A 52,910-nucleotide genomic window follows, 5' to 3' on the forward strand; every position below is an offset into this window, starting at 1 on the left:
TCTATGACAGGAGACTGACGATCCTGGAAAATGCTTTTTAGACTGATTTCAAACATGTGACTGTGATTATCAAGGAAGTCTTATCAGAAACTGAAAGATGACTGCAAAGGAGCTTTTCCTTCTCAACACTTTTCCTAGCATTAGGGCTGGGCCTTCTCTTTATGCTGTTGAAAGTTTAGTCAGTTTGCAAACATTGTCCAACCCTAGTTTTGCCTTTGCAAAAAGACTCCCAAAGTTTCTTGCCTGTAATGAATTAAGGGGGCATCCAGGTATTGAAAATTGTGTTCCAGTGCTGGTTTTGCTTTTATCCCAAAGATGACTTTAACCTATCAAATTTTTAGTTTTAACACCTCTTGATTATGGATTATAATTCCTGTTTTGCCTACAACCCACAGATGCTGTTAGTACCAGTAGAGATAATGTATGTATGTGAAAGCATTTAAAATAAATCCGTTTATAAAAATGGGAAATTAGTACCATACATCCAGGGCTCCTAGGGCAGAAGTAAGGGCAGAGCCTGTATGGAGAAGACCTTCAACTGGGTTTGCACTGAGATTGCTTCTCCTCTTTCTTTCATTACACACACACACACACACACACACACAGAGGCACATGTGTGCAAATACAGTTTCTATTATAAGTCTGCATTCATAGCTGACATTCTAGAGGTTAGGACTTGCATGCTTCTCCTTCAAACCAATCCTGACTACTTTATAGATACTGGGAAAAGGCAGGGGCTCCAGAAACTAGTAATTCCTAGGTGTCCAGATAGTCTTCAGGTTCCCCTTTATATAGAGAATCCCTCAGGGACCAAGTTGGTCTGGCCCTCTTTATCCTTTGCTCTTAGTTTATAGCTTGAGAAACCTGCTTAGCTGTTCAGTTGGCAGAGAAGGGCTTTTACTTGTCAATAGGCTAGGTTATTACTCGATAATATGATTTAAGAGGTACTCTGGGGGTAATAACGCAAAGCACCTTGTTCGGGAGCTCGTCTTGCTGCCTTTAAGGACACTATTTGAGACTAATTTTTTTGTGACTCAACATAGTCCTCTCCAAATTCTATTTTTAAAATGCAGACATCTCTTTGGAAAGACAAAGGTAAACTTGTTTTGGCCAGTAGTGGGAGGGAGTAGACAGAAAAAGAAAAACTGGAAAGGAAAAGTATGGATGCTTGAGACAATATTTTCCTTCTTTGTCACAGTTCTATCTCAGACTGACCTGGTCTCAGGTCATCCAATGCAAAGCGCATGTTAGTAAATACCTAATATGGACTTAAAACTCTGGGGTGGGAGGAGTGAGTAAGGCCTAGCCTGGGAAATCCTCTAAATTGCCCTTCATCCAGGAGACTTCATCTGACTCATTGTAAACTTTTAACGAAATTTCTTTGTCTTCTGTCCTCTTGGCCCAGTTAGCTGGGTTTATACTGGGTTATATATTAGCTAATCATTATGTAGCACCTGATGACTCAGTTAGGCATTTTGAATGATAAGGGAATAAAGCAGACTGGACCAAGTGAGAACATGTAATTAACTTACTGGCTCCCTAAATCTGCATTGGGGTCTCCAATATTGCAGGCTAAACTAATGGGGATACATGTGCCAGAGTGGGTGATACAATTAACTTTGAAGTGAATTTTAATGCCCAGCACTCTTTCGTTGTGTTGCCTTCCCAGACGTTCCTCACCCTGCCCCCTTTGGCTCTTTCCTCCTGACCAATCTGTTGCTAATTCCCATTGGTGAACACATTTTATTCAAAGGCATAGATGAAGACATACTCATTAAATATTCAGGCATGTCAAATCTCGAAGAAAGAGCTAACAAAATAAATGACAAAATTATCTCCGCTATTGAATCCAACAAGATGACATTTTAAAAAGGATAAAATATACTTTGCATTTGGATTATAAAACGTGCTCGCAAGGGCAGGATGAGGGAAGATGTGACTTGCTAGCAGTTCATGTCAAAAAACACCTGAAGATTTTAACAGGTCATGAGAAGCAACCATGAGAGAAACAAAGGCAGGATTAAACTCCCTGTAGATGTAACAAGTTTTGGGTCATGAGCAGTCACAATTAGTGGCACTCTGAGACCATCAAACAAGTATTGTGCTTCACATTGGGTCCTTTAGGACAGATACTGCTAAACTAGAATATATTCAGGAAAAGATTCATTGATGGGGGGTGACATAAACAAGATGGTGAAGTAGGAGGCCATGGACCCTCCTTCTCCCCACAAACACACCAATTCAGCAACAATTCACAGACAATTTCTCTCTGTGAGAAATTCAGAAATTCAGAATTTCTAAATTCTTCTACTTGGAAGGCTCCTACCCCCTGGGCAAACACAAAACCAGACTCACTGAAGCCAATAGAGAGGCTTGGGACACCCTCCCACTGGGGTCCCTGCCCCCAGCACAGCCATATAATCTGGAAGAGACATTTCAGCTCCAAGCTCCTCCCAGGAGAGGGAAGGCATTGTCCTGTACATTCAGCATCCCAGCTTTACTGAGGGGGACAACCTAGAAGAATGGCTTCTTCTGCCTTGCTAGTCTTGGAACCCTGACAGGTCTGGAACAATCTAGCTACATAGGGGAGAATGAAGATGGCAGCTTGAGCTAGTGAATGCAATAGATCCTTCTGCCTGCTCAACAGGGAGTGAATAGGATGAAAAATCCGAGCTCTCAGCTATACCGTGAGGAGGGAAAAAGTTGATGCATGTGTCCAGTATTCCAACTTTTCCAGGGCTTCCCAAAGAACTAACTTGTACCAGTCTTGTCAGTCTTGGAGGCCTGATGGGTTTGGCACAGTCTAGTTGTCTGGGAGAGAATGGAGATGGGGTTTGGGCAGGTAGATGCCATAGCTCTTCTCCCTGGCTTAGCACAGAATGAGCAGGTGAAAAAAAATCCCAGCTCTCAGCTTCCCCCAGGGGAGGACAAGAGTTGATACATGCACCCAGCACCCCAACTTCTCTGGGGCTACTCAGGGAACTGACATATATCTGCTCTCTCACCAAAGGCACATGTTGTCTCTATATGGGTACTCCCACATGAAAAGACCCCTTCAAGTCCTCAATAGGTAACTGTTTCACCTAAATTTATAGAGGCAAAGACAGTTAAGCACAATGGAAAGGCAGAGGAATTGCTCTCAATTGAAAGATCAAGAGAAAACACCTGAAAAAATAAATAACGAAACAGAAATGAACAGTTTACCAGATAAAGAATTCAAAACATTGGTAATAGGAGTGTTAACTAAATTAGGGAAAAGAAGTGATGAACTCAATGAACATTTTAACAAGGAACCAGAAAATATAAAAAAGACCCAATCAGAAACAAAGAGTTCAATAAATGAAATAAAAAACACACTAGAAAAAATGAATAGCAGACTAAGTGGTACAGAAGAATGCATACGTGATCTGGAAGATAGAAAAATGGAAATCAGCCAATCAGAACAGCAAAAAGAAAAACAAGTTAAAAAAATGAAAACATTTTAAGAGGTCTCTGAGGTAACATTAAGCACATCAACATTCACAATATAGGGGTCTCAGAAGGAGAAGAGAGAGAGAAGGGGATCAAAAATGTATTTGAGGAAGTTATGGCTGAAAACTTCCCAAACCTGAGGAAGGAAACAGGTATCCAAATATAGGAAGAACAGAGGGGCCCCAACATGATGAACCGAAACAGACCCACAACAAGACATATCATAATTAAAATGGCAAAAGTTAAATATAAAGAGAGAATTATAAAGGCAAAAAGAGGAAAACAAAGAGTCATATACAAGGGAATCTTCATAAGGCTATCAGCTGATTTCTCTGCAGAAAATTTGCAGGCCAGAAGAGAGTGGCATGATATATTCAAAGTGCTGAAAGGGAAAAAAACTGCAACCTAGGATAATCTACACAGTAAAGGAACCCTTGTACACTGTTGATGGGAATGTAAATTGGTGGAGCCACTATGGAAAATAGTACTGAGATTCCTTAAAAAACTAAAAATAGAAATACCATATGATCCAGCAATTCTACTCCTGGGTATATATCCAAAGAAAACAAAAATACTAATTCAAAAAGATACATGCACCCCAATGTTCATAGAAGCATTATTTACAATAGCCAAGACATGGAAGCAAACCAAGTGTCCATCAACAGATGAATGGAAAGAATATATATATATATATATATATATATATATATATATATATATATTTATGGAATATTACTCAGTCAAAAAAAGAATAAAATTCTGCCATTTGCAAAAACGTGGATGGATGTAGAGAAATATTATGCTAAGTGAAATAAGTCAGACAGAGAATGACAAATAGTGTATGATATCACTTATATGTGGAACCTAAAAAAATAAACAAATGTATATAGCAAAACAGAAACAGACTCACAGATATAGAAAACAAGCTAGTGGTTACCAATGGGAAGAGGGAAAGGGGGCCAAGAAAGAGTATGGGATTGAGAGATCCGAACTACTATGCATAAAATAGGTAAACAACAAGGATATATTGTACAGCAGTTGGAATTATAGCCATTATTTTGTAATAATTTTTAATGGAGTATAATTTATAAAAATATTGAATCACTATGCTGTGCACCTGAAACTAACATAATATTGTAAATCAACTATACTTCAAAAAATCACATAATCATCTCAATAGATGTAGAAAAAGCATTTTGCAAAATTCAGCACCTTTTCATGATAAAAACTTTGAACAAACTAGGAATAGAAGGAATATACCTCAACATAACAAAGACCATATATGACAATCCCAAAACTAATATTATACTCAATGGTGAAAACCTGAAATATTTTCCTATGCGATCAGAAACAAGGCAAGAATGCCCACTCTCGCCCCTTCTATTCAACATAATACTGGAAGTCCTAACCAGAGCAATTATGTTGAACAAAGAAATAAAAGGCATACAAACCAGGAAGGAAGAAGTAAAGTTCTTCTGGTTTGTAGAGAACATGGTCTTATATTAGGAAACCTTAAAGACTCCTTAAAAAACCTGTTACTGCTAATAAGCAATTTCAGTAAGTTTGCAGGATACGAAGTCAACATATAAAAATCAGTTTCTACACACTATCAACAAACTATCTGAAAAGGAAAATAGGAAAGCATTTCTACTTACAATAGCGCCAAAAAGAATAAAATATTTAGGAATAAACCTGAGGTAAAAGACTCATACACTGAAAACTATAAAACACTGATGAGAGAAATTAAGAAGACACAAATGGAAAGTCATCTCATGTTCATGATGAAAGATTCATATTATTAAAAAGTCCATAGTACCCAAAGCAATCTACAGATCAATGCAATCCTTATCAAAATCTCAATGGGAATGCACAATGGGAAAATGATTGTCTCTTCAAAAAATGATGTTTGGGAAACTAGATATCCACACACAAAAGAATGAAATTGGACCCTTATATTACACTATACACAAAAATCAACTCAAAATGGGTTAAAGACTTAAATTTATGACTTAAAATTATAAAACTCCTGGGCTTCCCTGGTGGCGCAGTGGTTGGGAATCTGCCTGCTAATGCAGGGGACACGGGTTCGAGCCCTGGTCTGGGAAGATCCCACATGCCACGGAGCAGCTGGGCCCGTGAGCCACAACTACTGAGCCTGCGCGTCTGGAGCCTGTGCCCCGCAGCGGGAGGGGCCGCGATAGTGAGAGGCCCGCGCACCGCGATGAAGAGTGGTCCCCGCACCGCAGTGAAGAGTGGCCCCCGCTTGCCGCAACTAGAGAAAGCCCTCGCACGAACCGAAGACCCAACACAGCCAAAAATAAATAAAAAAAAAAAAAAAAAAAAAAAAAAGACAAGACCTCATTCGTGGCAAATTTAAAAAAAAAAAAAAAAAAAATTATAAAACTCCTGAAGAAAACATAGAGAAAAGTCTTTATGACATTGCTCTTGGTAATGATTTCATGGATATGACACTAAAACAGAGGTACCCAAAACAAATATAGGCAATTGTGACTACATCAAACTAAAAAGTTTCTGTACAATAAAGGAAAAATCAATGAGTGAAAAGGCTACCTAGGGAATGGGAGAAAGTGCTCACAAATCATATTTCTGATAAGAGTTCAGTCTCCAAAATATATAAGGAATACCTAGAACTCAGTAGTAAATGAATAAATAAATAAATACCTGATTTTAAAAAATGGGCAAAGGTCTTGAATAGATATTTCTCCAAATAAGATATATAAATGGCCAACAGATAAAGGAAAAGATACTGACACTAATCATCAGGGAAATACAGATCAAAAGCACACAGAGATATCACCTCATAACTGTCAGGATGGTAATTATCAGAAAGACAAGAAATAAGTGTTGGTGAAGTTGTGCAGAAATTGAAATTCTTGCACACTGTTGGTGGAATGAAAAATAGTGCAGCCGTTATAAAAAACAGTATGGCAGCTCCTCAAAAAATTAAATACAGAACTATCATATGATCTAGCAATCCCACCTCTAGATCCAAAAGAATGAAATCAGGATATTAAAGAGATAATTGTACTCTCATGTTCATTGCAGTGCTACTCACAATAGCCAAGATGTGGAAACAAGCAAAATGTCCACTGACAGATGAATGGATAAAGAAAATGTGGTACACAATGGAAAAGTATTCAACCTTAAAAAAGAAGGAATTTTACAATGTGCAGCAACATGAATGAATCTTTCAACATTATGCCTGGTGAAATAAGCCAGTCACAGAAAGAAAAATACTGCATTATTCCACTTATATGCAGTATCTCAGATGGTCAAATTTGTAGAATTGAAGAGTAGATGGTGATTGTCAGGAGTTGGGTGGCGGGATGAAGAGTTACACATCAAGGGGCATAAAGTTTCAGTTAAGCAAGATAAATAAGCTCTAAAGATCTGCTGTACAACATTGTACCTTAGTCAACAATAATAATGTATTGAACACTTAAAATAGTTGAGATGGTGGATCTGATATTAAATTGCTTACCACAATAATAAGGTAATATAAAAGAAATTGTAGGGCTTCCCTGGTGGCGCAGGGGTTGAGAATCTGCCTGCCAATGCAGGGGACACGGGTTCGAGCCCTGGTCTGGGAAGATCCCACATGCCACGGAGTAACTGGGCCCGTGAGCCACCACTACTGAGCCTGCGCGTCTGGAGCCTGTGCTCCGCAACAAGAGAGGCCGCGATAGTGAGAGGCCTGCGCGCCATGATGAAGAGTGGCCCCCGCTTGCCGCAACTGGAGAAAGCCCTCGCACAGAAACGAAGACCCAACACAGCCATAAATAAATAAATAAATAAATAAATAAATTAAAAAAAAAAAGAAATTGTATAGCTTTGCTGTCTTAGAATTATGGCAAATGGAACGTGTAGCATTGGGTCATTGGTAACATTTTGCTTGGTAAGTGAAATAGAGAGAAGAATTAAGGCCAAAATGTTTAAACCGATTCAATATAAGAAAAGTTTCTATCCTAACATTTAGTTATCCAAAAATGAACTAGTGCATCATGTGACCTAGAGAGTTTTGTAACACTAGAGTTTTAAGTGCAAACTGCATGATCATCTGTTACTGTATGGCCATATTGTATGGCATAGAGCAGGTACATGATAACTGTTTGTTAAATGTTAAATTCATACTAGCCATGCTACAGAAGGAAAGAGTGAGAGGTTGGGCTTGACTAAATTCTAAAATAGGTTGTGCAAGATGTTGATCAATGCCTTCTGAAAAGAATATTCTGTTGTCAAATTATCTTGTGAACCCCTGTGTTAAATAGACTCAGATTCCTTTATTGATGGACCACGCATCATATATGAGGACTTCATATATTAAATCATATCTCTCTCTTTCACTCTCCAGATATATATATATATATATATATATATATATATATATATATATATATATATATCTATCCCCAAAATGAGATATATAAAGTCTATAGAACTTATCTGAGCATAAAACAACTTTTGGCAGGATGCTGACGGGAACATTGTTCTTTAGAACACACGTTTGGGAAACTGGTCTAAATTTACTTTGTTTTTCTTCCAACTCTTAATTCCATTTTAGATTTTCAAAGAGATGGGTGCTATTTGTCCATATGCTTCAACTAAACTTTGTAGTTCTAGCCACCTTTTCCTGGATACTGTGGCTATTTTACAGAAGTGTACTTATCAGTTTAGTGAAAAATTTATCTCCTCTTTCTCAGCTCTGAAATGTCTTCTTTGGTATGCTCTCATGTTTGAGGACTAATTCACTCATATGAGTAAGTCACGGCACTTGAGATTTTCTTTGAGTGCTTTTGTAATACAAAATTATTACCCTTTAGAAGCCTTTCCAAGACTCCTTATAAGAAGGAAAATTCTCTCTTGGGATGTTTAAACACATGCATCCAAATATATGCAGATTATTTTCCTACTTTATTACAGGTTTGTTGTCAAAAGTGTGGTTATTATCACTAGGTGAAATAGGTAGAGACAAATTTTGTATATTGCTTTCTCCAAAGTAAAGGAATCAGAGTGTTTCTAGGTAAACACCATAAAAATCTCCTGTATGAACTGAGAAAAAGGCACATTTCTTTAACAGTATTTTCAAAGCTTAACCTCATGTTTTAACAACCCCAGATGACTTATGTTTCTGGCTTTCTTGTTTTTTGGTTAGCTTTCCATGTTTGAATTCACAGAAGTGAGAGATGGAAAAACCCCCCACAGGTCACCCAGTTCATTTCTCTAAAGAAATTAACAGATAAATCTCATAATGCAGCCACATAAAGGAGTCTGGTGGGCAGGAGGGAGCTACATTTTAAATTCAGAAAAATTGGGGCCAATTTCAATCCTAGGATGAATTTAAAGCCCGCCAAGAGGTTTCCATATCCTCCCTCTGCTTTATATATGTGTGTGTGTGTGTGTGTGTGTGTACATATTCATAGACTGAGCAATTGAGCCATGACACATTCTGACTGTTTAACAGTGAGGTAGCAGGAGAAGGGACGATAAGAAAGAAGCAGTCACAAGACTGAAAAATGTCAGTGTCAGGGGAAAGGGGCTAAGGCCTTTATGCCCTTGCATTGACCAGTTTTGGGATGTGGGCTGTTTCTAGAAAGGGGCAAGCTGCTCTTTTCAGCTCAGGGCAATTTTAGGAGAGAGACTCAGCTACCTGCAAGCCATCAGCTGCCAGCATCTGAGGGAGTGAGTGCCTCAGCCCTGAAGAAGGGATCTCGGGAAAGTACTGCAGCGTCAGTTAAAGTCCACACTTGCACTGTTACATCCACTTGCTTCATGCAATATGTTCTAGGAACAGCTTCTCCAGGATTTTGGTTGGTCCCTTTTCCAGGAAAAATTTACAATAGATAGATTCTAGTCACACTTTCCTGGATACTACGGCTGTTTTACAGAAATGTCTTTCCCAGTTTTAGTGTAACAACTATCTCCTCTTTCCCAGCTTTGTAATTTCTCCTCTGGTATATTCACATGTTTGAAGTATAATTCGCTCCTGGAGCAAGTTAGTATACTTGTGAAGGTTAGTGTAGTGAAGGTTACAGCCCCTGCTCCTGCAGCTGGTCACAAGGTCACTACTAATACTCGTTGTATTCCTCTTTAACTGCCCATTCTAGATCCCCTCACTCTTAGTTAGCACATCTGGTGGTCTAGGTGTGTAAGTTAGTAAGTGAAATAGACCCTCATTCCTGAGAGTGTGAGCTGATCACCATGCCCTGCTCAGACCATGGCTGATATACTTGTCCATTTACTGTTACGAATGGGCAGAGAAATATCAAGCTATATTACAATGGCTTACCTGGATAGCAAATGTGTTTTTCCCTTCTTAGATTCAGAAGCCCTATCTTCTCCTGATGAATATGCTCAACCATCCCCTTTAGGAAAGATGACTCCTTTACTTGCTAACTGGTCTTTTATCATGAAAAACCTGAAGTGACCAGCGAGCAGCTAGAACTTAAAAATGGGACTCTTCCAATGTCCCTGGTGAAATTGTTCTCTCTGTATGAACCAGGATTTCCAGGCCCACAGATATTAGAATTTTAAGGATAGAAAATATAAATTCCTCATGTGAGTTACAAAATATGATACATAGAGCCACTCCTGCTTTCATACCTTAGTTCTCAGACCCATGTATTCTTCCTATTGGAAACATACCACTATATAATGCTTGGTAGTTTAGAGTGTATAACACATCCTGCATAAAGGTGCCCCATTCTTTTAGGGAAAGCAGAGTAGATTAATATGTTCTGGTCTGAATTAACTTCAGTTGCCAGGGATTCTTACTGGGGGAGGGGTCATGGAAGCAGATTTATCTGGTGATAGAGAGGTAACAATGTCTGGGTTCCAGAGAAGGACCATCTAGGATGAAATAGAACCCTAATTCACAAATAAAAAACCAGAAGCAATCTAGGCAAAGTTTCAGGGTTCCAAATCAAAATGAGTTTAGGATAGAATTTACTTTCATTAGAGTTCTGCATTATGACAAGGAACTAGGCCAGAAGCAGTAGGATTGAGAAACTGAAGGAAAGTCTACTGATGATGGATAATCAAGGTACTCAAGAACTTGGGTGTAGAACATCAGATTACTTGCAGATTTCTATTATTAAAAAGGTAGATGTATAGATGAAAATAGTGCTTGAACATACTACAACTACTGCTATATAAGCGTATAACTGTAACTGCATTCTAACGTGGATATTTTATTATTACATAAAAGTATTGGTGTAAGAATTCCAAACCCAGTTGAGCATGAAAGCTAAGATCATGATTTTCCTTAAATCAGAATGAACTTCCCTGGCCTAATCTTCTGAAACTGCATGCTCTGTCAGCATAGGTAGAAGAGAGGAAGAATGGAGTGAGTACAAACTGGCCAGTGCTATCAGTAGCTTTTGGTTATAAGTCCTGCTGGCTGCCTTCAAGAGGTACTGTCTTGTTATTTCTTAATATCCAGAGTATAGTGCATTACAATAATAGTAATAGTACAATAGAAAATGACAGTAGAAATAGCTAACACTTATTAAGCACTTACCATATGCTAGACAGTGTTTTGTGCACTTTATATATAATCATTTATTTAATATTTACAACTCTAAGGTGGGAACTAGAATTATCTTTTTTACAGATAAGGAAACTGAGGCCCAGCAAGGTTAATTAACTTAACCAAGAATTTCACAGTTCAAAGTGGTAGAGCTGGGAGGCCTACTTCCAAAGTCCTTATTCTCAAATGCTATGCCAAAATCCTAAATTGCTTTTATGGGAAGGGAGCAGAGCATCCTGGCTGTGTTTAAACACTCTTTGGTTCCCAGGATGTACTACTCCATGAAAGGCCTTACCAAGATCATTAATGGGGAAAAAAAATAAGACCTGTGACCTATCACTTCATGTGTCTTAGCTCTAGACAAATCAGAATATTTCAAAAAAGAAATAGAACTGAGAAGGTAGATAAAATTCTGACTGAGGTGGAAACTACATTAAAAATAGCTTCATCAGATGGGGAAGTGGGAGATTGTTACACATATATGGATCATTTATAAATAACCCTTTAAAAAATTGGCTTAAGGAATTAGATTTTATGAGGTCAGGACAAGTGAATTTCTCAAGAGAATAGAATTACCTGCCCTTGCAATAGTCATTTAGTCTCTAAGCTCTCAAATTACTCAGTGTAAAAGAAGGGAGTTGAATTAGGTTATTGCTGAACTCCTTGCCAGCTCAAAAACTATGAATCTAGTGTTGTATAATAAATAAAACAAGAGGTCTGGAGCTGAAGGACACTGGTCTCCCAATTTACTATCTGAATATCTATCACAGGTCTGGTTCCTGGGAAACAAACTTTAAGACTTGGAAGTCTGTATACAGATGGTTTATTGGGGAGTACTCTTGAGTATAACAGGAGAGGGGAGAGGGAAGTAGGAGCAGGCAGAGTGAGCATCTGAGCTGTTATGCAATTGCAATAAATGCTTCAGCCAAGTCTATGGGGGACTATGAGGCTGGGATGACCGTTTGGAGTAGTTGTGCCTGATAATGGACTTTAGGCCAATAATAAGTCTCAGGGATGGGGCTTACCTTCTTTCTGGAAACAAATAAAGAAGGAGACAAAATATACAAAGCAATGGTTTTCAAGGCCTTGGACATCAAGCAATGAAAGAGAGTGATCCCTAGGAGATGGGAAACAAACAAAATGAGTCCTGTGATTGCCACAGATTATTATCTTAAGAGAATTTCCAGGCCATGGTTCAGGGAGGTGGGACCAAGATGCAATCTAGTGGACATTATGAGGTGAAATGGAGTTGTAAGTCCTGGGAGAATATGGTGGTTCTAGTTCACATGACAAAATACTGGAGAGGAGAGAGTATCTCTGGATATCTGTGGAGAGAACCTCTCATGTAGGCAGCAGAAAACTGATTGGCACATACATGTGGGGAAATGACCATCCAAGCGGAACAGAGGGAACAGTGGTTGGCACTAACTCAGGGCTGGGATTATTGCCTATTCCTACCACCCAATCATGGGATATTGGGTGCAGTATTCAGAAGGTCTTGCCTCAGTGTGGGGGAAATAATTGTCCCTAGACTAAATGCTGCATTGGTCTCATTTTAAAAACAAAACTTAAAATGATCAAGCTTTTCCCAAGTGATTTAACTGCATCCTAGAACAAAGTTCAAGAATACTTACAGAAATACAGGGATATCTAGCACACAAAAAGGTACAGTTTGCAATTTCTGGCGTCAAATAAAAGATTAACAGGAGTTCAAAGAAGTAGGAAATTATGATCCATAATAAGTAGAATAATTAATCAAAATCAACCTGGAAGTGACTCAGTTATTGAAATTAACAGATAAGGACATTAAAATAGTTATCATAACAGTATCCAAGATGTTAAAAATGTTGAGACATGGAGAATACGAAAACACCCATATCAAACTTCTGGAGATGAAAACTGTAATGACTGAGATGAAAAATACACAGAATGGGATTAACAGTAAATTAGATATTGCTGAAAATAAAGTTAGTAAACTTGTAAATACGTTAAAAGAAACTGTCAAAAATGAAACACACAGGACTTCCCTGTGGCACAGTGGTTAAGAATCCACCTACCAATGCAGGCGACATGGGTTTGATCCCTGGCCTGGGAAGATCCCACATGCTGCAGAGCAACTAAGCCCGTGTGCCACAACTACTGAGCCTGCACCCTAGGGCCCGCAAGCCACAACTACTGAGCCTGCGTGCCACAACTACTGAAGCCCACGTGCCTAGAGCCTATGCTCTGCAACAGGATCAGCCACCACAATGAGAAGCCCGTGCACCGCAACAAAGAGTAGCCCCCACTCACCGCAACTAGAGAAAGTCCACGCGCAGCGACAAAGACCCAATGCAGCCAAAAATAAATAAATAAATATTTTTTTAAAAAAAATATGAAACACACAGAGAAAAAACAACTTATAAAAATGAAAATAACATCAGGAAGCTATGGAACAACTTCAAGTGACCTAATTTGCATGTCATTGCAGTCTTCAAAGGAGAAGAGGAGCGAGGGAGGGAAAATATTTGAAGAAATAATGACTGAAAACTTTCTAAACTTAATTCATTTCAAGAAGCTCAATAAACGCCAGGAACAAGAAAAATAAGGAAAACCACACCAAGATGCATCATAACCAATTTAGTCAAAACCAATGATAAAGAGAAAAACCTTAGAAGCAGCCAGAGATAAAAGACACAGTGCATACAGACATATAAAGATAGGAATGGCAACAGATTTTATAACAGAAACATTGTAAGCTAGAGGACAGTGGAACAATATCTTAAAGGAATTAGAAGAAAAAACTGGCAGCATAGGTTTCAATATACAGTGAAAATATCTTTCAAATATGAAGGCAACTTTTTAAAACGTAAAGAATCCAGCAGACCCGCACTATGAGAAATGTTAAAGGAAGTCCTTCAGACAGGAAGAAAATGACACCAGATGGAAATACGGATGCACAAAAGAATGAGGTCCCTGGAAACGGAAATTACATGGGTAAACGTATGAGATATTTTTGTATTACCTAAACCTTTTAGAAAATAATTGACTGTTTAAAACAAAAGTAATAAAAAAGTATTGTAGGATCTATAACATAGGTAAAAGTAAAATAATAATCACACTGTTTAGACTCTTTACATATGAGATTATTGAGATAGGTTTAAGTCTATCATCTTGCCATTTGTTTTAAATTTGTCCCTTTTGTTGTTTTGCTCCCCTTTTCCTCTATTTTTTTTTTTCTCTTCCTTTTGGATTACTTGACCTTGATGCAAAAGAGATGGGAAACAAATAAGGTAAGCAATTGTCCCAAACTCTTAGAGAGTTTTCAGGCCATGGGACAGAAAATGAAACCCAGAGAGAATGTTATGGCCTTCCTAACTGCTGCCAGTATATCTGGTGACCATGTGAATAATGCCTCAGTTTGAGTGGCATGCCACTGCATTTACTACAGTGTCTTCAGAAAGTTACACCTCTGAGTTTCAGTTTTACCATCTAATACGTATTACTCATCTTCTGCATTTTTCTAAAATCTAATGAGCTACTGCATGCAATAGAGCTTAGAAAATTGTAGAACACCCATCATTATATTAATACGATGATGGGTTAAATTATATGACACACATTACTGTGATGAATCTAACAGTTTCAGAATTGGCTGATCACTCCCAGGCATGACTAGTCCGTCTGGTTTTTTAGTTTTCATTGAATACCCTTTGTGAACAGACATAGCACCAAGGCTATAGAGAGAAAAGAAATTGCAGTTACAGTGCCTGCGCTCAAAGAATTTACCATAACGTTAGACAAACAAATACACAGAAAAAGAAATTTAATCAAAACATGAATTGAATAATATCATTGTACTTGAATCCTTACATAAATTCTTTTTTAAATTTTTTTTTTTGTTGAAGTATAGTTGATTTACAATGTTGTGCCAGTCTCTGCTGTATAGCAAAGTGACTTTAAATACATTCTTGAAGTGCTGGATACTGGTTTGAGTAGTGTGATGGGAGCTGGGTGGACTTAACCATCACTGATTTCATAAAGTACTTGAATCTTAAGCTGGGTTTTGAAGGCATAGAAAGATGCTACACTAAAGAGATGAAGGCAGGGGGCCTACCAGAAGGAACGGATGTAGGGGTGGACATGCACCAGTCCTCATGACAGAGGCGAACAAGGTCTGAATTGGGATTGAGAAATCCTGGGCTCTGTCCCTAACTACCAAACAGGAGACTCTGGAGCCTCCTCATTGGCAAACCAGGCTTAAGGGAGCTCTAGCATTTTGTATGGCTCCAAAATTCCATGATCGAATCTTGTAAAAATGTCTGGTCATTTTGAAAGCACACATATTTTCTTGGCTCAAGTAAGAGTCAAGACTGTAGCATCTTAGGATATGATAACATTCAGGTGAAGGTGATGAGCCAAGGTACAGAGTCTGGAATCCACATGGAAGGAATTTAGGAGTCATGTAAAGTTTGGGAGCAGGGGACTTTCCTGGCGGTCCAGTGGTTAAGACTCTGCACTTCCAATGCAAGGGGCGCGGGTTCAATCCCTGGTGGAGGAGCTAAGATCCCACATGCTGCACGGTGGCCAAGGAAAAAAGTTTGGGAGCAGGAAAATCATATGACTGATCATCTATGATGTTTGAAAATCCTGGAAAACATATAATAGGAAGCAGTGATTCACTGATCCCAAGGTAGAGAGAGTCTAGACAAGTTATGGGTGAGTGAGTGCCTTCTAAGATTTGTTCTTCCTATGCACTTATGCTTCTAATCAACATTAGAACACGATTATCAGAATCTACTGTTCTGGGCTAGGTGGGCCTTGATTGAACTATTTCAGCATTTTCCCAGAAGAAATCAGACTCACAAAATGTAAGTATCCAACCAGAAGTTTATTATGGAATAATCACACATCTTAACTTCCCTTTGACCTTCACTCCACTGCACTTTCATTGCTTTTCAACTGGGGGCAGGAAAGAGGAGTGCAGCCAGACAAGAACATTTAAGGAACAATTAAGCAATTCGTATGTGTCTATATAGTTCAGTGATGCTACTGCAAGGGAATACAAAACCAGGCACCAGGCTCTGGAAAGAAACTTTTTCCAATCTCATTTGGCCCCTGGGCGCTGCCGGAAATAATGATTGTAAGCAGCATTGTATCCATAAAGCATGGCATAGCGTTCGCAAAGTTTGAAGTCATCACAAGCTTCCCTGTTGATCTCATATGCAGGTTTGCTGTGTTCGCGGATTCTAGAAAGTGAAAAAAAAGAGGCCCGAATTGAGAGGCATAAAGAAAGTGGAGAAATGAGAAAAAGGAAAAGAAAAAAAAGAAGAATAAGAAAATATCGTAGAGAGATCTCATTCATCACCCAATATGAAGAGATACTTGTAGAACAGGGAGGAAAGGTGGAACAGGGATTTTCTTTTTTAATGAAAATAGAAATTTTCTTTCTGTCCTCCTTTTCCTCCTCCCTCCCTCTCCTTTCTGGGCCTTTCACAAAATAGTCTTCTAGAAATTCAGTTGTTTTCTGTACATTGTTTTTAAATTCTTTGATTTGGGAATATAATTAGAAATAATATATATGATGGAGAAAAACCCATTTCTCACTCCATTCAGATCTGGGAAAGATGACCTCCCCCATCAAGTTGTGTCACCTACCTCTCTTGGGCTTTCACCCTCCATCTCTGTTGCGGGGATATAAAGATATTAGCATTTCTCCTGTTAATGAAGGGATCTTAAAACAGAAAATAAGTGCAGTTTTAGGGAAACAATCGTTGAAAATATTTCCATGAATATTCTCTGACACAAACATATTTGAAAGCTCATTCATTCTTGCATTTCTTGTAACTAGAGATCTGCGAAAATTAAATGGGTAGATAAAGCAGATTTCATAAACTGCCTGATCAAATACCCGATTTTGGTATTCCTACTCAGTGTGTTTTTTATTCCTGTGAGGAGAAATTCTCTCTGTCCTGAGGCCTTGTTAAGCATAATTTTAGATTTCCAGTAAATGAACAGTTTAAACATCATAAAAATAATGAACAAATTAAAGATGAGAGTGATATGCTATTTATTCCTATACTCAGTCTTTATAAGTTGATATTTGATAACATCCAACTGCTGATGCCTGTGGTCTCCCAGCGGACTCGGCCTCCAATTCTGTACTTTGTCATTTGTCATTACTCCTTGTTTTCCATCTGTGTGGTTGATGTGGTACCAACTTAAAATTCCCAAATGAGATTTTATGGCTTCTAAGTATGTTGAAAGTATACTTGCCATCTTACACTATTTCAAACTTAAAAAATTGCTCAACTGGTGATTTTTTTATAGTTGAATTTTTAAATTTACTTTAGTTTTCCAAAAGAGACCCTCTTTTCCCTCCCTGTTAAATATATTACCTTTTTGTCTATTTAAGAATTGGGAGAGATTCTTCAATACATGAGATTTCAATAAGGAAGTCAAATATTCACTTACTGATTTCATAGGATTCCATGCTTTCATAAGATTCTGGAATTTAAAAAAAAGACCCATTTTATTGTTACCTTTCACGCACCGCAACAGTCTAAATATAGGGAAGGAAGGGGAGGGAAGAGCCAAAAAGATGGGAGAAATATATTTAGCAGTGTGGTTATTACAAATTTGAGGCATTTAGGATTTATAAGTTGTTTCTCTAGCTTTGTCCTTGTTGGGATTACTCTACTCTTTAGTTTTTCCGGTGTTGAAGGAGCTGGTGGCCGTGGTATTGCCTAAAATTTCCCAAGGGCTATGAAGTCTTTAGTCTCGAGAAATAAGACAATTTAAGCGCTGCACACAAGGCTCCAGAGAGCCTTCCTTGATTAATTTGGGGCCTGTCTGAGAGCAGGGCCAAGGAAGGGACAAAGGGCCTAGAAAGCAGGAAAGTTTCTCCAGGCAGGCTGGGCAGATGGCTCAGCTTGGCTTTCCCAAGACAAGTTTCTAGGAGGTTCTGAAAGCCTCTTAAGAACCTGTGTGAAATTGACAGCCACAGAAACCACTGGCTTCAGCTGACATCTCACACTGGGAACAATGCCAGTTCAGAGAAAGAACCTTAGACGATGCCAAAGCAACAGTTCTCTTCTTTCTACCACCCTCCTGGGCACAGCAGGTAAATCTGGCAATAAGAAGCTCATGTTTGTAAGCAAGTGAATATGCTTGAAAAGTCAAAAAGAAGGTGAAGAAACCAAATCTTCTGACACAGAAAACTGGTGAATAATTTCAAGAGTAAGAAGCAAAATACAGATGGTTATTAATATAATTTAGCTCAAGAATACCTGGAATATCCAGATAATTGAAGCATAAGACTGAATGATCTAAAAATAATTTTGCTTCAGATTTCCTTTCATTAGCTTTGAACAGACACAGATATATTTAACAACACATAGAAACCAAGCAAGATTTGTCTTTTAACAATAGAAACTAAGAACTCGATTTTTCTCTGAGGTTCTTTAAGTGTAAAACTTTATTTTTCAATTCATTCACTGAAGAAATATCGGAAGTTCGGGAGACTGTCTTGCTCTTAGAGAGAGGTATACATAAAACTTCATGTGAAAACTGAATCTCTTAAAGGGGAGTGATTCAACCAATACCCTTAACCAACTGTTATCAAAGTCTAAACAAACATCCTTAAAAAATGAGAGCTTAGGGGCTGGGAAGTTGATATCTTCTTTCTGAAACAGCAGAATTTCCAAGTATAGAGTGACTTACCATAGAAAGAACTTGCCTGCTAAGTTACTTACAATAGTCTGGATATTGAGGATATAAAAAAGACTTGATGGAACAGATCAGTGTTCAAAGGGCTTGGGAAATGTTAAATTCATGGTCCTCTAAGATTATAATAGAGAAAGGGGGAAGAAGAGGAGGAGGGAGAGGAAAAATCCATGTAAACTGAAGTCAGAGGCAGAAAAGAAAAAAACAAAGAAACGGCAGGAGAAAGTTCTCACCATAACACAGAGCTGCCACAGCCAAGGCAGCCAGGATGGAGAGAAGGAGAAGGCTCTTCATGGTGTCTCCGGGTCACTCTCACTGTCTTGTGCAGCAGTGGTGGAGAGAGAGGCTCCTACAGGCTGCTGGTGAAAGGCTGTGGAGTTTTTATAAGAATCAGAGCAGCTGAAAGGGGAGGAGCCAGCGGGAGGGGGCCGGAGAAGGTGGGGACTTGTTGGCACTCAACTAGCACTGGGACTTTTCCCAAATATTCATTCCTTACGGATATTATCTACTCCGGGTGAACAGTTTTCCCTCACTTCTGGACCCGACTGTGCTACAGCAGCTGCTGCCCTGGTACACAAGTTGTGGCCACCCTATGTCTGGGTCAGAGCTGGCACAGGTCCACGGAGAAGGGAGTTGCCACAAACACATGTTTGCCTTTCTAATTCCTTCTCTGGTCTGCCTTCTTGGCTCTGACTTTGGGTCTTTCAGGTCTGGTCCATAAACAGAGCCATAGTGTTCTGTTTGCTCCCCTGATGGATGGATGAGAGGTTCTGGGGGAGAAAGGACTTTACTTCCTATACTGTCACTAATTTAGAATTATTTTTCCAGTAGGGCTGAACTATTAATCCTAACCAATTGGGTGTTCGCCTGATGTTATAGCCTGATGCATTTTTCCAGGTGCTCAGGGCAGAGATGGCCAGGGACCCCCTGAGTTCTGTTTCCTCAGTTGGCTCCGTAGCAACTTGCCCATCCAGTTTTGTGAGTTGAGCTCACACCTGTGCCCTGATGCTCTCTCAGGCTGGATATCACTCATCTAAAGTGCAGCAAGGATATGAAGGTACCCATCTTGCATTTTCTGAAGGCACTGTCTTGATAATGAACTAATTCAATATGCTTTTAGTGAGTGGCCAGTGAGATGCAAGGTACCCTGCTAGGTGATGCAGGTGACCTAGAGACAACCAAGACAGTCCCTAAGGAGGTAAGTAAGAACTACTTACTATTCGCTTTGCTCTTTAGCTGTCCTGTATCCTCCAACACAAATTTTCACAAATACACACCTCCACTGTACCATCAGAACCAGTGGCACTGTTTCTTTTCTTTTAGGAGGAAGATTGCAATTTGATGTCTCTGGTTGTCTTGTAGACAGAGGTCTTTTATTTTTTAGCCTCTTGGACAATCAGAAAACCTTTTCTATCAGATGTGTCTCTGTCGCCTGGGTACCAAAGAGTCTTCCTGGCAGACAAATAGACTTGCATCACAGAGCAGCAGACTGTAGAAGAGGTAAAGTTGCAGGACCTCTAACTTGGGCTGGATCAGCAAAAGGGCTGGGATGTGGGTGGGTGGGTGTACTTTTCAATAAAAAAAGATTTATTGCTAAGAGCGGTGATGAACAACTAGGTGGGGCCTCATGCCTCATTCTTTTTGTCTTATTCTGATGGACTTACCCTCCCAAACCCCAACCTGTGAAGAGCTTTTATAAATAATAAAGGATTTCCTGTTAAAGGAAAAACTCAGTTGTAGTCTGAAGGATTACTGAGTTCTAAGAGACCAATAAAATTCAGGTTTTCCCCCCAGATTTTTTCATATTGAGATATACTCTTTGGGATAAAATCTTAAAAAAGACCTCAGAAAGAAGACAATGTATGATCACCTTTGATAAATTCAACTATCACAATTTATACTCACAAGACTGGGGGTTGTTTTCCTCTTTAAATCACAAATTTGCTCTCAGTGTTGGCTTCTGTGCCCTTTTTCCAAGATAAATCATCCAGATCATTATATTTGCAAAAGCCAGTTTACTACATGGCATGGTTTTGGGGGAACAAGCTAGCCATGGCTTGTTCATATAGCATTTTATATGTACTCAACTTAATCACTAACCCCCAATCATTATGATTTGAAACAAGTTTAATTCCAATGTTTCACCCTAAAAAGAGTAGGCTACTCACCTCTCACCCCCATCCCATCTCCAGAATTAAAGAGGATTCTCTCTTCTCCAGCTACAAACACATGCTTCGTAATGTACACTAGCTCTGTCTTTCTCCAGTCGGTTCTAGCAGTCCCCTCTACTCCCAAATGCAGATGGCGTCTGTGCTCTGTCAGCCTTCTGACCTCACAATTGTTTAGTTTTACATTCGCTAAGTCCAAACTTGAAAATCTTACATTTGTCTTTCCAATTTAAGCTTCACCTTTTTCACAAGTTATCTTAAATATTGCTTCCACTGGTTTTCCTAAACGTTTACACATCTCTCTTTATCATCTTGCTTTTTGTAAGGCTAACACTTTCTTTTGGAAACTATCTCTCACGAGTCTCTTATCTCTCCTTTCCAATGTTTCCATCTATGCCTGGGTTCTCCTATGCTCAATCCCATTTATATATGATTTGAAAAATGATTAACATCTGTGAGAATTCAGGGCTCTTCCTTTTCTCTCCTCCCGTATCACTCTGAGTCTCAAAGACAATTTTGTATGTGTCAACTCCAGCCACGTATTCTTTTTTTTTTTTTTAACATCTTTATTGGAGTGTAATTGCTTTACAATTGTGTGTTAGTTTCTGCTGTATAACAAAGTGAATCAGCTATACGTATACATATATCTCCATATCTTCTCCCTCTTGCGTCTCCCTCCCACCCTCCCTATCCCACCCCTCTATTTGGACACAAAGCACCGAGCTGATCTCCCTGCTATGCGGCTGCTTCCCACTAGCTATCTATTTTATATTTGGTAGAGTATATATGTCAATGCCACTCTCTCACTTTGTCCCAGCTTACCTTTCCCCCTCCCCGTATCCTCAAGTCCATTCTCTATGTCTGCGTCTTTATTCCTGTCGTGCCCCTAGGTTCTTCATAACCTTTTTTTTTTTTTTTTTAGATTCCATATATATCTGTTATCATATGGTATTTGTTTTTCTCTTTCTGATTAGTTGACTCTGTATGACAGTCTCTAGGTCCATCCACCTCACTACAAATAACTCAGTTTCGGTTCTTCTTATGGCTGAGTAATATTCCACTGTATCTATGTTCCACATCTTCTTTATCCATTCATCTGTCAATGGACACTTAGGTTGCTTCCATGTCCTGGCTATTGTAAATAGTGCTGCAATGAACATCATGGTACATGACTCTTTTTGAATTATGGTTTTCTCGGGGTATATGCCCAGTAGTAGGATTGCTGGGTTGTATGGCAGTTCTATTTTTAGATTTTTAAGGAACCTCCATACTGTTCTCCATAGTGGCTGTATCAATTTATATTCCCACCAACAAGAGAGTTCCCTTTTCTTGACACCCTCTCCAGCATTTATTGTTTGTAGAGCTTTTGATGATGGCCAGTCTGACTGGTGTGAGGTGATACCTCATTGTAGTTTTGATTTGAATTTCTCTAATGATTAGTGATGTTGAGCATCACTAATCATGTGATGTTGGCAATGTGTTTGTTGGCAATCTGTATATCTTCTTTGGAGAAATGTCTCTTTAGGTCTTCTGCCCATTTTTGGATTGGGTTGTTTGTTTTTTTGATATTGAGCTGCAAGAGTTGCTTGTATATTTTGGAGATTAATCCTCTGTCAGTTGCTTCATTTGCAAATATTTTCTCCCATTCTGAGGGTTGTCTTTTCGTCTTGTTCGTGGTTTCCTTTGCTGTGCAAAAGCTTTTAAGTTTCATTAGGTCCCATTTGCTTATTTTTGTTTTTATTTCCATTTCTCTAGGAGGTGGGTCAAAAAGGATCTGCTGTGATTTATGTCATAGACTATTCTGCTTATGTTTTGCTCTAAGTGTCTGGCCTTACATTTAGGTCTTTAATCCATTTTGAGTTTATTTTTGTGTATGGTGTTAGGGAGTGTTCTAATTTCATTCTTTTACATGTAGCTGTCCAGTTTTCCCAGTACCACTTATTGAAGAGGCTGTCTTTTCTCCATTGTATATTCTTGCCTCCTTTATCAAAGATAAGGTGACCACATGTGCATGGGTTTATCTCTGGGCTTTCTATCTTGTGCCATTGATCTATATTTCTGTTTTTTGTGCCAGTACCATACTGTCTTGATTACTGTAGCTCTGTAGTATAGTCCGAAGTCAGGGAGCCTGATACCTCCACCTCCATTTTTCTTTCTCAAGATTGCTTTGGCTATTCGGGGTCTTTTGTGTTTCCATACAAATTGTGAATTTTTTTTGTTCTAGTTCCGTGAAAAATGCCATTGGTAATTTGATAGGGATTGCACTGAGTCTGTAGATTGCTTTGGGTAGTATAGTCATTTTCACAATGTTGATTCTTCCAGTCCAAGAACATGGTATACCTCTCCATCTGTTTGTATCGTCTTTAATTTCTTTCACCAGTGTCTTACAGTTTTCTGCATACAGGTCTTTTGTCTCCTTAGGTAGGTTTATTCCTAGGTATTTTATTCTTTTTGTTGCAATGGTAAATGGGAGTGCTACCTTAATTTCTTTCAGATTTTTCATCATTAGTGTATAGGAATGCAAGAGATTTCTGTGCATTAATTTTGTATCCTGCTACTTTACCAAATTCATTGATTAGCTCTAGTAGTTTTCTGGTAGCATCTTTAGGATTCTCTATGTATAGTATCATGTCACCTGCAAACAGTGACAGTTTTACTTCTTTTCCGATTTGGATTCCTTTTATTTCTTTTTCTTCTCTGATTGCTGTGGCTAAAACTTCCAAAACTATGTTGAATAATAGTGGTGAGAGTGGGCAACCTTGTCTTGTTCCTGATCTTAGTGGAAATGGTTTCAGTTTTTCACCATTGAGAATGATGTTGGCTGCTGGTTTGTCATACATGGCCTTTATTAGGTTGAGATAAGTTCCCTCTATGCCCACTTTCTGGAGGGTTTTTATCATAAATGGGTGTTGAATTTTGTTGTAAGTTTTTCTGCATCTATTGAGATGACCATATGGTTTTTATCCTTCATTTTTTTAATATGGTTTATCACATTGATTGATTTGTGTATATTGAAGAATCCTTGCATTCCTGGGATAAACCCCACTTGATCATGGTGTATGATCTGTTTAATGTGCTGTTGGATTCTGTTTGCTAGTATTATGTGGAGGATTTTTGCATCTATGTTCATCAGTGATATTGTCCTGTGTTTTTCTTTTTTTTGTGACATCTTTGTCTGGTTTTGGTATCAGGGTGATGGTGGCCTCGTAGAATGAGTTTGGGCGTGTTCCTCCCCTGCTATATTTTGGAAGAGTTTGATAAGGATAGGTGTTAGCTCTTCTCTAAATGTTTGATAGAATTTGCCTGTGAATCCACCTGGTCCTGGGCTTTTGTTTGTTGAGAGATTTTTAATCACAGTTTCAATTTCAGTGCTTGTGATTGGTCTGTTTATATTTTCTATTTCTTCCTGGTTCAGTCTCGGAAGGTTGTGCTTTTCTAAGAATTTATCCATTTCTTCCAGGTTGTCCATTTTATTGGCATATAGTTGCTTGTAGTAATCTCTTATGATCCTTTGTATTTCTGCAGTGTCAGTTGTTACTTCTTCTTTTTCATTTCTAATTCTATTGATTTGAGTCTTCTCCCTTTTTTTCTTGATGAGTCTGGCTAATGGTTTATCAATCTTGTTTATCTTCTCAAAGAAGCAGCTTTTAGTTTTATTGATCTTTGCTATTGTTTCCTTCATTTCTTTTTCATTTATTTCTGATCTGATCTTTATGATTTCTTTCCTTCTGCTAACTTTGTTTTTTTTTTTGTTGTTGTTCTTCTTTCTCTAATTGCTTTAGATGTATGGTTAGGTTGTTTATTTGAGATGTTTCTTGTTTTTTGAGGTAGGATTGTATTGCTATAAACTTCCCTCTTAGAACTGCTTTTGCTGCATCCCATAGGTTTTGGGTCATCGTGTTTTCATTGTGATTTGTTTCTAGGTATTTTTTGATTTCTTCAGTAATCTATTGGTTATTTAGTAGTGTATTGTTTAGCCTCCATATGTTTGTATTTTTTACAGATTTTTTTCTTGTCATTGATATCTAGTCTCATAGCATTGTGGTTGGAAAAGATATTTGATATGATTTCAATTTCCTTAAATTTACCAAGGCTTGATTTGTGACCCAAGATATGATCTATCCTGGAGAATACTCCACGAGCACTTGAGAAGAAACTGTAATCTGCTGTTTTTGGATAGAATGTCCTATAAATATCAGTAAAAGTCTATCTTGTTTAATGTATCATTTAAAGCTTGTGTTTCCTTATTTATTTTCATTTTGGATGATCTGTCCATTGGTGAAAGTGGGGTGTTAAAGTCCCCTATTATGTCTGTGTTACTGTCAATTTCCCCTTTTACGGCTCTTAGCATTTGCCTTATGTATTGAGGTGCCTCATGTTGGATACATAAATATTTACAATTGTTATATCTTCTTCTTCGATTGATCCCTTGATCATTATGTAGTGTCCTTCTTTGTCTCTTGTAATAGTCTTTATTTTAAAGTCTGTTTTGTCTGATATGAGAATTGCTAATCCAGCTTTCTTTTGATTTCCATTTGCATGGAATATCTTTTTCTATCCCCTCACTTTCAGTCTGTATGTGTCCCTAGGTCTGAAGTGGGTCTCTTGTAGACAGCATATATATGGGTCTTGCTTTTGTATCCATTCAGCCAGTCTATGTCTTCTGGTTGGAGCATTTAATCTATTTACGTTTGATGTAATTATTGATATGTATGTTCCTATTACTATTTTCTTAATTGTTTTGAGTTTGCTATTGTAGGTCTTTTCCTTCTCCTGTGTTTCCTGCCTAGAGAAGTTCCTTTAACATTTGTTGTAAAGCTGGTTTGGTGGTGCTGAATTCTCTTAGTTTTTGCTTGTCTGTAAAGGTTTTAATTTCTCTGTTGAATCTGAATGAGATCCTTGCTGGGTAGAGTACCCTTGGTTGTAGGTTTTCCCCTTTCATCACTTTAAATATATCCTGCCACACCCTTCTGGCTTGCAGAGTTTCTGTTGAGAAATCAGCTGTTAAGCTTATGGGGATTCCCATGTATATTATTTGTTGCTTTTCCCTTGCTGCTTTTAATATTTTTTCTTTGTATTTAATTTTTGATAGTTTGATTAATATGTGTCTTGGCATGTTTCTCCTTGGATTTATCCTGTATTGGACTCTCTGTGTTTCCTGGAGTTGATTGACTATTTCCTTTCCCATATTAGGGAAGTTTTCAAGTGTAATCTCCTCAAGTATTTTCTCAGTCCCTTTCTTTTTCTCTTCTTCTTCTGGGACCCCTATAATTCAAATGTTAGTGTGTTTAATGTTGTCCCAGAGGTCTCTGAGACTGTCCTCAATTCTTTTCATTCTTTTTTCTTTATTCTGCTCTGTGGTAGTTATATCCACTATTTTATCTTCCAGCTCACTTATCCATTCTTCTGCTTCAGTTATTCTGCTTTTGATTCCTTCTAGAGAATTTTAAATTTCATTTATTGTGTTTTTCATCATTGTTTGTTTGCTCTTTAGTTCTTCTAGGTCCTTGTTAAACATTTCTTGTATTTTCTCCATTCTATTTCCAAGATTTTGGATCATCTTTACTACCATTTCTCTGAATACTTTTTCAGGTAGACTGCCTATTTCCTCTTCATTTGTTTGGTCTGGTGGGTTTTTACTTTCCTCCTTCATCTGCTGTGTATTTCTCGGTCTTCTCATTTTGCTTAACTTACTGCATCTGTGGTCTCCTTTTCGCAGGCTGCAGGTTTGTACTTCCTGTTGTTTTTGGTGTCTGCCCCCAGTGGGTAAGGTTGGTTCAGTGGGTTGTGTAGTCTTCCTGGTGGAGAAGACTGGTGCTTGTGTTCTGGTGGATGAGGCTGGATCTTGTCTTTCTGGTGGGCAGGACCGCATCTGGTGCTGTGTTTTGGGGTGTCTGTGAACTTATTATGATTTTAGGCAGCCTCTCTGCTAATGGCTGGGGTTGTGTTCCTGTCTTGCTAGTTGCTTGGCATGGGGTGTCCAGCACTGGAACTTGCTGGTCATTGAGCGGAGCTGGGTCTTAGCATTGAGATGGAGATCTCTGGGAGAGCTTTTGCTGTTTGATATTACAAGGGTCTGGGAGGTCTCTGGTCGACCAATGTCCTCAACTTGGCTCTCCCACCTACGAGGCTCAGGCCTGACACCCGGCCAGAGCACCAAGACCCTGTCAGTCACATGGCATGTTCTGTCAAACTGTATATGATCTGGACTTCCCTCAGGCTCTCTCCAGCCATGTATTCTTATGAAGAGGAGTTGAACTAACCCAATGTGTCCTTTTTTTTTTGGCTGCAATGGGTCTTCATTGCTGCACGCGGGCTTTCTTTAGTTGCATTGTGGAGGGACTACTCTTCCTTGTGGTTTGTGGGCTTCTCATTGCAGTGTCTTCTCTTGTTGCGGGGCATGGGCTCTAGGCACATGGGCTTCAGTAGTTGTGGCATGCAGGCTCAGTAGTTGTGGCACGTTGGCTGTAGAGCTCAGGCTCAGTAGTTGTGGTGTGTGGGCTTAGTTGCTCTGTGACATGTTGGATCTTCCTGGACCAGGGCTCATGGTCCCATGTCCCCTGCATTGGCAGGTGGATTCCTAACCCCTGCGCCACCAGGGAATCCCCTGATGGGGCCTTTGTATCAAAAAAGGCCAAGATCAACTCATCAGAGAGAAGAGAGAGAGAAAAAATGGTGGTAGATAAAAAGTGGAGGGAGAGAAATGGGAAGAGCTTTGTAGACTTGGTTTGTTGGATGGGGGAGTTTTAGGTAGAGATTTGAGCTGTGGACAGAAAAGCTTTCAGGCAGCTGTGGGATGTGAGATGTTGAGAGTAAGACATGGGAAAAGACAAGTCAGAATGGCTTTAGTTATGAATTGTATTGTTTTAGATAGTAAAAGATTGTTTAAGAATAGCCAAAAAATTTTGAAATCGTTTTTAATTAATGTTGCCTGCTAGTTTGTATTTTTAAAATTTGTATATCTTGTAAAGACTAGACCACATGAAGCTTTAACTTACATTTGGATTTTAGGTAATTATGAAAACCAGTTATACAGATATTTCCCCCTTACTACTCAAGAAAAGTATTCTTTTTTAAAAATTAATTAATTAATTAATTAATTTTTGGCTGTGTTGGCTCTTCATTGTTGCGTGTGGGCTTTCTCTAGTTGTGGCGAGAGGACGCTGCTCTTCATTGCAGTTCATGGGCTTCTCATTGGGTGGCTTCTTTTGTTATGGAGCACGGGCTCTAGGCGCTCGGGCTTCAGCAGTTGTGGCATGCAGGTTCAGTAGTTGTGGCTCTCGGGCTATAGAGCACAGGCTCAGTAGTTGTGGCTCACAGTCTTAGTTGCTCCGTGGCATGTGGGATCTGCCCGGACCAGGGTTCGAACCCATGTCCCCTGCATTGGCAGGTGGATTCTTAACCACTGTGCCACCAGGGAAGTCCAAGAAAAGTATTCTTTCGTGAAGAGAGTATTTGAAGACACTCCCAGAAGTGACAACAAAGATATGAGAGAGACAGTGATATGATTACCACTTTTTTTTTAGTTTGTACAGGAATTTCCTCATGCGAGATGGGCAGTATGGCATAATGCAGGCAACAGAAGCTATAGAGAAATATAAGATCTCCTATTCCATCTGTCTAAGGAGGAAAAGACAAGCATGGCCACACCTTCAGAGCCAGAAGTAGCTTCATGTTTTTAGTCATCCATCATCCATCCATCCATCCATCCATGAATCTGTCTTACAAATTTATTGAGCATTTACTATGTGCCAACACTAAGCTGGAAATACAGTGGAGAAAAATGCAGATATGGATCCTACTCTCATGAATAAAGTGTGTTCTTAGATCACAAATTTAATCAGTGGCCCTTCTTCTATAGACATTTGTTTAGGCAGCCAGCTGGCCCTAGAGAAGACCAAGTGATGTGTTTTCTCATCGGACTGACTTTTTTTTTTTTCAGGTAAAAATCATGTTTTCCTTTTAATTGACACCGTTTCCTCTCTCGGGTGCTACTTTGGTAATGATTAGGTCCCCACCTCTCAAGAACATTGCATCTGAACAGGCTGAGACAGAGCCAGTGTGAACACAGACCCCAAACCTGGGCTTTCGGAATAACAAGAACAGAAAAAACCAGCCTTTCTCTTCACTTACAAAGGAGTCACTCAGAGGGTCCAAAGCTCTGTTTTCCAAATGTAGAAAACTTGGAGCTCAATGCAAACTGGAAACCAAAATATATCAGAAATGAAGCATACTGCTTCCTCAAATACTCAAGGTCTGATCATCCTGCCTCTTCTACAAGGAATGGCCTGACTCCAGTATTTTTAAAGGAAGATGTTTTGTTTCTATTTCACTTTCCAACTGGGTATGAAATCTACTAAAAGGGATACAATGAATCAGAATAAGTCAGCTCACTCACAAGAGACACTCCCAGATAATGATTATTGGTTGCTGAGATTATTCAGCACATTATTTCAAAGCGGCAAAATTCAGGACAATCTGAGAAGAGAATTCAAAAGCGGCAGCTACATTCGCTGATAGCTTCATGTGAGACACGTTCATACAACCCATTTTTCAGTGTATATGTCAAGGGGCCAAGACCCCTGATCAGCACAATAAGTTATTGTGTACATTACAGTGCACAGAACAACAGAGGGAGAGACACTTTCTTGGAGAGGTTCACACGCTCTGAAGGAGGCCGGAACCCAGCGCCCCGGGCGCTCATTAGCTGGACCCCTCCTTTTCTCTGGTTACGGTGGCCTCAGAGGCAGCCGTTTCCTCTAATCGATCCGCTGGCTTCTCCTCTTTCTCCTGGGGATAGAGGTCCAGGTACTTCTGCATGCGCTCCTGCATGGCGCGGAGCTGGTCTACACAGTCCGACCCCTTGGCATCCTCTGTGCTGCAGTGGAAGCAGGAAAAGGCCGCCCTGAACTGTTCCCCGCGCGGGCCGCTGGCCGTCCCCCCGAGGCACGGGCTGTTCCAGCTGATGTTGTCTCCGTTGGGCAGGATCAGTCCGTGCTCCTCGGACGGATCATTGGAGTCGTCGGCCACCAGCTCCGCGTTCCTTGGAGTTTCACGGTCTTTGGTTACAAATATGCTTCGATCCTTCCCTTCCTGCCGGCTGTAGGCCATGGTGCAGCCCCGCGCTCCGACCTCGCGGCGATTGTGGCAGCGGCCTCGCGCCCTGACCTCTCCGCTGCGGGGCGGGTGGCTTTGGAGCGACATTGTTATGGGCACTCAGGAGTACTTTTGTTTGCAGAACATTGCAAAAAACACTGATGAGAAGCTCAGACTTCAGGGAGAGAATGGAGGAGGGGGAAGGTTGGCAGAGCTGCCAGGAATTACTGTGGGGACAAGCTTCTCAGAACGGTACGTCCTGGAACATACACCGAAAGAGTTATCCTTCTTCTATAGTATTTCTGTGACTAAAATAATGGTACAGTAATAATGAAGCTAATATGTATCCCCACCAATTCCATCCACATCTTCTGCTCTCTGCCCTTTATTATCCTTTCTCAAGTCTTTTTCAGACTTCTAGGCATGCTGTCTTTTTGAGAAATTTTCTTGGCTCCTATTAGAGTTTTTTCTTTCAGCTCCATGAGATTCAGCTTTATTTACAAAATGTTGGTTTTATGAGTTCATATTATTCTTTTACTGGCAGCTCTAAAACCCTTTCTCTTGCCAGTAAAGGGAAAAAGGCAAAGAAGAGTTAGGAAGCAGCATTTCTGAAGATAAAAAACAGAAATCACTTTCTAGGACATCAAAAGGCAATGAATTGGGCTTCCCTGGTGGCGCAGTGGTTGAGAATCTGCCTGCCGATGCACGGAACATGGGTTCGAGCCCTGGTCTGGGAAGATCCCACATGCCGCAGAGCAACTGGGCCCGTGAGCCACAACTACTGAGCCTGCGCGTCTGGAGCCTGTGCTCCGCAACAGGAGAGGCCGCGATAGTGAGAGGCCTGTGCACCGTGATGAAGAGTGGCCCCCGCTCGCCGCAACTAGAGAAAGCCCTCGCACAGAAACGAAGACCCAACATAGTCATAAATAAATAAATAAATAATAATTAAAAATGAATGTCTGCTTATAAAAAAAAAAAAGGCAATGAATTGAGAAACATCTAGCCCATTTCATGAGACAGTGCCAACCTCTTAGTTCTGTTCTTTTAAGGGAAGCCCCGTGCATGGATTCTACATCTCAGATTTGTTAATCCACGTAGCTTCCCATGCATCAAATCCCTGTCTTTTTCTTAATTTGTCTTAGCTGAACTAAATGAAAATCAATCTTTGTTGAACTCAAGTTTGGGAGAGCATCTAGGGAAGCCTGGGCACAAACTCCTGGGGAAAGGCGAAGAAGTCTGGAGGTTAGCTCAACTCCTAGTTCAGAACAGCTGTAATTTTTCTATTCTTCCTGTAGAGATTATTTCCTCTACCCTTTTCTTTTCTATTAAACCTTCATTTTTTAAAATATGATAGCAGATATCAAATAAAATTATACAACTATCCAAGTAATATTGATATATCATACATCGTCTTTTCTACATACTAAGTACTGTGATAATCACTTTTTATTCACTGTGTTCTTTACTTCCCATAATAATCCTACATACTGAGTATAATTATTCACATATTATATATGAGAAACTTAAGGCTCAAAGAGGTTACATATTTAATCCAAGGTCACACAGCAGTTAAGTGGCAAAGACGGGATTCAAACACAGGGCTGTGTGATTTAGAAGAATATGATTTTAACCACTGATACAATCACACAGTATTCCCTAATGTTCTGATACTTACTTAAATAATTGTGTGATTGTGTCTACAGGGATCCTTGAGTTCCCAGTTTCAGAACTAAAGACAAAATTATACAAAGATATACATACTTAACATAATAATTTATTCAATGTCCTTTAAAATATGACAATACAAATTAAGGATTTGCATATTGCCACTTAATCCCAGATAGCTAAATGACTTATAAAATCAGAGAAAGGGATGCATTAGGTATTGGAACCTAAAAGTCCCTCATTTCTTTATCCAGCACTCTGCATACTAAATTGTCTGTCCAAACAAGCTCCAACTCAAATATGTTGCTTCCTAAAACCTTTCATCTCACTTCAGGAAATCACCAAGTCTCATCCCAGTCTATGAACACTCATGTCTGCTGACTGTCATCTGGTTTGGTATAGGAATACAGGCTCCACGGTGTCTACAAAGCCAACTTCTACAGTTACTTAGACCCCAAGCAAAACTGGAAATCTGGGTTCAATTTACAAGATGCTCCTTCAACTCAAAGCAAAATAGAGAACAGGTTCTGCATCTCCTATCTTGGAGAGAGGTGAAGTTGGGAAAGGCTGGCCTTTTTCTCATCAGACTCTGGATGCTTCCTCTGAGAGAGGTGTGAAGTTAAAGTCTGGGAAATTTCTCCCATGGTACCACGGCCTCACCTGGAAGGCAAGGGGCCCTTTTAGATCTATTCTACTGCCTTCCCACACTCTGCCACATCCTTGCATTCACCTTTCACTATTCCAACTCACCAACATAAAAATATTCCTTCCTACATTCAGGAGATTTACAACTGCAAGAAATGGAGCCACATAACTTGTAGGAACTGAAGGAGATATTGGTGACTGGCAGAAACAGGAGGCTTGAAGGTAGGACTGATAAAATAGAATTTGAGAAGGATGAAGTGGTGTCTCTGAGTAAGACGGAAGCAGAGCAGGAGTATGTTAAGCATTTGTAAAGATGTGAAGGGAAAGGACAGGATGATAGCTTTGTTCACCAAATCACAGTACGCAAGAACTTGAGAGCACAGCTTTAAGTTATAGAGAGTAGTTTTAGGGAAGATAGAACAATAGCTTTAAACAACAGCAAATGATTCAAGAAAAATTGAAGTAAACACAATAATGATATCATTAGTTAGTAACAGAAGTTAAAAATAGTTACCACTTTTAAAGTTGACATGAGAAATGAAAACATGTTCCTCTTTGACCTCCCTCAGTCAGAGGTAGATATCTGGATGGACCTCTGTCTGATCCAAATGTATTCCATTTAAGTGGAAATTTAAATTATTAAAGTGATTTTAACTTTAGGCAATAGATTGAGCGAAGAAAGTCTGCTCAATAGCTGAATAACTATTGAGTAACTCAAATCTACCAAACTCCTTCTGTACTCCAGCCTGTATCTTTTTCACCTCTTCTTTTATTGTTTTCTCAAACAAAACAAACAAACAAAAAATTGGAAGGAGTGACAATCCCTGTCTTTATTCCATCTTGGTTTTCCCTCCATACTTTTGATAGTTCCTCAGACAATCATCATATAAGCTAGACTGGATTCTGAAGAAAGGTCCCATGGAAGGTAAGTAACTCTTCCAGCTGAGGGATGTGACTTTTGGAAACGACCTAAATGTCTATCAGAAGATGACTGGATAAAGAGAATGTGGTATATATATGCAATGGAATGTTATCGTGTGACATTCAACCAGTTACTTAATTTCCTGAGCCTCACGTTTCTCAGTGACACAGTTAGGGATTATAAAACTTGACTCACAGGACTGTTGGATGGATTAAATAGGACAACACATGTAGAGCACCTCTATTAATCACTGGCATGTAATGTCATGGAGTACACACACACAAACACACACACACACACACACACACACAATGTTATTTCCAAAAAGATAGGTTTAACTCCATTGGTTTAGTGTTATTTTGGTTTTCCCCCAGTAGTCAAGGAATAGATTGTTAAGAATGACCAAAGCAGAGGAGAGTAGACAAAAAGTGGGAGTGATTGAATCAGCAAGGTCTCGTCCAATGGGAACTAAATTGGAAGCTGAAAGAGCTCAATTTAGTTCTGACACTGCCACGCAATGCCTATGTGACTTTTGAAAAAATCGTTTAATTCTCTTTCTAAACATGTGTTGAAATAGACTGCTATAATTGTGTGCTTCTAGATTATTTCATCCTTGGAATAGATAAACAACATAGAGAAATAATTATATAATCCAGGGTTTGAAGGAACACTGTGTTCTTAATGCTATTTTGAAAGTGGTTCTTCCAGGGCTGACTGGTGTTTGGGTGTCCACCCCTGGGCTTGAAAATCACTAGCAAGATGCCTTGCAAAAATTTCACTCAAATCACCACCTCCCAGTTGGCCCTCTCTGCTGTCATTTCCCAGTGCTGTCAAATAACTTCATTCATTCAAGTTGGACATTGATATGCTTTGAAATCCTTGGGACAAAAAAAAGCAATCTCTTTAGCCGGGGTTTGGTCAGTGGAGAAAAATCTCACGGCAGAGATCTGAAACTCTACAATTCCTCTCCTTTGTTTCATCATCTAGTCACTGCAAACCCTGGAAATAGGATGAAGTTCAGAAAAAGTTGGAAGAGGACAGAAAGGAAATATTTCCAGGTTAGTAGTAGGGAGAGTATAGTGCAGAACACGTCCGCTGATCAAGGTAAGAAGTGAACAGGCTGTGAAATAAGAGATCGTTTCCACATCTGACTCCTCCCTGATAGAACTGTGATGGAAAATACTGCAGTGAAAGGTGGGTTGGGATGACCTGTGGAAATGCGATTTAGCCTGCCCACTGCTGTTCACTTAAACAGTCCTGTAACCAGTGCTTGTCTGAATCTTGGTGGCAACATCCCTGACTCTGATTCTTCCAATTTATCATTCTCCCTGTTTCCTGTCTTTCTTGTAATCCTACATTATTTCTTTCCTGCCACTATGAAATTTTAAAAGCGATTTTTATTTTGTTGAGGGGATGAAGGGATTTTTCATTGGAGTGCTTTCTCTGGCTTTTGGTAGGAGATAAATGAGTGCAAGTAAGAATGGGATCAAAAGGAAGGGAAGAGAAACTAAAGGGAACAAGATGTAATTTTTGGTTTTGTTTTGTTTTGAGAGAGCAACAGAAGGGCAGGCGAAATGGATATGGGGTGGGGTCCGGGATGAGTAAGGAGGAGAGTCTGGCGTGAACACTTGTTTGTCTTGCTCTCCCACCAGACTGCGAGGTTTCTGAGGTTAGCTGCTGGATCTTTTCATTTTTTTAAATTTATTTTTTATACAGCAGGTTCTTATTAGTTATCTATTTTATACATATTAGTGTATATATGTCAATCCCAGTCTCCCAATTCATCCCATCCCCCCCAACTTTCCCCCCTTGGTGTCCATACATTTGTTCTCTACATCTGTGTCTCTACTTCTGCCTTGCAAACCAGTTCATATATACCATTTTTCTAGATTTCACATATATGCGTTAATATATGATATTTGTTTTTCTCTTTCTGACTGACTTCACTCTGTATGACAGTCTCTAGGTCCATCCACGTCTCTACAAATGACCCAATTTCATTCCTTTTCATGGCTGAGTGATATTCCATTGTATATATGTACCGCATCTTCTTTATCCATTCGTCTGTCAAGGGGCATTTAGGTTGCTTCCATGACCTTAGCCACTGGATCTTATTCATCTTTCTAACATACAACAGCTGCCCAGTGCTTGAATTGAGTCAGTATCCTATCCCTCTTATATCCCCAATTCTCTGGTGACATAGTAGATAGTGGAAAAGAGCATGCGTTTTGGAGTCAGCAGGACTGAATTTGAATTCTGCTCTGTCACTTAGTGATCTCTGCCATTTTTCTGATTCTCATTTTCTTTATCTGAAAAAAATGGGGGTGCTGATGGAAAGTAGTTTATAAAGTTGTAGTGAGGATTAAATAAGATAATGCATGTGAGCATCTAGCAGGCACAGCGTTGGCATATGGTAAATGTTCCATGAAAGTAGTTCTTATTATTCTTGCTAATTAGCGATGTGACCCTGGATAAGTCATTTCCTCACTGTAGCATGTGAAGGATGACAATTGTTACATAAAGTGTTGTAAAGATTTAATGAGATAATCCTTGTAAACTACCCAGTAAGTGTCTGTAATATAGTAGTTGTTCATTAAATGTTAGTTCCCTTCCTTATATTCCCAGCTGTCTGTCCCATTCTTTTCTTTCACTTTTCCTCTGAATGTAACCAGTCCTCTAGCCAAACCGAACAACTTGTTCTAAGATGTCCTTCAGTGTTTGTCATCACACCTTTGCTCATTTAATTGCATAATCTCTTTTTCTGCATTCCTGTCTCTGTCTATTGCAACCTTGGACATCTTTTAAGGCTTATCTCAAATACCACCTGCTTCACTATGTATTACATAAGTAAGCTTCCCAACTAGGTTATCTCTCCTTCCTGAAACACTCCCTTAGCATTCTGTTTTATTTCTTTAGTAGTGCACACCTTCTTCCTCTCTGAGTTACAGGCATTTCTGTTCTCCGTATGTGCCACACACCCTTTCCCCAACTATTGATGGTACAATCACAGGTCTCTTCCCCTTCCCACCCCAGGCACATTTATCCACCAGGGTCCAACTGACTATCTAGGAAACTGTCATCTCTGGAAAGACTGGATTCTTTCTTCTGAAAGAAGGAAAAGGCTCTTTTGCTGAATTCACATATTGAGTTAAATGCCTCTGGTGTGTCCTCATAGTAACCCTAGGACACCCTTTCATAAATCACACACGGTTTCACTGCAAAATACTGAAATTGTCTGTTTACATGACAGGGTCCTACAATGAATTTTAAGCTCCTCAAAGGGAAGTCAGGGCTTGTATTCTATTCATCTTTGTAGCCCTAGTCCCATATACATTGTCTTACCTGCAAACCTTGTGCAGTGCTTGAAAACTGTGAGAGCTCAGTGAAGTTACCCTTAACAATCCACTCCCGCAGTCTGTCATAACACACACTAAATATATCTCTGCTGTTTTGTTGAAGTATAAATTTAATTCCTTGCAAAGATAGGAAATTGCTATAATCTGAAACACAAAAAAATTATAAGTATGCTCAAAGAAGGGAAAAATACTATTTCACTCATATTTTTTCTACCTTTGGCTTATATGGTAATCCAACTATTAAATTAGCTGGTTATCCACTTTGTGAAATAGCAATGTTCCCGAAAAATTTTCAGATGATAACACTGTAAAATCAAATTATAGTGTGAGTACAGGAAGAACTGTCCTTTCTCTTCAAAGAAAATGACTTGAATAGCAAGAATTCCTCTGGAAGAGTAAAACAAGAAATGTTCCCTTACTGTGTGTGGGATGTAAAATTTCCCCTTGCAGGTTTTTCTTTCCATGTAGATTTTTACACTTGGATCTGCTGGAGTGAACCTGTATATACAAGTTGAGGTCATAGAAAGAAACTGACTCCATGTACAGCACCAAACGTTTGCAGATTACAGATATAAGAATTTCAGTGGGGCTTCCCTGGTGGCGCAGTGGTTGAGAATCCGTCTGCCAGGGGGACGGATTTAAGCCTGGTCTGGGAAGATGCCGCATGCTGCAGAGCAACTAAGCCTGTGCGCCACAACTACTGAGCCTGTGCCCTAGAGCCCGTGAGCCACAACTACTGAGCCTGTGCCCTAGAGCCCATGAGCCACAACTACTGAGCCCGTGGACCACAACTACTGAAGCTCACATGCTTAGAGCCTGTGCTCTGCAACAAGAGAAGCCACCGCAATGAGAAGCCTGCACACCACAACGAAGAGTAGCCCCTGCTCGCCGCAACTAGAGAAAGCCCATGTGCAGCAATGAAGACTCAACGCAGCCAAAAATAAATAAATAAATTTATCAATCAATCAATCAATTTATAAAAAAAAAGAATTTCAATGGACAGAAATCAAGAATATAGGAAGATGGCCAAAAGGCCATCATTAATTAAATAATTAAATTAACTACTTTTTTCATTAAGTTAAAAAATGAATAATATTTATTAAACAGTTTCATTTCTTTCTTGTCTTCACTTTTTTTCTGGTTCACCAAAACAAGCCTCTCATCTATGCCAACTATCTTAAAACAAAGCACAACTTTTGTTAGAAAAGGAAAAATGTGAATGCCTTATCTAGAAGTAATATACAAAAAGTTCATTCACAAAAAAGAGAGACTAAGGCTATCTCCTCTCTCTCTACGTGCAATTTTTTTTACGCTCACTGACCATTTGCTGAATAGCTGAAAGGAAGAAAATTTTGTGCCATTTTCGCTTTTCCCAGAAGTTGTGCTGTATTTCTTGGAATGAATTTCAGTACTTTCTTTCCATCTTCAGATGACATATGAACTTTCTCACAATGTCAGCAGCCAGAGCTGGAGGATTTGTGGGGATACACATTTTGAATACAAAGATTCTTGGGAACGAGAAAGAACTCAAATACAGATATTGGCTGTTCTCTATACCGTGGACTCTTGAGAAGAGCAGGGCTTAAATACTTAATATTTTGGTGCCAGGAGTAAATCAAATGGACAATGGTGCAAAAGTAAAAATGTTCCTGGAACAATTGGAGGTCAGTTGGCAACTTTAACTTGGACTTCTCAGCCTTACATTTGGTCTTCATATTGTGCTTTGTACCTAAACTCACCCCTTCGAGGGCCAGGCACAGTTCCTCTGGCTGAGATTTTTCCTGTGTATGCTCAAGGAGAAGTAAAAAAACGGACTCACTGCTCCTCGTGCCAGTGTGTCTTTCTGTTGCACTAAAGGAAAGCAACCACATGGACTGCCATGAAGAGATTTGGCAAACCTGGCTTGTAGGGTTGATTTCCATAGGATGTAAGATTAGAATTAATTATTCAAATGAGGGCAGTTAAAGAACCCTCAGGCGTTTTGAATGTTCTGAAAAAAAAAAAAAAAAAAGCTCAAGAAAGGAAAAGATACTGGAACATTTCAGTGAATATCTAAATAAATTTATACAGGCCCTGGCATGTAACTTATTATTTAAACTATCTAATCTAGGACTTAAATGATACTTTAAAGAAAAAATTCCCACCAGTGACATGCACAAAAACTGATTTAAAAAAATAGAATATATGCATACAAAAGAAGCAATTCTGGGGCTTCCCTGATGGCGCAGTGGTTGAGAATCTGCCTGCTAATGCAGGGGACACGGGTTCGAGCCCTGGTCTGGGAGGATCCCACATGCCGCGGAGCAACTAGGCCCGTGCGCCACAACTACTGAGCCTGCGCATCTGGAGCCTGTGCTCCGCAACAAGAGAGGCCACGATAGTGAGAGGCCCGCGCACCGCGATGAAGAGTGGCCCCCGCTTGCCGCAACTAGAGAAAGCCCTCGCACAGAAACGAAGACCCAACACAGCCAAAACTAACTAACTAACTAAATAAATAGACAGTTGTTTAAAAAAAAAAAAAAAAAGAAGCAATTCTTAGTACTCTTCAAGGAGGATCAGGATAAAGAGTATGCAAACAACTGAGCAAGTCTATAATAAAAATCCATAATAAATGCATGTAAATACAAAATATAGTCTAAAATATTATCTTGTTAAAGAGAATATAGTTTATAAAGTTCTTATGGGGACGCTTGGAACTGTCAACTGACTTGTCCAAAAAGATATCATGGCTTGGATGCCTTGGGTTTTACCTGACTTCAAACAGTTCTCTGTGTGCATGTTTATATGTGAGTGTACATATAATTTGTATTGGATTGTATATCATTTATATTTTATTATAAGTATCTAAAGAGTGAAGATTATGTATTCTAACATACATAATATCTGTATTCTAATATAACACATGATGCATTGCTTGGCAAATAGTAAGCACTTAATAATTATTTGATAGATAGAATTTATAAAAACAAGTTAACATATTACTGACAAGGCAGTTTCTAAGCACAATAATTATAATTCATTCATTTGCTAATTTTTCTACAAGACTTTTTTTTTCACACACACACACTGTATTTTATTTTTACAAGAGATAAATACACTGACACCAAGCATTGTAAATTGATGACCACAACAAAAGCAACAATGATTGCAATTACCAAACACGAAACACACTCATACTATGTCATAATATTGACATTCAGTCCAGTAATCCTCCCCTGTAACAGGTCCTTTACTTTGCAGTGAAAATTGATTTCTACAAGACTTTTAAACTACTACTTACTTTATTCCAGATACTGTTTTTTTTTTTTTTGATTTTCTCTTGTTGACTTTTTTTTAAAAAATTTTTATTGGAGTATAGTTGATTTACAATATTGTGTTAGTTTCAGGTGTACAGCAAAGTGAATCAGTTGTACATATACATATATCCACTCTTTTTTTGTTTGTTTAGATTCTTTTCCCATATAGGCCATTACAGAGTATTGAGTAGAGTTTCCTGTGTTATACAGCAGGTTCTTATTAGTTACCTATTTTATACAGAGTAGTGTGTATATGTCAGTCCCAATCTCCCAGTTTATCCCTCCCCCACTTATCCCCTCATAACCATAAGCTTGTTTTCTACATCCGTGACTCTGCTTCTGTTTTGTAAATAAGTTCATTTGTGCCCTTTTTTTAGATTCCACATATAAGTGATATCATATGATATCTGCCTTTCTGTGCAGATGCTGTATTAATTGGAATTCATATCTGTCCTCAAGAAAATTATAGTCTATAGAGAGGATGATATATAAACAAATAATTATAAATACTGTGAGAAAGTCTTAGTTATGTAAAAAGCATTGTGCTGTAGAAAATAGTCTTAATAAGGTGGTAATTCTAGTTAATGTAAATGGGTCAAACTCATCAATTAACATACAGACTATTAAAATAGATTTTTAAAAAGAAGTCTAATAATGTGTTCTCTCAGAGACACATTTAAGACAAAAGATATAGAAAAGCTTAAAAAAAAAGAATGGAAAAATTATTTCAAGCAAATATAAGCCAAAGGAAAGTAGGAGTATCAATCTTAATGTCTGACAAAATAGAAGCCAAGGAAAAATGCCATAAGGGACAATGGAGTATGTTTTATCCTAGTAAAAACACCAATAGAACAGAAAAATATAACCATCTTGAACATGAGGGCATTTAATATTTCAGCACATGTGCACCCAACTTTGCAGTCTGAGAATAGATCAAGTGATACATTTCAAAGGGTCAGGGATAAACGTTGTCCTTTATGGCACATTAAAATTATTTTTTTCGTTTTAATGTGATAGTAACTTTTATTTACTTTTCAAACCATCTATTTATCAAGGTGCTATTGTGTGTAGGTACTACTGGTCTAGGCACTGAGAATACAGCACTGGGCAAAGCAGGCAAAACCCCTGCTCCCGTGGAGATTAATTCTAGCAGAGGAGATAAACAATAACATAGTACACATAAGTAAATAATTTTGTATGGGGTAGTGGTAAATGCTACGAGTAAATGGAAAGATTTTAGGCATGGCTTAGTGGGTCAGCACCTCTCCTACATTCTCTGTAGTTCACTTACTCATATTTGGATGTTGCTTTGGATTAACCCACCCCCATCTGCCCCTGAAACATGTTCATCAATGTGCTGTGCTTTGTTAATGAGCAAGATGGAGAGATCTCTACCTTTGTAGAAGGCAGTTTTGTGGAATGAGATAATCATGAAAGTTCATGATTATAAACTTTGATAAATATTATGAAGGAAAAGTACAGTGAGTTGAGAAAGTACATGACAGAGGATCCAGACTTAGTTTAGAGGGTTAGGAAAAAATTTCTTGAAGAAGAATATTTGATCTGCAATTTGAGGTATAAATAAGAGTTAAATGTATAAAGGGGGTAGTAAGAACAGGAAGAGAAAGAGTCTTACAGGCTCAAGGAACAATAGCTATATAAGTTGTAAGGTGGAATTAGGCTTTGTGTTTTCAAAGGCACAATGTCTTAAGTGTTCTCATTATACACACACACACACACCACACAAAAGGCAGCTATGTGAGGTGATAATTGAGTTATTAACTTGACTATAGTAATCACTTCACACATTATATACCTTAAAAAATCATACTGTATAACCTAAATATATACAATTTTTATTTGTCAATCATACCTCAATAAAACTGAAAAAAAAAATAGACATAAGACCAGGTTGGGGAATTAGGCAGGACCATGTGAAAATGCCAAAGATCTAACTTCTTTGAACCTTAAAGGTAATTGAAAACCATTGAAAAAGTTTAAGAAGAAGAGTGATATAATTATATTGTGTTTTAAAAAAATGAGTTTGGCTGCAGTGAAGAGAACAGATTGGAAAGAGGTAAGAGTTAACACAGGGAGATCAATTTGGGGGGCCATTGTAGTAGTCCACGTGCTAGAGTGATGGGAGCTTAAACCAAGACGATGTTGAAAAGGAAGAAAGGAAGAGGGATATGAAAGTTGTTTAGAAGGTGATGTTGAAACAATGAATGCAGAGGTAAAGGTGTGGTGTCAAAGATGGCTCCTTTGCTTCTGCTTTGCACAATCGGTGTTAATTTAGAGCAGTTCATAATTTGTGGGAGAAATCAAAATGGATATAGTGAGTTGAGGTGCTTTCGTGATATCTAGGTAGAAATATAGAGAAAGTGGTTGGTGTCCAGTGTCTGATTTGAACTGGAAATATACATCTGAAGGTCATCAGCCCATGCAAATAAAATGGTTACATTTATTTTTCAAAATAAATGAAAATACACCTTTTCCTAAACAAGTTCCCACCTGTCTTCCTCCACAGAAGGAATGGCTTGGTACTCAGGGATGGATGAAGGGGATGAGTCCTTAGGGGTAAGCGACTGTCATTTCCTTTTGCTTACTATTTTTCAACTCCTTTACCAGGAACAATAATAAGCCAAATAATGATAGTAATAATAATAAAACCAAACAATATATTGCACAATCTCAACAAAATTGAGTTATATATAGCGAATTTAAACCAAATAAGCCCACTGGGATAATTTGCTCAGAGTAGGTGATCAATACACATTTGTTGTTTGACCAAGTCACACGGAAAGTATTGTTAAATCACTTTTATAATGATGGCTTATAATTGAGTTAGTTGTAAGAACCATGACTATGGCCATAAATACTTCTACACTCTCCTTTAAGAAGACAAGAGAAAGCCCTTCCCAATCTGGAGGGGATGACTTTGGCTACCATAGTTCAGTGACAACATAACCTCAGACCCAAAGTTTCAGTCTGTCACTTAGCCTTTGGTAGGCCATGGGACTTCACAGCTAATATAATTTGGCTAACACAAAGCGTTTTATAAGACAGGCAATGTGGAAAGAACTCGGTAATTTTGTCAAAGTTTTTAAACACTCACCTTCCCAAATACTGCCTCAGTCAAATTAATTTACAAAGGTCTTGTATTTTTCATGTCTTTTTCCATCCCCTCTCTAGGGACCAAGGACTTGGCAAGAACCTTAGCTCTAATAGCCCCATGGGATCAGGCTGAACAGTCATCTGGAAGGACCAGAAAAAGACACCAAGTTCAAATTATTATCAAGGAAAGGAAGTCAAGGGGTAAAACCAGAGGGACAATATATTATACCTTGGGTCCTAGGGTAGAGTTTGGGGATGTGTAGACAGGAAATGTGGCCAGAAGTTAAGAGATCAGTAATAGGTCTCCTAACCTAGTGCAAGGAGACAAGAATATGGAAAAAGGTCCAGAATGTATTTGTGAATAAGCAAGGGTGTAGGAGTTTCTTTTATTGGGGCTGCGAGGATGGGGGCATTTAAAAGCTCAGGATCATCTCAGACACCTGGGTCCTTTTGCATCACACCCCTCCTTTCTTTTGGAATGCTTCCCTCTCCCTTTGCCTACCTAAATCCTTTCTATTTTCCATGGACCAGCTCAGGTCCTATATCTTGTGTAACCATTGATACAGTATTTAACTGGCCTGAGAACTAGTGGGCAAAAATCTATTTCCTAATAAAAATGCCAAGTCATAGTAGTATGTTTGTTTTAGGAGGTAGATGTTGCTGTCTTTTATGTGTCTTAAAGAATTTTGCCCACTTTTCCCCAGAACTTTCAGTGAGTTTTTCTCTTCTTTTGCTACTGAAAAATTTCTATTTTCAGGAAATAATTACTGAAGATGTTTTAGTACATTAAATTTAATGCATCATATACTTATTGCAGGTTAGGAATCATGTTTTACTTACATTGCTTCATACATTTTTTAATAAAAATAATATCTATTATTTATGAAGTCCCAAATATATTCCAGATATTTCACCTTTTTTATTTCTAATTTTCATAAAACCCTTCCAGATATGCATGTTATCTCCATTTTGGGTTTAGAAAGGCTAATTTGCTCAAAGGTTGAACCAGTAAATGTTGAGGTTGGGATCAGAGCTCAGGTTTGAGTTCTCTCCTCTACTCCAGGCTGTCTTGGAATATTTGTCGACTTGACTAATCTGAATTCTTGATTACATAATTTATGTCCCTCATCTCCTAGAGCTTCTGTGACCATCTCCAGAGCCAGCCTACACAGGAGCCAAAGAAAGAGAGAGAGAGAGAGACCCACATTTTGTGCCTCCTCATTTCAAATGAGAAAAGCTTCAGTTTCTTTCTTTCTTTTTTTTTTTTTTTTGGTTTTCTTCTTCCTTCTTTTATGCCTTCACTATTCTTTGTCCTTTTACTTGTTCATAAACACTCATTTATTTTTAAAAGTAAGTTTTCAATCCTACTTCCCACCTCCCTGATGTATTTTTCTATTAGTAAATGCCTGGTCTAATCTGAAAAATTTCCAAAAGCTCTTTAGGTAACTAGCTAAATTCCAAAAAGTTAATTTGTTCAGCTGGGGCTGCTAATTTGTGTGGCCTTCCTATGGGGGGTGGGGGAATATACATACAGTTTCTTAGAGGAGAAAACCAATAGATTCCAGCAAATTTATTCTTGGAAGCAACCAAGCTAATCTGTATGCACCAGACAGCTCTGAGTCTTATGAGGATCATGGTCATGTGCTCGTACTTTATCAGATCAGCATAGACATGGTGGTGGAAAGAAACTGTTGAAAACAGGTTTGGGGATGTATCCTAGAGATCAAATCTATGTACTGAGTTCTCAGTGTGTGCTATATGCTTTGTAAAGATGTATATATATAATATATCATATATAAGAAATATATAAACATATATAATATATATATAAAAAATATATAATAAATTATGGCAGTAGGATGTGATCAATGCTGTGTTATTCAGGGCCTGTACCGTGTGTTAGGGGAGCCCAGAGAGACCCATTTGACTGGGGCCCTTGATGACTTGATGAGGGGCCGCCAACAGGGAAGGTGCGGTGGGCATTCTAGGTAAAATGAACAGCTAGTACCTAGCACAAACCAGGGAAAGAAAGGAAAAACAAAGTTTGTAAAGTGCGTGACATCTGCTTACTTTGGAATATTTCTCAAGTATGATAATCAGTGCTTGCTCTGTGTCAAGTCCTTAACTTGTGCTATTTCATTTGATCTTCAGCTAGGAAGTTAGTTCTGTTATTATTCCCATTTTACATTGCAGAAACTGGGGCACAGAGAAATCAGTAACCTTGAGAAAGTTCACGCGTTTATTACACAGTTAATAAGTAGTAGAATCAGGCTGTCTGACTCCAGAGTCTGTGTGCTTAACCCCATGTTATACTCCCTTCTACCAGGCCCTTCCAAGTGTTTGTTGAACTAGAATTAATATTAGTGTGGTTCCCTCTGTGGGTCACTTGTGTGCTTCACTAATCAGAAACCCCTATATTTTAATAGCACTTCACAAAATCTCCTGAGGAGAAAAAAAAAGGAGCAGACCCAAAAGGAAATGAAAACCCTTAAAGGTGGAAGAGAGAAAGCTGAAAACAGACTCAATCCTGGATTTAGTTATAGGTCTGAATACTGTGGTGGGACAGGAAGTGATAACGGTTACATCCTTAGTTAACACTAGAAGGGCAGTGAGTGCCAAAAAACTTGGAAGGCAAGATTCAGACAAAATGTGTCTCATTCACTGGGATTAATGTGCCAACTTTTATAAAAGGAAGATAAAGGATCCTACTAGGGTTCAGGTAGTTCGTTTTTTTTGTCATGTGCAGCTTGTGTGACTGTCAGCTGCCTTTAGGAACTTCATATATTCTTGGCTTTATTATTCACAGAGGCGCTCTCCATGGATCTGAGGCAATAAGCACATGTTGGAGCCTTGGATTCCAAGGGCTTTGAGCGAGCAGATTTGTGAGAAAAGAGTGAAAAGGAAACAAGGAGGAGGATGTTTATTTTTCATAAAGAAACCCTGCCCTCACTTCCTGCACTCAGACCACTCTAGACTTTTTTCCATTTTGCGCAATGTTTGCAACACGGAATAAATTTATTAAAACCAAACAAACTAGGCATTGAGTTTTGGCATTGAGAGTCTGACAGAAATAGAATCAGCTGCTTTTGAGTCGAGTCTAATGATTGATTTACAAACCAGTGGTAGATTAAGGCTGTGCTGGAATGAACTGAACCAAAGTTATTTTCATTCTGAGGGGACGATAGGGAGGCAATATGTCTGGCCTGGTGCCCAGGACAGGAGCTAGTCTGTCGGTTCTGCCCTCCTTTTCCTTCAATTTTCAAAACGGAAAATGTTAGTTCAAGGAACACTTACAATCACTTTTCCCACCACCTTATTTTGCGTGGCGGAAACTGGGACTCAGAGAAGTAAGGTGTCTTCCCCTTCTGAGCACGGGATCAAACAACACATCACTCAGTTACAAGACAGTACCTACAAAGGGGGATTTTCCGTTTTGGCTCTTCTGGGTTGAAAACCCAATGTGGGAACAATTCAATTTGCACACAGGTGAGCACACATTCTGAGTCAACTCTTTATTAATTGATAGACTCTGCGTTTAAGGATTCTCCTGTTTTCTCCCCTCAACTTCTCAGCCATTCAAGGTTGCCTTTTATGGTGCATCTGGACAAGGGTGTGTGCGTGTTTGCGCAGGGCTAGTTCACTGGAGTTTCTGAGTCCAGGCCAAAGTCAATGTGTATTTTTATATCTCAGAATGCTTTCCATTCTTCATCTCATTTTATCCAGACTGTATACTTGTGAGGAGATAGAAAGTTACGATGAACTCCATTTTACATGCAGGGAAAATGAGACCAAGAGATGTTCTCAAGATGATATGCTGAATTTAATGGGCAAGTCCAGATTCAAACCCAAATGTCCCCTCTTTCACTTCAGTTTTCTTAACAGCAGGCCTCTCTCCCACCATTCCCTCCCGTTAATATGAATTAGAAAAGTTGTCTGATAAAGGAAGACCGGAAGGTACGTATGCTCCTATGCTCATTTTCACAAAAGATGCTTCTGGATAATTTGTCCAATATGTTGGGCTAATTTTGAAGAGCATTTGGATTCCTAAGAGTCACTTCCTTTTTGGACTTTGTTATTGTAAAGTTTAACTTTCCATGTCTAGACTAAAGAGACAGATCCTTTCACATGCTTCTTTGTGGACAATCCATGCCCAACCCTTCTAGTGGAAAATCATTTTACTGTGACAGATGATAAAAGGCTAGATGTCTTAAAAACAAAACCCATGACAGTCTTTTAAGAGCTGAGCAGAGGAGTAGCTCTGGTGGAAGGCACAGCTGCTTGGAGAGGTGACTTTTTCCTTAATGAGATTCCTGTTCCCTTGGAGTTTCTTCCCTTCCATACAACAGTGACCACTTCGCTCAGATATTAAAGGCTCGATCTCTCCATAGGAAGAAAAAAAATAAAACCTTTTATCTTGTTGGATTTTTGAGTATCTGTTTATTTAAGGATAAACAGAAACATGGTGAAGAACTTGTGGAGGTGCATGAGAAATTAATATTGGCTTCACAAATGAAACAGCCTTTGCTGTGGTTTGGGCTCTATTCCATTTTTGGTGACTAAGAGCTGTAACTATTATATGGTCTGTTCTAAATGCATCCCTTTTAAGATCTTGCTTGATGGTTATCACAGCTTTCCTCATTCATTCCTTACTTATCTAGCAACCAAGTCCTTTTAAGTTTATTCTTAAAATTTTATCTCTTGGAACTTGAGAAAGTTGTGTTTAAAACCGGATGTCTTGAAAACTATGTGAAAATTGTGTTTGTGACTTTTCAGAAATGGCTTGTGCTAAGATACTAAAATGTAACTAGAATCACACAATTAGAAAATGGTGACTTTCTCCCTGAGGAAACGCTGATGAACTTGAATATTTTGTAATTTAGCAAATTGGAAAATGAGACGGTGGAAGGAGAAATAGAGGGTCATAAGTTGATGACAATTCTAAAACTGTCACCCTTGGTAAATTGCCATTTTAACACTTGGTCTAGCTTCCATAATTATATCCAGCCTTCACCTCACTGACTGCCATCCTTTTCCAAATACTAGCTGGTCCCAACACAGCAATAGCTCTCTGACCCTTTAGCCCTTGCCTTGCAAATCAACATCCCATCATTGGCGAATACCATTCTTGCATTTCACAATCATGTAAATACCACAAACCACCTGCCTGCCCACAAACACCTAATATTTCCACTTATTGACTGACTTAGCCTCCTCCCCTCTCCAGCCCTGGTATATTACTAGTGGTGTGAAGGGAAAAGGGCGGGTGGAGTGGGCAGAATGAGTCAATACAAGTAATTATTTCCCATTTTCATTCTGTGGCATGTTTGCCTAAGTGCAGTGGAGTGCCCTTTGGGACCAGTAAGATTCTCATGATCATGGTGATAAAAGTGGAGAGTGCAGGACAGGGCCAGAACTTTCAATATATTGTTCAGTATGTATCTGCTTCCTTCTGGATACTTCGTTCCCTGACTATGCCCCTTTGTGCTATCCCCTCATACTAACTCAACCTGCCTCAACATCTCCCCCATGTCATCACCCGGAGCAACATCCTAGGAAGAGGTAAAGATGGAGGGAGAAGTAGAGACAGAGACCATGAATCGGTAGGAAAGTCATAAAGGATGGACCTCAGGGTTGGTAATTATTAGCAAGAAAGTGAACATCCCAGAGGGAATGAGGAGTAGGAAGTGGAGACAGGAAGGTAAGGCACCATTGACTCTGAACATAAGGGAAAAGACATTTAATAAGTGATATGATAGTGTTTATGAAATTTAGTTGGTATAAATAAGCATTATGGTCAGAATTGAGAATTAAATCTAATGTTAGCTTTTGCTCACTCACAAATTACTATTCAAGTCTTCACTTTCCCTTTGTTGAGTATACATCATCATCATCATTAAAATATTTGAATACTTACTGAGTACATTAGAAATTCAGACCATGTTGGAAGAAGTCATTGAGAGGACATTGACCTGTGAGCTGGACCTGGGCAACTGGAGGCTCCTCACCCCCTCCCCTGTCCTTGGAATGTACGTTCTGCCCACTGTTCTCATAGCTGGAGCCATTTCAAGGACACAGCCTTGAGAGAGTAACGTGTTGTTGAGGCCATCTGGACAGTATACATGACTGAACCTTGTTAAGATCTCTATATAAACTTTTAAGATTCTGGTGGGCAGGTGCAGAGATCTACTAGTCTCTCGGCCACCCTAAACAAGCCTTGGATGAAGTCCCCTTGCTGATTAAAACTGCCACCTACTGATCTGGAGTGCTCTCTTTCTTCTGTCTCTCCTTGCTCTTAGTGTGCAGGGGTCAATTTTAGATTTCACCTGGGGAGCTCTCAAGTTTGAGAACCAACAGACCAAATTCCCAGTTAACTTCATATTTGTCCTCTACTGGGAAACCAGATGGCTGGGGATGGGAAGGGGTGAAGTCAACATTACGGGGTCTACTCTGGTTCCTGAAACATCTTCACTGCCTGGGAGACACAATAAATGCTTGATGAAAGGATGAATATGTGAGTGACTGAGAGAACGAGCAGTCTTGTACTGCCCCTGGAAGCCTGCTCTAACCCTTTTTGTGAAGATAACATGAGCAAACAGTCACCCCCAATCCCAATTCAGTGAAGTAGCTATATATTTTATTTGATAAAATAAATTTATTCTTTCCTCATTCTTTTGCAGAGCATTGGTACAATGATTATGGTAGCCTGAAAGAAGATACTGTGGTGAGAAGATCACCCCCAACTTCTTTAGATCAGAAGCACTCTTCCCACATGTCTGAGTCCATTCAGGCTGCAATAACAAAATACCACAGACTGAGTGGCTTATAAACAACAGAAATTTATATCTCATGGTTCTGGAGGCTGGAAGTCTGAGACCAGGGTGCCAGTATGGTTGAGTGAGGGTCCTCTTCTGGGTGGCAAACTTCTAATTGTATCCTCACATAGTGGAAGGGGAAGGAAACTCTCTGGGATCTCTTATAAAGGCACTAATCCCATTCACAAGGGTTCCACTCTCCTGACTTAATCACCTCCCAAAGAGCCCATCTCCTAATACCATCACATTGGGTGTTGGAATTTAATATATGAATCCTGGGGTCACACAAACACTCAGACTATAGCACCCCAGCTGCTGGGTGTGTTGACAGATGACAGCTCTTAGCAGAATTCCCACTCACTAACTTCAAGCTCAGAGATTGTCCTCTGCTAAAGAGAGTCACCTTGCCCACAATCACACCCTTTCCTGTGTGTGGCTTGCATCAAATGATCAACATCAGGGTATAAAGGCCCCACTCCCATTCTACAATTTGGGATAGTTCTGCAAGGACATTTCAGCACCAAATAGCCCCATGGGATGATCTGGATATTGTGTGACTATATCACATCCCAGCTTTTCCTTCTGCCCAATCCTACTTTCTTCATTTCCTCACAGGTCTTAAGAACACCCCCCAATAAACTTTCTGCAAGGAAATTCAGTCTCAGAGTCTTCTTTCTGGGAAACATGACCTGTAACACTACATTTTAAATTAATTAATTTATTTATTTATTTATTTTTGGCTGGGTTGGGTCTTCGTTGCTGTGCATGGGCTTTCTCTAGTTGTGGAGAGCAGGGGCTACTCTTCGTTGTGGTGCGTGGGCTTCTTACTGAGGTGGCTTCTCTTGCTGTGGAGCACGGACTCGATGTGCATGGGCTTCAGTAGTTGTGGCATGCGGGCTCCATAATTGTGGCTCACGGGCTCTAGAGTGCAGGCTCATAAGTTGTGGTGCACAGGCTTAGTTGTTCTCCAGGATGTGGGATCTTCCTGGACCAGGGCTTGAACCATGTCCCCTGCATTGGCAGGTGGATTCTTAACCACTGTGCCACCAGATAAGTCCAACACTACATATTTGTTAATTTTTAAATTCTTACTTCACTACAGCTGGAATTATGGCAAATCTCATCTATTTTTTCTTCCTCAAGCCCAGGCTAAAACCATGTTACTGTATGAAGACTAGTAGGTCTAATGTAGAAATTGAATCCTGCTATTAAGACTTAGTGCAACTGTTTGGACAACGACACATTAAAGTCTGGATTCCACACAATTTTTCAGAACCTATACATGTAGCTTAACCCCCTCATCCTTCACTCTCCCTTACCTTCTGCTCCTAGAGTCACTCAGATATTTCACTGTGAAACTCACAGAAACAATGACCTCTGGTTGCAGAATGGAAAGAAAAAGAATGACACCCTGGCCTATCTTGGAAATGATTTGAATGAGGGTGAATCTCATGCCTGTTTACAAAGGTATGATTTTAACATTCATTTGTTTCTTTGATTTCTTGAGTACCGTTTCTTCAAAGGTTCAAAACTCAAAAGAAGTTTTAAACATCCTTCTTTTTCTATTCTTAGGTCTCTGTATGTAAAAGTGCTGTAATTAAGAGCATGCATCAGATATATCCCACTTCCTGTTCTATTTTCCTTGCTTAGGAAACCAGATCCTTCCAGAAAGGTGAAATAAATAGGACTGGTTCCAAACTCAATTGTGAAGTAAAGTTTGTCCATGATGAGCCTCTCCCCTTTTGTGGTAGACTCTGTTCCTTTGTTGTTTCTCTTCCCCAACTCCGGGGCTCCTCAGCCCACTGCCAGCCTCCCATCCATCCCTCTCCACAGCACCCCCTTCTCCTTTATCCAGCTTTCTCTGTCCTAAAGTTCTCTGAATCAGTCTGATGGCTTCCATGCTGCCTGTTGCCACTACAACTGAAACTTCCCTGTTCTATAGCTCATCACCCAAGGCCAACTTTTCTCTCTTAGGAGGCAATTTTGCCTCACATACTTGTAGTTGATTAGTAAGTATTTAAATGAATGAATGAATATATGAATAAATGAACTGTTCTCTAATAATTCACCACTTGGTATCCATCTTATCCCTACACACCCAAGGTATACGTGTATTAATACAAAGGACCAATAAATGACTCCACAATGAAAAATAGCTGTGATATATCTAGATATTTCAACAATAATATGGCCTTGGGAAAATGAATCTAGCATCTTAGGAAGCTATTACTCAAAGACAGAGAAGATCTAGAGATGACAGAAGTTTATAATACTAAGTCTGATCTTTAGTGAATGAATGAGAACCTTTATAAATCTCTTCTTTTGAAAGAAGTTCTGTTCTTTGGTCATAACTCCTGTACAAAGAACAAGATTGACTGTGAAGAAGACAAACAAAAATATCCTTCAGTTCTGGAGAAACATAAACTGACAAGGAATAATTAAATTAAATACCATAAAGATAAAAAGGCACATACAAAGTACTATGTATAATAAAATCGTTATTTGAAGGTAATCAAGCAGAAAAATACACTGTAAAAATGTAAGACCTATGGTCAGTGGTGACCATAGTTATTAGGGGGAAGACTTCAAGTAAAATAATTGAAAAATTAACTCGATATTGAATAAAATATAGCTCATGGGAATTTATGTTTTAGCATTTACCAAATTCCTACGATAGTCTGAAATCCCATTATTTTAAGCAAAGAAAGAGGGAACTTTGAAAAAGAGGGAAGAGAGGCAATAATAAAGTCAATCAAATGACTTAGAAATTTTTTAAAAAGGTGAAAAGTTTGGATTATGAGTATGGAGGAAAGAAGATTGGATAAGAGGGCTTAAGACCAACCAGCAAGGAGTTAAAGGTACCATTTAGTGATGGTGATTGGCAGCTGTTAAGAATTTCCACTCAGTACAGGTAAGAAGAAATGAGCTTGTGTGGCTACTGGACCTCAGCTGGATATCAGGAAGAATTTCCTGACTGTAAACGTCAAGAGTTCTGGTTTGCAGTATCAAAGGGAGGCTTCTGGGATGTGCCTATCCCAGGAATATTTTTCAGCCTTAAGCAGGAAACTGTTTGGGTGGTTTTCAGTAGACCTGTGGATGGATGGAATGGGCTTCT

At 39.1% G+C, this 52,910-nt stretch overlaps 2 protein-coding genes across 2 annotated transcripts; both read right to left on the bottom strand.

The window, feature by feature from the left end:
• Window positions 1–15,868: 15,868 nt before the first annotated feature.
• Window positions 15,869–19,088, bottom strand: MGP (matrix Gla protein). Its single transcript, XM_059934504.1, has 4 exons — window positions 18,955–19,088; window positions 17,471–17,503; window positions 16,655–16,730; window positions 15,869–16,245 (listed from the first exon to the last, which is right to left on the bottom strand). Exons 1-4 carry the CDS (start codon window positions 19,013–19,015, stop codon window positions 16,104–16,106), a joined length of 312 nt encoding a protein of 103 aa, XP_059790487.1. The 5' UTR covers window positions 19,016–19,088; the 3' UTR covers window positions 15,869–16,103.
• A 10,504-nt stretch (window positions 19,089–29,592) lies between these two features.
• Window positions 29,593–30,000, bottom strand: LOC132372429 (mitochondrial intermembrane space import and assembly protein 40-like). Its single transcript, XM_059934505.1, has one exon. It carries the CDS (start codon window positions 29,998–30,000, stop codon window positions 29,593–29,595), a length of 408 nt encoding a protein of 135 aa, XP_059790488.1.
• Window positions 30,001–52,910: the final 22,910 nt, after the last annotated feature.

The sequence above is a fragment of the Balaenoptera ricei genome, chromosome 10 (assembly GCF_028023285.1).
Source record: "Balaenoptera ricei isolate mBalRic1 chromosome 10, mBalRic1.hap2, whole genome shotgun sequence".
NCBI lineage: Eukaryota > Metazoa > Chordata > Mammalia > Artiodactyla > Balaenopteridae > Balaenoptera > Balaenoptera ricei.

Coding starts and splice junctions, on each gene's coding strand:
- MGP (XM_059934504.1), bottom strand. CDS start 19,015: ATGAAGAGCCTTCTCCTTCTCTCCATCCTGGCTGCCTTGGCTGTGGCA. Junction 17,504..18,954: donor TGTGGCAGCTCTGTGTTATG/GTGAGAACTTTC, acceptor TTTAAATTCCAG/AATCTTATGAAAGCATGGAA. Junction 16,246..16,654: donor AGGGTGAAAGCCCAAGAGAG/GTAGGTGACACA, acceptor TTCACTTTCTAG/AATCCGCGAACACAGCAAAC.
- LOC132372429 (XM_059934505.1), bottom strand. CDS start 30,000: ATGGCCTACAGCCGGCAGGAAGGGAAGGATCGAAGCATATTTGTAACC.